This window comes from Lottia gigantea, assembly GCF_000327385.1.
Source record: "Lottia gigantea unplaced genomic scaffold LOTGIsca_129, whole genome shotgun sequence".
Taxonomy (NCBI): Eukaryota; Metazoa; Mollusca; class Gastropoda; family Lottiidae; genus Lottia; species Lottia gigantea.
This window is the reverse complement of record NW_008707410.1, coordinates 33,797-105,885: the sequence shown is the minus strand read 5'-3', so window position 1 is coordinate 105,885 and position 72,089 is coordinate 33,797. Positions and strand designations below refer to the sequence as shown.

At 31.4% G+C, this 72,089-nt stretch overlaps 5 protein-coding genes across 5 annotated transcripts in view; all 5 read left to right on the top strand.

Moving 5' to 3' along the window:
• The window catches only part of LOTGIDRAFT_199879 (hypothetical protein), a 16,811-nt gene extending 10,939 nt beyond the window's left edge, over positions 1–5,872 (top strand). The window contains exons 22-33 of the mRNA XM_009048808.1: positions 1–1,836; positions 2,065–2,163; positions 2,290–2,345; positions 2,697–2,766; positions 3,131–3,257; positions 3,505–3,605; positions 3,768–3,880; positions 4,044–4,102; positions 4,272–4,482; positions 4,740–4,846; positions 5,076–5,233; positions 5,704–5,872. The exon at positions 1–1,836 is cut by the window's left edge and continues 212 nt beyond it. The gene's annotated coding sequence lies outside the window, so the exon portion shown is untranslated. The remainder of the gene's footprint in view (positions 1,837–2,064; positions 2,164–2,289; positions 2,346–2,696; positions 2,767–3,130; positions 3,258–3,504; positions 3,606–3,767; positions 3,881–4,043; positions 4,103–4,271; positions 4,483–4,739; positions 4,847–5,075; positions 5,234–5,703) is intronic.
• A 243-nt stretch (positions 5,873–6,115) lies between these two features.
• LOTGIDRAFT_238055 (hypothetical protein) lies at positions 6,116–12,177 on the top strand. Its single transcript, XM_009048807.1, has 12 exons — positions 6,116–6,278; positions 6,477–6,677; positions 6,982–7,077; positions 7,547–7,650; positions 7,773–7,809; positions 8,112–8,249; positions 8,491–8,661; positions 8,966–9,085; positions 9,386–9,470; positions 9,809–9,988; positions 10,471–10,575; positions 11,176–12,177. Exons 1-12 carry the CDS (start codon positions 6,183–6,185, stop codon positions 11,247–11,249), a joined length of 1,407 nt encoding a protein of 468 aa, XP_009047055.1. The 5' UTR covers positions 6,116–6,182; the 3' UTR covers positions 11,250–12,177.
• A 10,877-nt stretch (positions 12,178–23,054) lies between these two features.
• On the top strand, positions 23,055–24,513 carry LOTGIDRAFT_172221 (hypothetical protein; the record flags this gene model as incomplete). Its single annotated transcript, XM_009048806.1, has 2 exons — positions 23,055–23,454; positions 24,503–24,513. The coding sequence occupies 2 exons, from the start codon at positions 23,055–23,057 to the stop codon at positions 24,511–24,513; spliced, it is 411 nt and encodes a 136-aa protein (XP_009047054.1).
• A 13,807-nt stretch (positions 24,514–38,320) lies between these two features.
• LOTGIDRAFT_56897 (hypothetical protein) lies at positions 38,321–38,812 on the top strand (the record flags this gene model as incomplete). Its single annotated transcript, XM_009048805.1, has 1 exon — positions 38,321–38,812. A coding segment is annotated over one exon (492 nt), but the record flags the coding sequence as incomplete, so codon positions are not given.
• A 26,809-nt stretch (positions 38,813–65,621) lies between these two features.
• Positions 65,622–71,520, top strand: LOTGIDRAFT_172219 (hypothetical protein; the record flags this gene model as incomplete). Its single annotated transcript, XM_009048804.1, has 4 exons — positions 65,622–65,861; positions 67,663–67,689; positions 71,256–71,372; positions 71,479–71,520. The coding sequence occupies 4 exons, from the start codon at positions 65,622–65,624 to the stop codon at positions 71,518–71,520; spliced, it is 426 nt and encodes a 141-aa protein (XP_009047052.1).
• Between the last annotated feature and the right edge of the window lie 569 nt (positions 71,521–72,089).

The window sequence follows — 72,089 nt, the reverse complement described above, 5'->3', positions numbered from 1 at the left end:
CTAATCTCTTCCAGAGAGAGTTCTACTGAATTATCTCTACGAGAATTTAACATGTCCGTCGACGTCAATCGAGTGAGATTACAAATCTTATTGTGATAAAACAAGCTTTCAATAACTATCAGCCAGTCCGTGGTAAGGTGACTAGCCTATCAACAACCATGTGAAACAATCAACTGTTCGGTGTTGATGGTAGACTCTTACTATACCTGTGTTGTTATTCCATTCATCAATATTACCTAGTTTTTAGGCATGCTTAAATTATGCAGAAGTGATTCTTCCTATGCAGGCCATAAAAGGACTTGTTTGGAAAAATCAATACTAAATGGATCTCAAAAAATAGAATATGGAGTTTAAAGAGGAAACTTAATGTGCTAAAACATCCATGTTAAAATACGCCATAACGTCATAAAAAGTGCTAAGTTTTTTCAAAAACAAACAAATCCAAATTAAGTTTTTTGTAAAGTTTTTGTTTTTGTAGAGAAATTTATGATTTTGTTTTTGTTTTGTTACATGTTATTGGAAATATGTAGTAGTGCTCAAATCATCAATTTATTTTAAAAACAAATCCAGATACGATAAATATAGATTTCAAAATTGTTGATTAAATTACACAATTATTAATTGTAAGACAAAGATATTAATGCACATCCAGAGATGAATCAAAACTTGAACTGGAATAGTCCACTTTGTTTGGAGGTCTTTAGAGGTCTGACCTGATAGTTTCTACCTCAAAATATAGTGAACCGTTCAAGTTTATTTTGAATTGTCTCTGATATGTATTAATACCTGTGTCTTGAGTTGTAGGCTTGTTCATTTCTTCTTTTCAAAAAAAGATCAAAGAAAGCTAGCAGCTTGTTTTTAAACAGGTTTGAAGTTTTCTGGTCTCATTTCATGCAAAAAAATCTTGCTATTAATGATTATTGTAAGCCTATTTCTAATTGTGAATTAAGTGATCTTAAATGGCAAGATTTTTCAGAAATGTGACCATGGGTTATGTCTGGACAGATTCCCTTGTTCTATTCTTTTCTATCCTTTCTGTGATATCTTTTGGAGTTGTTCAACATTAAACTTTCTATAAATCATGAATAAAAACTGAATCTAATCAATTTCATTAATCTGAGTGAACAGGGTTCTACTTTCTGGAAAATTTTGTTGATCTGAGCCTTTGTTTTTTATATGGTGGTCCTTGTTCCTGCTTTATTCCAAGTCTAATGTTGATTAATTCTTGTCCATCTTTATTAACTAACCAAATTAAATGATGCGAAATTGATTTGGAAAGCATCTAATTCAGCCAAAAATTTGGACTGGGTTTTATGCCATCCAAAACAATTTCAATTTCGTCATTTTGTTTGTACAAACTGGGAAGTAATTATATTGTAATTGTATGTACAAATTAAAAACCAGATTTCTAAGTTAACTATGTTTTATTTTGTTAAACACAGAATTTTGACTGTAAGCAGATAATTATTAAATACATTTAATTGCTTAATGATTTATTCTGTGATAATTATAGCTTGTAGGTGTTCAAATTTCCACAATCTGTCAGAAATTTACTAATCTACTAGAACCAGTAGCTTTTGAACTGGGGTTAAATGATTATCCTTAATCCTTGCAAAAAATTCTGGCTGAAATCTGTCATGAAATCTCATTTCAGCTTGCTCATAATAGGGTTGTCAACTGTTCTTTAATCTTAATCTGGCAAGACTGAAAATTTTAACCACGATGTGTAAGGAAATATAAAAGAAAACTGGAATCAATATTTTATTCATGAGCTGTTGGCTGTTGTGAATATTGTACTTGAAAGACATTAAAGTTTTCAAAATTCCATCTTCATATCTGAAAAAAGAAAGAACTAGGCTTTTAATTTCGAAGTGAATCGATGTCATTGCTTTTATACCAGTTTGGCTATACTGTTGTCATCAGACCAATGAAGAAAATGTTCAAAGAACACTAAATGCCATAGTCAAAATTTTTAACAATTTTCATGGATTAGCAAAGAATGTAGGAAATAGTTTAAACTTTGTTATTAACATTTTGAAAATGGTAAAGAACAAATATATTTACCACTTTGTTCTATTAATTTTCCCTTCCAGGAATTTTCCAGTGTCTTCACAAATTTCTCCAGAACTTCAATTGGCTCAGCTAGTGATGTCTTCTTGTAGTCTAATAAAAAATAATTAATTTTTTGTATTTGCTAGGCATGTCTAGCTATGAATATATAGACAAAATTGAAAATGTAGGAAAAATTTTGAATCGTGTCAATCTTAATGAAAATCTACTGCTACATACCTTTTATTTTCTTGTCTTCTATATCAGTGGATTGATCTATTTCATCTAGTAACTGACTGAAATATAGTTCACAATCAAATGAAGGTAATTAGTGAGGTAAATTTTGGACAGGACAGCTGCATTTGCTGATTCTCTTTCAAACTGTTGAGAGATCTTTAATGTCGTAGAAGAATGAATACTTGGTATGCAGTGAGAGTGAGGGAAATTTTGGCAGGATAGCAGCATTAGCCTAGTCACTTTTTATTATAACTATCAAGATCATTGAGTGTATTCAGGCTAATGAAGTTTGTAGTGAGTGAGCAGCAATTTCTGCCATGTAAGCAGCTTATTCTTTGTTCAATCCATGTACACAGGATCTTGCTTTGTCTTATCCTAACTACTCTACTATGAAATAAATATTATACTACCTGATAGTGGGAACTTTAAAAGGATTAAACTGATCAACTTTAATAGGGTCAAATGACACACAAACTCTCCCTACAATACAGAATAAATATACTGATAAAACACTAGATCAAGTGCTCATAATGCTTTTGAAAATGACACAATTGGTTGTAAATTGTATATGATTTACCCATACAAGGGATAAATACAAAAGTTGAATAAGGCTTGTAAACTGATGGAAATGTTATAAATAGTTCACCATGTACTGATATTCTTATACTGTAAAACACTGCGAGCGCAAAGCAAAGGTTTTACCAGAACTACAATAGCCAACGTGTGTATTATGGAATGCAGCGATTTTAATGGATTTTAAGCTACAAAATACAAAAACTTTCGTAATACAAGAATGGTGGCTATTGTAGCTTGACATTGTGAAGATTGGGAAGTGGTTACATACCTGTTTTAGGGTGGACACAGAAGGGTGATTTTAATAAATGATTTACCCCCTTACTGACGTTAACATCCAGTCTGGGATAACAAAATTGGACCATGATTTCTTCTAGTGTCATCTTTAATTTCTTATGCTGATGAAACAAAGATTTAAATATTTCACCGGTTTAAACTCTAAATTCGAAATAATACAGGAGGGCTTCCTGCTTATCAAACATTTTGTGATAATATCACAATAGCAAACAGCTTGGCTTTGCTGGTAATTAGCAAACAAGATACACAGGTACTTATCCATTCATGATTTGATTTAAAAACTGCTATTTACCTCTTATTTCATGTTAACTTATTGTTAAAAGAAGAGTCTGAGAGTTTTAAACTTACTGTGTCTTTATACTGGTGAAGTTTTTCCTTTAATATGGTTAATCGTGTTGCTGTGTTGGTACCCAGGCTATCAAATAAATTATTGATCTCCTTTCTTACATGTTATACCTGAATTAAGTCTAATAATATTCAGTGAAAAGTAGTGCGTTTAGAGATTTTAATTTAAATCAATTTAATATTGACAAATTAATGGAATGACAAATACACTAAAAGTATTTTGCTGTTTTGAGAAACTGTAAAAATAAAATTTGACGAAAGGATATCATCAACAGGTATAAGATTTAAAACTTTATCCCATTGTTCTGGGGTATCCAAGAAATCTTGTTTTTTCACTGAATACTTTTCAAAATACTCTTCTATTACATTTACAGCTCGTCTGAAATTAAAGGAGTTCATAATGAAATGAGTGTTTCTACATCTTATGGGGCTAATGAAATGAGAGTTTCTACACCTCACTGGGCCTAATGAAATGAGTTTCAATGCCTTTATGAAAGCATTTTTACTCCCCGTTGGTTATAGAAATCTAAATGTCTCATTACCTGATAGAAGGGTGTAAAGTCTCATCTAAACTAACTTTCTTTACTTGATTTTCACCTCCCTGGAATCATATATATTTAATTTTTATTGTTCTTTAATGTCCAGAACGATAACTATTCCATCTCAGTGTTTCTTACACGAAACATTCATCAGGACAACTGGATTGGAAGAGATAATACATTCTAATATTATGCCTCGATACATATGCAGACAGAATAGGCTATACTCACTCGAACAAGACTGAGATATTCTGCCACAGCGGAACGCCCAGCTTGAGATAATTTCCGAGCTGTTTCATCACATACCCAACAATGGATACCACGTCGTCCAGAATACACCCATAATAAATGTTTAAATCCAAAATCTTCTGTCAGAGCAGCATGGATAATCTTCACTGCCATTTTCATTAATGGCCAACATTTTTCACATATATCTGCTCCACTGAAATTAGAATTCAAATTTCAATATTTAAGTATGGGTGTTTGGAACACCTGATGCCACTCATTTTTAACTTAAAATTGGAATGGAGCAAATGAAATGAGTGTCCCTGATACACATAAAAAGTTTTGAAAAACTCCCTCCTTAAATGTTTTGGGGCAGTCTAGCACAAGATTGCCATACCTGTACTCCAAGTGAATTCTGAAAATTTAATTTAAATAAAATGCATGTGTAAGCTTATGATTGCTAAATATACTTACGTGCAGCAAGCTCTGACATCATCATAATCTGTCATATCAATATCAAAAACCAGCTCCTTCTCCTGTGCTTGAAACGCTGCAGCTTTTACCGTTTTGTGTTCTTTCGGCTGAGAAGAAAATAACAGTTATGAAATTGGTCTAATGAATATAGGCAGTGTGCAATAAAACAGTCAATATAGAGTCACAAGCCTGCTCTTTCTCCAACTGTTGATAGATATTTAAATACGGGGCCTCAGTTTATTGTCCCAAACAAATGGACTAGACTTGACTAGGCCTCTGACATGCATAACTGACAGGGGAAAATATTGATTCTGGGTTCGCACACCCATCCATTACCTTATGAGAGAACACAGCTCCAATATCAATTTTATATGGGCATCTTTTCTGAATCTCTTTTTCCAATTCTGATTGATCAGAAAATGACTGGTAACGAATATAAACATCATCTTTTAAGGTGAAGGAAAACTCCCGATTTTGGAAATAATTTTTTGGAACTGAAATTGAGAAACAATAAAGTAAGTCATCAAACCAGCAATTAAATTGTTACCACATGCCAGGTTCTACTAGTTCAATAATAATGTCAACATACCAGTTGATTTACCTGAAGAATGATTATGACAGAATGAAAAGCTTTAAATCAAATAAATGATTTATAATAATCTCCTGCCTCTGCTAATGTCATTCATGGGAATCAATCAGATCAAGTAGGCCTAACTGTTTGAGTTTTATATGTGAATCTTGTAAATATTTACACCAAGCTTGTTTATCATGTAAATCTCTCCAGAAGTAGGCAATTTCCTGTCAAATTGATGTATTCCAAGATTCCCTCCTTGTGTCCTAAGCCAGTGCTTCTATAAGAGAGTATCTCTTATAAAACGTTATACCAAGCTACTGTTCCATAAATAAAATGGGCGTGGTAGATCTTATAATTATAATGTAAACGATAGTAATCTAAAGTCCCCACCTCCACCGTAGTTGAGCCATCTGTAGTAAGGACCATAAGGAAATAATCGTTTATAATACATCGGTAGCAAGTCAGGGAGAGACGCCGGGTCATATTTCTCCTTTTCTGTCATTTCGATTGAATTCTACTATTTCCCGGAATTTTCTCTCTTGTTTACTATTTGATTTCCCGCCATTTACGACATTCGTCTTTTTCAAGGTTTCTCATTTTATATTGATTGTTTTAATTTCGTGAATTATTTCCCAACTTTTGCCAAAAAAAATGATTTCAAAGTCGACAGCTTATCAAAAATTGTCGTAGTTATGTTAAACAAATCATTAAGAATGTCGTAAATTTCTAATAAGAGTCTTTTTAATCGAAACATAAATATCGATTCAGTCTTGATGACCAAAGCTTGTTTACTTCCGGTTATGGCGACTGCAACGTGAAGACTTAAGAAAATTATTCATTTCACAGATTGTCAGGAGTTTTAGAGTGAAATGGGAAGATCAATTCATGCAGACGAAGCCATTCAAAACTATATTGAAGAATTAATCAAATCTGGACAGTGGAATGTTGGCCTTATCCTTGGACAGGTGGATATAAATTTTTAATTGGTCCAAAATTTTTCCGTTTACTTTAGTTGTTCACTCTTGTAAAATTTTATTCGCAAGTTTCCTTTTAATGGAAATAGGCCTACAAATGATTTTTACATGAAAATAATAAGATCCTTTTGAAATAGGCTTTTGACAATTGTGTTTTATTTCTTAATTGGCAATTTTAAATTTGTCCAGGTAACGAAACAGAGAGATTATGTACTGCGGTTGTCAAGGACACCAGACCCAGTAGAAGATGAAGTGAGTGAGGAAGAAGAACTACCTGCAGAACTTCTCGAAGAATTGGTTCATAAGAAAAAAGTGAAAAAGAAAGGACCAAAGAAACCCAAATCATTAGATGATGTCAATGAAGGATGGGTTGCTACACATGCTAAACAGGTATAGTTTGATTGGTAGAAGACTACAAGATAGACATTGACATAGACATGTCATTTTCAAGGACTCCAATAAACTTGTTGAAGTGACTGTTAATGTTAAAAGTAGCCAAATGCTCATGCAAAACTTTACCTCTTTGCACACTGCTTGGCTTTAAGATGTAAAACTCCATTTCACAAAGTGAAAATTCATTTTATTTATTCCTTCAGGAGGAATAGAAGGGAATAGAACTGCATTATATTTTATGAAGGCAATAAGATAGAGAAAAGTATGGTGTAAAACTCTATTATTCTGTATATATTTGTAGGTATTGCGGATGTTACCAGGAGGTTTAGATGTTATTGGTGTTTTTATATTATCTCCACCTAATATATCTCAGAATGTTGCTACCAAACTTAGACAGGTATGTTTTATTATCTGGTCTCCAATAGTCATAATTTCTTGTTACTGAATGAGCTAATGACTCAGTATGGTCAATCTAATTAAAATAAGGTACAATTTCCTATCTTTGTGTTTTCTAGAAATATGAGAAAATAAAAATGATATGAAATTGTAATATGAATTTTAATTAGATTGTAGTGAAGTAAATGCTTGATTGCTTAACTAGAGCCCAGGATTTCAAGCAGTACACAGGATAAAATAATAGCTTCAGATATTTAGGCACAGTTTCTCCCTGTAAATTATGTATTGAAAAACCTCTACTTTAGATAGTGAATTGGGAAAATCTAAAAGAATTTTTTTAGTTTGAAATTGCTTTTACAAGAGCCAACAAGAGCTCTCCTCTATTTGGACAAATTTTTAGGCCTGTTTTGATACAGAAAAGTAAAATGTAAAACTCAATTTCACTTCATAGTAAGATTATATAATTGTAGATATTATATCAAGTACATAGCAGTTTGAACCAGTACCAGATATTAAATAGAGATAATGACATCACAGATAGAATCACTATCCATATTGACTCACTCACTAGAAAGTATCCTTTAGTCAGAAAATATAATTTTAATTTAGCTCCACTGTGATAGGTGTAGCAAAAAAATACCTTGTTTGTCACACATTGTTATTTGATATATTTAAATTTTCTTTACCCAATACTAGAATAACATGTAGAACATATGATGTACAAGACAATAGGGTGAGTATATTGACTATAGCTCATCTCAGTCTTCTGAAACGTTGGTCACGTTTTGGATATTCAATCCTCATCAGGTCATCTAGTTTGAATATGTGCTTGGATATCTATTAGTCGTAAGCTAATTTGTTTCTTGACTGGAGCTTCTCTCAGTTTGCAGACACATATTTTGGATATTCAATCCAGGACAGTTAGTTTGTTTATTTACTATAGCTGATCCAACTGCTACTGTAATGTCAATATAGCTAGTAATACTGTTTATTTTGGTATATCGTTTGATGAGAAATGTGAATTTTGTGTTCTAGAGTACTGGTCACCCAGCAGAATGGAAATATCAAGCTATCAATGATAAATGGATTCAACTCAACACTTCAGCATTTCTGGATATGAAAATTGCTGTACCTTCCAATAAAAAATCTTCCCCTTTAATCAAACAGATACAGGTACATTCGTTCATTCATCTGGAGTACAATCTTTATCAAAAAGATATTTGTTCCTCATATAGGGCATTAAATTGTGTGATAGACAGGCTGTGTTCTTCAAAGATATCAAGACAATCAGAAAAAAAAGTAAGCTCATACTGCTGTCCTGAAAAAATTACCCTTATTGCACACTGTCTATCCTCGTCATCAAACTGTGTATATGTAAATATGTAAAAGTTCGTTCTTTCTTTTATGTTTTCAGATAGGATTAAATCCGTTCTTCAAGTCTCTAACAAGTAGTATAGGTATAATCAATGGGGCAATACGCGAGGCGAGTGAACCACTAGATACTTCCAGTGGTAAGAAGTCACGTGGTAGAGATAAAGGACTTGTTGTACCACAGTCATATAATATAGAAATACTCACCAAACAGGTAAGAAAGCTTTATATCATTTCATTCATTCAATACAAACTAACACATCAAAAGACAGTCCACAAAAGTAGTCAACACAAAATATTAGAAAAGTTCCACATATTTCTACTATATACTGCTTGTGTCCATACTGAAATTCTAAGATGTGTTCCAGGTCAGGAATTTAGTACCCTGAGATATCTCATCTGAATTATTGTGACAATGTTTTCAAAGGTTGTTTTGTGCTTCAGTGGAAGTCAAAACATAAACCCAGACAGTCATCCTAGAGGATGTGAAGGCTGATAATGAATGTTACATATTACAGGCAGATAATAAAGTTTCAGCTCCTATATTATCAAAAGTTAGTTCATTAATGGTATTAAGAGGTCAGATAGTTAGTCGAGCGTTTATCCAAGGAAAACCTACTGTTGGTGATGCCATTCATGTAAGTAACCTGCAATACTAAAAACCAATTAAAGAATTTCTATATCAGAGGACAAACTATGGGCTTTTAGATTTTTAAACTGGATACGAAAATATGATCAATTCATTTAAGAAAACGTTGATATGATGAGAGAGAGGTATTTAGACCTTGGCCATTTGTGGCTAGATTTCTCTTGCTAGACACTGCACAGGATTGCAGATCCTCATTAATTCATGAGAAGAATAGTAAGAAACAAAACTCAAATAGGGATGCTGTTCTTTTTAAAGATTATTTATGTATGTCAGTGTTGTGTATTTATAGGCAGTAAAAGTTGATCTAGCTAGAAGTTTATTATCAAGATGTGAATTGTTATGTGAAGATTTGGCTATCACAGAACAGGATAAAGGTAAGAGTTATGGTTCCTGTCACTTCTGAAAATCTTTGGTATACCACAAAGTCAAGCAAGACTTTATATCAAGCATGCACTTGTGATTTTGCCTCATATATTAAGCGTTTACCTATTTCTAAATATTTTTTACCAACAGTTTATCTATTTTAGCTATAATACTTTTCATGATAAAAAATCAGACAAATGGTTCGGCTACAAGTTAATTAACTAAAATGTATCAATATTAGATTCTCCAAATATGAAATGCTTACGTTTATGTTTTGAGTATGCCTGAAACTGGATCTTCACAACTTCAATACTATCTGAGTAGAATTATTTGTGTGTTCTATTTTAAGCTGTAGAGTTATATAATACACCAGTAAGAGTGTTTGTTATTGTTCCTGATTCCTCGGTTGAGATATGTGATTATATCTTCCAAGATGAACGGACTGATGAAGTTATAGACAGAATTAAAGAATTATTAGACGTTAATTTAACAGAAGAAAATTTAGAATTAGATCTTGAAAGACCAGCAGGTGATTTTTTGGGATTCTTTAATGATTGTGTCAATTTTGGTTATTTTCTGATGCATTTTTAGGAAGATCTTGTTACAGGCAGAATCTAAGAATAACTTTATTTTTTAATAACTGGCATAACATGGGTTTATTTAAGTCCACCACTGAACTATTACAGAACTTATGGGTAGTGGACATCTACAGTTTATTTAGTTTTATTTCAATTCCATATATCTCATTTTGCTTAACATTAATGCAAGCTGATTTGAGAAAAGCATTAGTAGTTTACGTGAGACAATTAACCAAGGCCCTGTGTGCTTTAGGCTGTACAAGTTAAAAATCCCCTGACATTTCAAATTAAAAAAGACGGGTTACTAGATTGTGTAGTGTATTCTTAGTATTAGCCAAATCAAGAGCAAAACATAGCTTAAAACTTCATTATATTGATCCCAAAAATATATGCCAATCTGTTAATATGTTTTGATTATTATTTTGTATTATAGCTGAAGTAGACTGGATATCCACAGCTTCAGAACATGAGATTCCCACTGATATGGAGGTTGACACAGAAACAACAAATAGTAATTCTAATTTTGTTACATATATTGGTATGTTATTTTCCTTATATTTTCCTCTTGAAATGAATATTGTGCAGCCTAATTGGAATAAGACCAAACTTTCATTTCGTTTTTGTCAGCTTTTATTGTTAATAAAACCACTTCAGTTATGGTCTAAAGACAGTCCTATTGAACGTTTGTCAAATTAACCTTTTGACCCAACTAGATGACATCTGCTTTAACCAATCAAATTTTTTACTCTCTCTCCAGTGCTGGTATTTTGTGATGTGATTGTATTAAAAATAAAAGCTAATAAAAACAACAGAACGAAAGTTTGGTCTAATTTTTATAAGACTGGAATATGTGGAATAGTTTCTGAAATTGATTTTTAGAATCTTTCTTCTTAAGAATATTCTCTTTGTTGAGGACAGATTCCTGTTAAGTGAATCTATATATTTATTCTCACATGCCTTCCTAACAAAACAGATACAATATAAGATTAGCTTTAGACAATTGTTGATTATTATAATAGAATTATTTGATATTTCTTTCACCCCATTTCTACATTTCCTGTTGAGGATTTTATATCCATCACACAGGTCTGTAACAAGAGTTGAGCTCCTATCAATTATATTTTATGTTTGATTCCAGGTTTAGCAGCAAGTGGTATAGTGGCAGGCTTAGCTATGGTCTACAACTTTTATATAGCTGGTGGTGACAGTTAAACTAAAAATTAACATTTTAATTCAATTAGCCAATCCAATTGGAAGAATAGTCAGCACATTTCTATTAAAAAGTTTTCATAAAAACAAAATTATGTCTAAATCCTTTCAAGTTTTCAAAAATAAATGGTTTTTTTTCATATTGCAATGTCAATGTTAAATATTTTCAAAATTGTCAGAAGTGAGAGTAATACATGTTTTTCTGAAGTTCATCTGCTGTTAACTTTTCCAAAACAGTTTTTCAATATATTTCACCTTAAGCTTACTTTTCTTTATGATGACGTTTATATAAAAATATCAAAATATATCTTGTTAATTGGTGCACATAACCTCTTTCAACATTTTAATGGTTTGCAGTTGGTCTAGCGAAGATGACTTTTAAACGAACTTGGCACTGTTTATTGTAATTGTAAATAAGAAAGTCAAATGGGAATGTATTTATAATTGTGTAAACGTGCAATGTGATTGCTTTAAGGAAATAGATAATTTACGCTCAATTTACCTCAGACTTTTTATGCTGTATGCTGATAGGTGTTGAAGGCAACACTAGACTAGCTTTAAGGAACACTGACCGAACACTTACCTTGAGGATCATTTAAATCTATGGCACATTATTGCTCTGTAGACAGTATTCCAACTGGCAATTGACTGATCTAATAATCACTGGTGTGAGACTTCTATGAATAATTATAGTTGAAGACAAGTTGAACAAGGGAGACGAGTGGTTATTAATTTTTGAAAATGATTCATCTCAAATTCGTTGTTGCCTCCCTTTAAATGTTTAATAATTTTGAGATGTCCAATATTAATTGCATTTTGTGTTTTGGATTTGGTTATTTTGATTGGATATTCCTTAACAAGCATTATTTTGTGTTGTCTAGCTACTTTTTTGTTATTGGTTAACATTAATTAATAAAAAACTCATCAGATCACCCTTGGCACATTGGGCTGATAGTAGCTTAAAAAATAATAAAATACATAACATGTAGATATGATTTTTAAGAGAGTGATCAAATGTTTCTGCAGATTGATTCAAATTAATCATGTCTTTAATAGTGTTGGCACATAAAATTACAGATGCCCTAAGATAATAGCGGCAAAGTGAGGGGGGAGGGGGGTGTAGCGTTGAGATTGCGGTAAGTAGGGACCACAGAATTGTCATGAGGGATTAAAGGCAATTCTTTCCCCTTCCTATGTTAAGAGAAAATAAATTTGAAATAGGGAGGATGCTTAAATTGATCAATTTTTCACCAGAAACCGATCAAAATGAAAATAGACTTCCGCTGAGAATTTCAGCATCTATAAGAATGTAACGGGTATCGATTTTTTATTTAAAATACGGGGAAAATTGATGTTAAATTATTCAATTCAAGGGAAGTAACTCGATAGAAACTGAAGCAGAAACAGGTTATCATCATGTGACTTTATTATCAAAATTATTCAAGACGGTGGAGGTTAAAGTTACGTTTATCTATCCTTGAATATTTCATACACCGTCTTGAATATCTCATCTCGTGCATGTAAAGCCGTGTCAAAATGCATAATTAGTGATTGCACGAAAAAAGCGAAAGTACAGGAATTATATAGCAGAAAGACCTTTTATTAGGTAAATTTATTTTTTCTCTTATTCTATGGCATTCATTTGCAGGGTTGAAGTCACTGTCATTGGAATCGATGGCAAAGTGACCGCGAAAAAGGACAATTGGTTTTCTTGTTCTGTCCATCTATATTATTATAGTAGCCTATTCGACCACATTTCCTTGATAAGCTTTGAATTTTTGAATATTTGTAAAAATTTTAAATGAATATTTTTTAAATGAAAGACAATAGACAAAGGAATAAATTCGAGTGCGTTATTTTAGTACAGTTTGTATTGTTTTATGAATACACTGACTTTAGTTTATAAGTGCAACAATGTATTCCAATATATCACAGTTGGTTTGTACTGAGGTATATTAACTAGCATAGTGGTTATGATGTATTTTACACTTGCAAAAACGTGCAGATGTATTTTTAATTAAAGATAAGGGTCCATATTATCTAGGTAGTCTAATGGTTACTTAGATTAGAGGCTGTAATAGTTTTACTTGTGGTACTTAAGATTTTAATGAAAACAAATTACAACTCTTTATATGATGATACCCTGCTGTGTAAGAGAAAATCAATTAATTATGCTAAGAAATCTTTATAATTATGCTAAATTGTAGGACTCTTTTAATATTCTGGGTTTTTAATTGAGGCTTAAATCTGGGCAATAATATGGAACTAGTTTTTTTATGCTCATTTTTAATCCCTGGCACCCCTCCCATCAGTTCTTGTAAATACATTATCTCAATGACATCTATCCAGAGTCTATCCTGCCTGAATCTGGCAATATCCAGATATCCATTGTAATGAGTCCACTTGTTATTCAAATAACTTTCCTTAAACCTTATCCACCTTCCCCTATGCTATAGTTCCCCTTATCATCACTCTTTGCCCTCCCGTCCATATTGCCAATTGTCTAACCATAGTCTCCGTAATACAATGAAAGTTCCATCAATGGAAATGGATGATTTTTATTTATGATCCCAAGGAATTTGTTATTCTTTGTCCCCTAATTAGTGATCCCCCCTCTCCTCTACTCTTAAACTTCTAGCCTGAGTCTCAGATTTCAGGTGAGAATTCTATCAATGTAGATTGAAGATAGATTGTAATGTGGAACCTATTACCACCTGTTTCAGATTTCACGGTAACTATTCTGACTTTCATCCTTGATTAACATTAGCATAAATTTCCAGCATCAGACATCAAAACATTGAACACTACATGCACTATTGCTACCTCTAGTCTACTACAGGGTGTATTTTGAAATATAATTGTAATAAAGTGTTGGAATTTTTTTATTTGAATTTAGAATTTAATTAACTTAATAAAACTTGTTTTACTATTTCTACCGACATGAATAGAAAAGCAAAATTCACTTCGCAATATTTAAAAAAATCCAATTATAAAGCAATGGGATAAAAGATTTAGTCACAATTCTTGTTTGTATGAAGCTGGCACACATTCCAAGTCAGAATTTCAGATTTCAAATGAATGAGGTCACTGTGGTTACCTTAAACACCCTTTCTCCCTGAAAAAAGAGCCTTCAACTAGAAAAATTATATAACATTCAATTTGACCATATTTCATTTTACCTGTCATGAAGATTTTAATTTATCATTAATATATTAAAATTGTATAAAAAAAAAAAATTTGAGACCATGTCTACTATCCAATAGGATTTATTCGTACAGGGTCTCTATGTGTCTCAGAACAGTTGGACTATTGTATTTCTGAAATATACTATTTGGTTTTGAAAGACACAGAATTCCTTTAATATAATCATCAATTGTTAGACACCTTGCACTTTATTTGTAGAATTCTTTTTGGTTGACAGGTATAAAACAAGACATTCATATGTAGTTTTTCTTTCTCTCATTTGCTTGGTCATTAATTCACTTTTTCATTCATCCATTAAACCATCAATTTGAAATACAATTATATTGTCATAACATAACAGATAGTAGAGTTTTATTGTATTTCAAGGGAATTTTCCAGATAACATAGGTATTGTTTCATTCATTTAATCATTCATTCATTCATGCATTCTTTTTTTCACTCATTCAATTTCAAAAGATACAAGTTTATCATTGTATTTCAATGGAATTAATAGAGATAATACAGCCGTTGTTTAGAATGTAAATAACATATTTTATATCTTGCATACAGACTAGAATAATTCTGTTCATTCATTCTAAATTTCAGTCTAAATCAGTTATTGATTGTATTTTGTTGGTATACCTTCAATAGAAATAGAAATTTTTTAATACATTTCAATGGAATTTAGAGATAATACCGGCAATTTTTATCAAGGGTTATAAACAGGTATCATATCTTACAGACTGGAATAATTCCTGCTAGTCTGTTGATCTTTTTACATTCTTTGCAACAATGATTCATTCTTTTGAACTATTTAAAACTTGAGACTATAGACTTGTAGGAGACAAGGTTGTTGAAATTTGAAATCTAGACTATGTGGAATTTTCATCTGAATTCTGGCTTAATATTAGGTTAAGACCATTGAGAGCATTTGGGCCCTTATCAGGCAACTTAATACCAACAAGCAAGACTGACTTTTCACTATAAATAACTTGAAATTCCATTCTTTGTTGCAGTAAATAGTACAAGTTTTCTTTCCTGTATTTACAAAATATGCCTGGTTATAATTTTAAGCTACTGTTTTGTATGATTTTACAAGCTATGTCCGATTGGAGAATAAAAGTGGCTAACTGAATTTGATCTTTAAGACCTTGACTGAAACCTCCTAGTTTTATAGACTCATGCAGTAAATGAATAACAAATTGTTATTTAGATATAATAATTCATCTATTCCCATCTTAGAATAAGGGAAGTTTGTTAGTTATTGGAGTAAAGATGTAAATAGTACACCATATTTGATTCCCATGTTAATTTCATTCAAAGAAAACTTTGTATCTATCTTTTTCAAGTTTGTTTAAGTATTGTACACAGTACATCACCTGGGTTTTCAATAAAACAAAATTAGTTTACTTAGTCTCAAATAGTTAGTAAATACACACAAAGGTAGAAGTAATTACTTTAACTTTTGGATTTTCTAACTAAAAACAACATGATTAATGTAAAATTACCAGACTCTTAATTTGACTGATTTCTGTCTTTAACCTTCCTAATAGTTTCCACCCCAAAACAAGTGGGTTTTCAAAATGACAGTAAAGTTTGATTTTGATGTAAGCTTTTTAAACATTGTACTTGTTGTGCTAATTGGAACAAGTAAGATTATTCTTTTTGGCTGATGAAGAATAAGAGTTATGTAAGAACAGGTTGTTCTTCAAGGTGGCAAAAATATAGGCTGAAATTAAAAGTATTCTTGAAATGAGATAGAGATTTATGTTCTACTTTTTCTGCCATTGAAGGGGATAATGATGCAAAATGCAATAAGGAGAAGGACATATAGGCTTTACCACTGTTTTCCAACTTTAGAGGGATCAAGACTTATCTGAGTCTGTAGCACAGGGGCATCACCACAATCAACCCTGTCAGTGAAAAATTTTCCTTACATTTTCATTACATATGTAGACTTCATATATCTTGAGCAGAAAAGAAAATGTAAAACTAAACTAAAGTAAAATAAAAAATTTCATTCTTGCAAATATTAATAGGACTATACTTGTTTTAAAAAAAATCTCAGAGAAGCCCCTGAAGATAAAGATAATGTGTCAATTTGGTGTCATTTCCCATGAATTAGAGTATAGGTGACATTGAGTTTATAATACATGATGGAAAACAATTTGAGGGTTATCAGTCAAGCATGAGAGAGGTATAACTTACCTGTTGACTTAAGTTATTCACTGTTTTGGGGTTAATCTATCAGTTTTTAACATTTTTACTGATCACAATGTTGTTACATTTTTTTTTTAATATGAATAACAAGCATTGTCATTTGTTATTTAAAGATTTGATAACATGAAGAGTTTATAATATTATTCATATAAGGTAAGGTAGAGAAATTTTGATTCCAGGCGAGTGCTTTCGAGAGTCTGTTGCGTGTCAGATTTTATTATTTTCACTCACATGGAAATTGAGTTCTTCATTTGGCTAAACAAATATTTAGATGACTATATCCCTTTAAATGATGTTATGAATTGTTTTCTTACATGCTCTACGTTGTATCATAAATCTAAGTGAAATAGTTTTTAAAATGTCTTAATTTCTGTTTGATTGTTGGCAATTTGTTTATTTCCTATCTCTATCTATGTTTATTTTACTTGCCAGTAATTTTACAAAAATAACTTAGTTCACTTTCAGTTTTAGATTAAATTGTAGGCTGATGTTGTGTACATTACTTCCTACATATTGTTAAGGTGCAAAAATAGTCTATAAGGTTCGTTGCTTGTTGCAGATAAAAAAAATACAGCAGAAAATGTAAGCTAACAAATGAGGTATGGGTTTGGACACAATGTTGGCTCACTGCTCCTTTTTTTTTACTGTATTGATTATCTTACATTGTACCTTGCGCTGAACACCGTATCTCATCTCTTCGCACCCATAATACTTCAATCTGTCATATAAAAACCCTTTAAGTTATCATAGCTATCATATTTCCTATCTTTAATAATTCATTACTCAGTAACTTAATCTTATTGTATAAATTACATCACTAGCTTCATGGAGTGTATTAAAACTCCATTTAATTATTTTATTCATATTAAATGCCGTTAGTGTCAGACGGAAGGTCAAGGTCACAATGATCTTGATTATTGATTCAAGGTCGTTAATGTATTGTGCATTGCTGCACTCTATCTAAATCAGATTATAGTCTCAAAGGTTGATATTAAAGCTGCATCTGGTTATTGATAGGTCATACTGTTCTCATGAATAGAAATTATCATGGCTAACTCTCCTGAATCTGCATTTAACAATGCACACATGTTACTTTAATTTTAAGCCAAGTGCAATTGATGAAAATGGTTTAATTTAAAGGGATACAAGCCCATTTTGGGAGTTCATTTGGGTTTTGAATAAATAGTTTTCAGAAGTAATAGATAAGTATGAAAATCGCTTAATTCCTTCAAAAATACCAAGGAATTTTCACTTTCTATTTCCATATAATCCTTTGTCTTTTCAATACTTTCTATACTTTTTAACTTTCAAAAGCAGATAATTCTGGACATACATGGATTTAAAAGCCAAAATTTGCGATGTTGAGCTGCAAACACTATTACTGATTAGCTTAGCGAGACAATTCTTGTTTCTGAAACTAAGGTATGATTAATCAAACGGGTGACGAATCTGTTCTTTTAATAAATTGATTGTTTGTTTTAAAATCAAGCATTACAATGTTGGTGCTGAAATGCACCTGAAACTTATTGATAAAAGTGACTAACTAACAAAAGTCATTTGACACAGTGTGAGACTGTGAGGCTATATTATGATATAAGATATTGATGATAACTATTTTGATGATAACTATTTTGCTGGCAGGATTCTGAATCTGTTTGAGATATAAACAATATAACTTGATAAACTCTTGATGACCACCCAGATTCATAAATATTATTAAAATAAAATAAGATTTGATCTGTTTAGAATACAAAATTTTTTCTGGAGATTTTGGTTCATAGCTGTAGGAAATATTTTCTACTTTTATTGTATCCATTTTTCCCATTGCTCACTACATTGCATGACCACTTGTCATTGATGCAGATCAGAGGGGTTGAATAGAAAAAGTGTGAAATCATAGTTTGTAATAATAAACAAAGGCCCTGTGTTCTATAGACCTGTCAGCTGATGTTGGAGGCGAAGTCTTCACACATTCTACATCATTGCACACTGCATGGTATTACAAGTGAACTATGGTTGGAAAGAATCAATCAAATACTTTATATCCTGCATATTGAATGAGAAAAATTTAGATGATGGTCCCTGTGGTGTTGGTTCCATGATGTTATAAGTGATGGCTAATTTTATAACTTGCACCCTGTGTAGCTAGACTGTTAAAGTTAATATTTATATCTCTGAAAACACAGCTTGACTAATTTGTCCAATACATTCAGATTTATGTCTTTAATCTCAATATTTTCTAAATATAACTATTTTTGAGAAATCTTTCAGTATTCTAATACATTGATTTAAATTGATTTATTCAGACAACCTCCATTTGTTCATGTATATGCCCAGTAACAAATATTAGCTATGTGTACTTGGAAAGGGATGCTGAGTTGATAACCTTTATACCAAAAAGAAATTATTATCTATGTGTACTCTATGAAAACCATGCCAAGAAGACGAGCCCAGTTGCTGAATGACATCAAGTAGTTTGGAAGAGTATTTATCTATTTCATAGATTAGAGCAAGTTTCATATGAGAGGAAAATTGGTCTTGTTTATCAAAGGCTTTGTTTGGAAACTGGCTTATAAATAAATCAAGCTATGAAAAGATGAAATATATAAATATATTTTTTATGAAATGTGTTAACAGTTTAAAACATGATGCTACAGGAAATATATAACATATTTTATTAATATTCTTAACTACATGCAGTTTTCTCTTAGCTCACATAGTGCAGAAAAGTAGGACGTTCGTTCGTTCATTTAATTTTCTCTTGTTATTTCTTAATATTTTTAATTCATTTATGAGTCAGTTGATTTCAGCCTTCGATATTGCAGATCTATTTCTGATCACCAATTTTGATTTCTTTAGTTTTTGATAAATTTGAAGAATTGTGTTAAAGCGATTGTAAAGAGAATTTCTAAACTTTTTATGTTTTATCAGGGACACTAATAGCATTAAGTTGCACCATTCCAATTTTGATTCACACGTCTGTTCTTGAAATTCCACTAAAAGTAACATGACACTAGACTGGAGCTACCAGCAGCTACCATTAATATATATGCAGTTAGCAGTGACGTCATAAAACGTGTTAGAGTGGAATTGCAAGAACCACAGACATCGGAAAGAAAATTTGAATGGTGCAACTTGATGCATTCCCATAAACATAAAAAGTTTAGAGAACCTCTTTACAATCCCTTTAAGAGATCATTTCATAGAGGTTGCTAATTTTATATGATAGGTGCTTTGAATTTTTCACAATGCTGTAATCTTGTGTTAATCACATAGAGTTCCATGTAATATTTTTAACTTGTGGATGGAGCTCCCTGTCTGTTTTTAGTTATTGAGGATCACCAAAATCCCTTAGCTACATGACCTATTTCTTTGAATTTAATATGCATTATTCTGTATATACATTTTTTTTTACTTAATCATGACCAAATGTATAAATTGGTGGCATTTGTAACATGTTTTTGTCCTGTTGTATTATTTTAAATGTAACCTATGATTCACACGTGGTGACTGAGTGTTTACACTCAGTATTTAACACTAATACCATAATATTTTTAATATTGTGGTATGAAAAGTTAAAATAACATTTAAATATTATCAAATTAAATAAAAAATACCACATGTAGAAAAGAAAAGGATATATTATTAGTCAGGCAATGTTGATAGTGATTTTTTTTTATCGGGAATTTTAACAAAGCATTTTACTTTTGATATTTTAACAAAATTAACATTTAGAGGGGATATGTGAACAGAGTCCCAATAACATCTTCTTGACTAAAGATTATCCAGAAGTGTCTTTGTTTTTATTTGAAAGTAGTATTACTTAGTATATTTTGGATGCAAATTAATAATTACAGATATCATAATTCGTTTGAGGTTTAACGGCATGGAGGAACACTAATAATGTATTTGTTTAATTATTGAAGAGCTAGACTTAAGATTTCAATTTTTAAAAGTAATATAGATTCTTTGAGAGCTCCATTAGCAACCATATCCCTTTAATAGATAAAACACAGCATGTGTCTAAAAGGCAATGACAAAACATGTCAAGTGAATTGTCAAATGTATTTATGACTCTGTGTGAAGTTATGAGATGATGTTTTTTTGATTGTGACAAGTTAGAGATGTGACAAATTGAATCAAGATTTGTAAAGACACTCTGACCTTACTACTTTTTAACAATGATGAAGCTGTTTAACACATATTCTTTCACTTTCTTTTTTTTTTTAAATCCTGGAAAAACTTAAAGTGGCAGTGCGTTTTGACTTGCAAACTACAAACTTAGTTTGGAAAACCAAAATGTTTTTCCAAAGTAACCAATAATTAATGAATTCTATGTATTGTTCATCAATTTAGGATTAATTAGTCTCATTATTGACTTATCATTTATGTCAAGAATTAACAAAATCCAAAAGATTCTGATCAATGGGAGAAAGGAGAAATGATAATTTTAGTACTTCGTTTATTTATTTGCAGCTCTTGTTATTTTGAAGCTGACCTGCACAAAACACAGCCACTTTAATCATTGATGAACAATAATTTATATAAATGTTCGACAGTTTTCACAAAATAAAATCGTGATATTCAATTTTACTGATTTATTACACATGGAAATTTTCATCTTGCATCGTATAAATTGTATTTTTTATTGTTAAAATTGATAATTTACACTTGAAATCAATTTTACAAGATATATTGCTTGATACTTTTCCTAGTTGAGCCAGTTACTGTGTTTGTTAATCAAGAAGTTTACACAGGGTATAGGTATCAAAAAAAAAAGGACCAAATAGATGAGGTCAAGACATGATAGGATCACAATTTCCTTGCATTTATATTTAATTGTATATGTACAAGAAACCCAATTGTAATTCTGAAAGTAATATGGTATTAAAGCAAATATTTAGACAACTATGAAATTGTTTAAATTAGATTTTATATTTCAACCTGTAATAGTTGGTTGTTTTACCTTTCTAATTCAGATTGGACTGATGAAGATAGGCACCACCATGCATTGTGCCATGGAGTAATTTTTGACAACGGCATTGCTATAATTATGCTATTATTAAATGATATTTCCTTTCTGTATCTTTTCAGGTCTTAAGATGAATTTTCTAAGATGACACCAGTATGTCTTCGCATTGAATGGAATGAAAAGTCTTGTTTATAGCAAATTATCAGGAAATCAAAACAAGAGGTTGTGACTTTAAAGAAATCATCCAGATTACAGTGCCAAGTCTTTGTGTAATGAGTGTACTAAAGTAAAAAGCCAATGCTGTTATAGGAACTGTATTTTAAAAGGCTTGTGATACTGTGCAAATATGATGTAATATTTTTTCAGTGCAATATCAACAAATTGTGTTGTGAAACAGAAATTGTATTGTGCATGTTGTGATCTAGAAACAAGGTATGAAATTGGAATAGTAAAAATAGAATATATATTGAATAAAGAATGTTGTGGTTGTGATGATTAATAATTGTGATGACTTACGGTTGTGTTTTTAACAAAATTGAATTTGTTTTTTCAAGTGAACTTTACATATCAATTGTTGTGTTTTGAACAAAAGTGTTATTGCGGCTAGCTTGTTCATGGTTCTATATTCTTTGAGAATGGTTGTGTTTTGAACAAGATCTTTAAGCTGTGTTCACCGATAAGAGATGGTTATGTTTTGAACAATATATTTTTTTCATGTTAGAGGAGAGTTTAGATTTGATGGTTGTGTTTTGAACAATTATTGTAACATTTTAACAATATTTGGTTGTTTATGTAAACAGCAACACATTTATCTTTCTATCACTGTGTCTTTGTTTTTATGAAATTTATGGTTGTGCTTTACACCTTTGTTAATAGTTCTTGACTTCAGGGCATGGGTTGAATTTTATATTTTAATCTTTAAGTTTTAAAACCAAAAGTGATATTATTTAGCCGTTTTTAAGGTGAATTATTTTGGATTCTTGTGAACTGAGCGCGATAGAAAGTATATATATTACATTAACATTTTAACTTTGTGAACTCTCTGAAAGTTCTGTCAAGTTGATAAACCTAATCAAATTAACATATGGTGTTGAGATGCCCATTCACAGCGTAGCATCAAGTTTTAACGAAATTAAATTATTTAATAATGCAATAATTTAAGACAAATTTATGGATTTTAATTTCAAATTGAAATTTTATTGTTCTGAATTTGTGGTTGTGGTTATTTTGGGATATTATTTTAACAAAATAATCAAATTTTATAGACCTTTTTTGGTGCCTAAAAATTTCATAGATTTCTGTAATTTGTGTAACTGCTATGGAACTGAATTTCTGAAAATGGCTTAAAGCTATAGAAATTTTGAAACAAATTACTAAAAGGTATGACTTGAATTTGTTGTTCAGAATTGGGAGTGTGGTGAAAAAGTTTCAAAATGATTAAGTCACAAAGCAAGGGTAGGATTCCAGTTTTGAAAAATGGAGCTGAGGGAGAAAAGCCAAAATCTGAAGCCTCCACAAGCAAATCTCCATCTGTTCGGCCTAAATTATTCGGTGGTAAAAAGACAGACAAATCAAAGGATGTGGAGAAAGCAAAATCAAAAAGCGAAAAATCAAAAGTGAAAGATGAAAAAACAAAGGATAGAGAAAAAATGGAAGAGATCAGACGTCAAAAAGTTGAAGAAGCAAAAGAAAAAGAACGCCAGAAGAAATTGAAAAAGGAAAAAGAGAAAGTGAAGGAAAAATCGGAAAAAGAAAAAAAGAAGTTTTTTAAACCTAGTGAGAGAACTCAGTCAAAACTTGGATCCAAATCCAAATCCAAGATATCTCAACCAGGTAAGCCTTTATCATTTTTTAAAAAATGGACATTTTGTCATAATTACCGATATGGTATTTCTGAATGTAAAATTCTACACTTACTTATGACAAATTCTTACCATAGGATTTTTATCATTCTATGAAGGGACATATTTTATAAAACACCTAAACATCCCAAATGTTATAGAATATAGTCATCACATAACTTAGATATAGTATGAAACATTAAGTTGTTATATGACAAACCAACTGGAACCCTGTGTGTTCCAGGCTGTGTATATAAGATTCCCTTGACAGATTTAAATTGAAGTGGGTTTTTTTTTCCTCATTGCACACTGCAAGATGTTGCCTATCTTTATTCTCTCAGGGCAGTATGTAAAATTCAATTTTATTTTGATGATGGAAATAAAAGCATTAAATGGTGTTGGTTGACAATCAGTTCAACAATTTAGAATTTGATTTCACGGTAGTCAGAATTTAACGGAGAATGATAATTTATGAGTTTTAATATTATAGTTTTAAAACAACAGAATGACCTTAATTCTAATGTTTTCTCGTAATTTAACGATTTTCTTCATTTTTCCATTCATCTACCAGTCAGTATTGTGTAAATTATTAATGCGTTGCCTTGTCTCGGTTGAGTATAAGCTGATATTTCAATTTGTAAATTTAGATGGTTTGTAGTTTATCTAGATCTAGTTCAGAATATTGTATATTAAAGCGATTATAAAGAGGTTTTCTAAATTTTGTATGTGATAGCAACAATTTGCACCATCAAAATTTTCAATAAGACATCTGCGGTGCCTGCCATTCCACTAAAACTTAGTGTGACTTCATTAATCCTAAAGGGCCTTATTGAAGCATATTTTGCAATTAGTGACGTCATCAAACACTTCTTTTTTTCATGGAATTGCAGGAAACACAGACACCTGACTGAAAATTTGAATTGTGCAAATTCATGCTATCAATGTCCCTGATATACATGAAAAATTTAGAAAACCTTTAAAAATCTTTTTCATATCTATTATAGTCATAAAATACTAGCATTTTGCTTGTTATCTTGTAGGTTACTACTAAGTAGGCCTACTTTGACCGTAGAATAGCTACGGTTTTCAGTCATTAGTCTTATACCTATGCCCATTCATAAAATCAGTCATCAAAATGGACAAGACCCTGATAATCATCAATGATATCCCTGAGATATTGTTACCTTTACCCCTGAGGACAAAATCTTTATCAGCCATGTATGATAAATAATATACAATAAAATAGATTTTATCTCAATTTTATAAGATTTTAATGGATGTTCATGATCATAATATAACAAACTTCTATAAACTTACTTTATTTGATCATAGAACTAATTTTATGTTCACAAACCTGGGGCTGCATTCATGAAAAACCTAGCCAAGGTAGACTTTCCCTTCCTCTCTACTGTATATCTAGAATATCGGGTCATGTCTTGATGGACTCCATTATGGTTCAGCTTTGATTTAAAGATGCCAACAGCTAGACAAAATTTTCAAAAACTAGGGATACCGGTACAAAAATGGATCAGAGCAACTTCCATAAGAGGTGACATTTTTATGTGTAATATTATTGAGTGTTTGTTCAATCATATGAAGATAATGCTAAAGTGATTTTATGTGAAGTTCTCATAAAGGCCCTTCATCACATGATGAATTTACATGTATGGCTGAATACTTATCAAACACCTATTAATTTTTTAAACTGATCAAAAGACCCAAAAAAGCGTACCAAGTAGTTAATGGTCTGATTCTCTCCTTTGAGTATTTTAAAGGGGATTTTTTTCAGATTTTATGATTTTTATGATACTTTTTATCGCAGAGTACAAACCAAGATCAAAGATATGGATGTCAAGTCTTGTCAATGTTAAGGATAAAAGATAGATGAAGGCTCGTCAAATTTGAGGGGACAGTGATGTGATAGAAAACACTGTATTCAGTACAAAAGTCTGTCCTAATTGTACTCATGAGGCAATGGGTGCCATTTTATGAGGGAGCTGATCCTTTCTATTGAAATTGTTCTACAGCCTATAAAGGTAACAGTACAAGAATTTCAGTGTTGGAACATTCCAGACACATCTGTCTAAACAAATATGGTAGGCTCTATTTGATGCCAGATTTTTTAAAGAGAAACAAAAAATAGTTAAAATGGCCATGTGTATGGCACTTTATGTTAAAAACTAGACGTTGTCAAGCAGACGGAATTGTTTACAGGTGGTGCTAGCAACCATCTTGAATTTTCTCTGGGCTACAAATAATAGGAACTAGTGAGATGCGCTGTTAACAAATAGCAGAGATGGTCAATGAAGTTAGTATCATGTGATGTGCAAACTCTTAACTTTTGTAAGAGCCTTTTGTCACACCATTTGACTTAAATCAATCCATTTGTGCACTCTATTTAGAGCATATTATTGTTTCTTTGTCAATTCTGCCTCTTAGTTTGATAGAAAGAATTTGAAGAGAACAGTGTTTCATCAATATAAGGTGTAGGCAAAATTGATGTAATACTCCTTTTTTCTCCCTTCTCTCATGTACTAGGATATGAAAAATTGATATGAAAAATCATTTAGTAGCCAAATAAGGAACAAAGTAGCAGGAAACCCCATTTCATTTCATCAATCCAATAACATACCAATGACATAGCTTCTTGCCAAGTCCAATACTGAAAGATACATTTCCATTTTTAACTGGCTTAAAATTTTAAAAAGCTGAATTGGCGTTATATTATTCAGATTTTCTCACTTGTTATTGAAGAACTAGCTTTCCTTTGGGATTTAATGCTTGAAATTTGTCAGAAATTCATAATGTATAAGGCTTGAAAAATCCCAGTACAACAAAATCAGAGTCGCTGATAAACAATAATACTGCAGACTTGGTGTTAAAATATTCTAATTTTATTAAAATTACCCCCCTTGAGATATTAGATTATTAGCAATAATTCCAGAACTTCTCCAATGACATCAGACTGTTGTTAAACGTCAGTCTACCCTCAAAATGTCATCCATCATATCTGAATGATGTAGACAGTAGCCTTTCTCCAGTTAATTTTATATTTAAACTCATATAATTTATCAGAGAGTTTAGAATTTGCAATTGACAGTGTGTGAAAGTCTGGTAACGTTGAATAGATCATTTTTTTTTTATTATTCCAGTCTATTTTATGTGATTGGGTACTGGAAAAGTCATCTTCTCTCATTATTCCAGTTGGCACAGATGAATTTTTCTGAATAAGTCATCTTTCTTTGTTATTCCAGTCAACCCAACTTCAAATGTGTACTGAAAAAGTTGTCTTTCCTCATTATTTCAGTCGACCCAGCTGTAAAGTGGGTACTGGATAAGTCATCATTCCTCATTATTCCAGTCAACCCAACTCCAAATGTGTACTGAAGAAGTCATATTTCTTCATTATTCCTCATTATTGTAGTAGACGCAGCTATAAACGGTACTGGATAAGTCCTCTTTTCTCATTATTCCAGTTGACCTAGAGGTAGACGGTACTAAATATATGGTCTTTCCTCATTATTCCACTTGAACCATCTTTAAGTGGGTACAGATAATCCTTGAAAGATCTATGCCAAGACAATTAACAAGACAAAGGACTGGATTAGACATAGTGAAATCTTTGTATCTTGGAGCAGTCTGGACTTGTTATTGTTAACTGTTATAGGTCAGTTTAATTCTGTCTTGAAGGGCAAAGAGCTTCAAGTTGTTTTTCTGGAATCTCAGAAATTGTTCTCTCTTAGAAACTCATACAATTCTGATTCTTTCTCGGCATCCATTTGCCATCATTCACCTCCCTCTAACATTGTGTATCTGTCATCTTGCTATCTGCCAGAGAAGTAGGGTTTAGGACTCTCATTTCATTTCTTTTGCAATAAGGTACAGAAAAGTAGGATGGAAAGCTCTATTTCATTTGTTAATTAAATTGCAAAAGATACAGAAAAGTAGAATAGAAAGCTCTATTTCATGTCAATGGTACTATAATGTATAGAAAGCAAGACATGTAACTCAATTTCATTTCATTCGCCCAATGGGACTGTACAAAATTGAGGGTGTAAAACTCCATTCACTCCATCCTGTTCACTTCAAGAAGCAACAAACAAGTTGTTGAGTTGTCATTATTTCCCTTCCTCCTACACTTCTGTCGTGTCATCTTGTCATCCGCCAGATTGTATTTGTGCTCTCTGTCAGTCTATAAAAATCAATAATGAAGATGAGTAGATGATAGTAGGTCAAATAGTATTGGTATTTTTCCTACTCGACTATAAACTACTAACGATGTTTTCTGACACAATTTCAGTCTATTACTATCTGACTTTTGTCCGTTAATCAAATTTTGATATTGGAATCAGAATATCAGTTCAAAATAGTAATGATAGTCAAAAACAGTATATTTTTGTAAAAAATAGGTTATGTTTCTTTAGTATATATATATTAACATGATTTTAGTCTAATTATGTCCTTATGTCTTTCTTTCTTGTATATTATAATCAAAATATCAGCTTCAAAATGATAGTCGTAGTCTTGCACTAATAAAATTTGAAGTTTTGTAAGTTGCATTGCATTGAAATCCTAAATATTTTCATGAAAAAGGTACAAAATTTGACCCGAAATCACTATCTGTAAAAGAAAATTTCAAAATGATAATATGTGCATGTGTAATATAACCAATAAGGTATGATATGATCTTATTCAAAAAATGGTTCAAATTGACCTTTTTTCACATTTGGACAAAATATTCCCTTATGGATAATAAGATTTTTATGAAGAAAATCATGAAATTTGAAAACAAAAGATGAAATATATCTGATTTATTCTCCTTCGTGAAATCCAATTTTCTGAGACGATAAAGACGGGTAAATTGTCTGATGTAAGAAATAAAGTGAAATGGAATAGTTCTGTTATAAACCTCTTTATGGTTAGAATTTCCACCTCACTGACGACTGTTCTTGTCTTCTGAAAGAAATTATCTGGAAATCACATTGAAATCAATATTACTATTCAAGTTTTATGAGGTCTTTCAGCTAAGATTATACAGTTATTGTAAATATGAAGTTCTGACTGTTCAGGTAGGCACCTGATGGCATCGGTGATTGGTAAAATATCAGATTATATTAGAAAATTTTGAACTTTAATGCCATTAATTTGAATATTGCTAACATCATTTGAGGCTTGGCTACTTTAAAATTAATTTGACATTTGTCGTATCGCTCTAGGCTCAGAATTGGTACAGATCATAAGACAACTTCATTAGAAAATGATTCAGAACTATGGAGGTTTTGGATTGAAATTTTAATTTGTCATTATGCCCTAAGCTGATGAAAGATATGGAACACCAAAGAGAGAATGAGAGAGACTAGTATTTCAGTTGATATTGATTTTATTTGGTATTCACTATTATTACTTAATAGATTTCACTATAGATTACGGTATTATTATACATATGACACAATGTTTATTGTATTTCAGTACAGAAATGCTACTAGACTTTCATAGCTTTAAAATCTAGTAGCAAATCTATCACAAACTTGTAAAATATAGTAAAAAAAAGTGGTAAAAGACCAATGTTGCATTGAGCTTCTCTAATGCTGCTTATAGAGGTTTTGGATATAATTTTTATCAGGACAGCTTGTTTGTGAAGTGGAAGGTAACTTTCCAATTGCATAGAATTGAACTCATTAATAACTGACCCAAGCTCATTTAATACTGGAGACAAGTGTTAGGAGCGAATGTGATAACTGATGTCCAGTTGCTAAATTTTGTTCAATTGTGATCAGAGCAAATATTGCAGGATATGATTCCCTTAAAAAAGATTCTGAATATGATGGCTACATTCATCAACATATTATAAAAATATTTGTCCATGTGGTCAAAATGGCCGGCAGACATCCTCCAAAATCCTATCATGATTTATCTCTTTTGATTTCAACCAATGGAATCTTAATGAAATATTATACTGCGAACAAGCATGTTAACGATTTCCATGATTGTAGTCTTGTTAGAGTTATTGCCCTTAGGTATAATCATTGTAACTGGAGATCATTGATCATGTTTGGTGTCTGCTGGTAATCTGACCAGGTCAAAGTTCATCTTGAGCTGTTGATCAGTATAATGAGACTATAATCCAATAAGTGATATGAGGATAGGATACTGTTAGCTTTAGAATCATGTTACACTTTTATTAGATTAGCTGTTTGGCTAGAAGTAAATGTATATTAAATTTGATGTGATAGCAGCTCCATCGTTAGGGTGGGGCCCACGGAGGCTGATAAGTAATAATGAAGCCCCACAATTGACCTCCCTCAAACCTTTGAATAACACCAAAAATATGAAAATTTTGATGAGGATATCTCCTGGCTTCCAGACCCATCCGTTTATGGCTTCATGGACACAAAAACCGAATCCAGCATGATGGGACTGCGCGATGGTTTGACTTTGGGGGGTATTGATGATTTATTTTGGTTGTAAATTTACCATAATTTCAAAAATAAAACAAAATGGACATTCTGGATGGTGCATAAAATGGTGCAATGTTTACTTCATAATGTTGAAGGGGGAAGGGGTAGTAGAAGTTCCTAAAAGGGATTAATAAGAGCATGATTGCATGAAAAAGGCAAATAACATACAATTAGAGATTACTTAAATTTCTTTTATTGGTTTGTTTGTTTTTGAATTAAAAAATTTTGATGTTTAATATTGTAGTTATCTCCCATTTTATAGTTCCATTCATTAGAAATATAATCCAAATCATTTGCCATTTATTGGACTGCAATTGATGAGGAAATTTAAGGAGTGGAAATCTTTGATGCTCAAAAAAAATGTTGACAAGCTAGTTTTATACATACAGTCAGCACATTATTCTAGCCTTATAAGTTTATGTTATTAATGTCAGAATTCTCTCTCCTGTTCAGTAAACTCTATTGCACTACTAGTATGACCTGCAGGACACTTGACCACCAGCTGTTGTCAGTAAACACAGTTGGAGTATTGTCTTAGCCTGGAGATTGGTGGATTAAACATGATGGGTTTCAACACTGTTTGTTTACTTTTTCTAATCTGATGTACAACATGATGGTCACTGGTCAATACACAGGGTTTAAAGAGACGCTCTTATTATTAATTTTGTGACAGTTTGTACAGGGAAAGTTTTAAGAGTGTGAAGGGTGAGTCTGTGGAAGGGTGGAGGGATGTTAGTTTGATGTACAACATGATGGTCACTGGTCAACACACCCAGTTTAAAGAGATGCTTGTGATTTATCTTGTGATAATTATGTACAGGGAAAGTTTCTTTAATCCCATATTGATCCCAGCATGTGACCTATGACCTGTAAGGAACATGGTTGGGAATGAATCTAACAACAACATTCTATACATTGTAACATCTTGGTTGTTCTTTAATAATTTACTTTGTCTTACCCCAATTTAGAACATCAACTGAGTATCTTTGGAACAACATACAAAACTCATATATACCTCAGTGACTGAGTGACTTGCTAGCCTGTAGATCTTGGGTGTAAATAGATTCTTTGCATTTTCATCTTAATTACCATCTGTCAGTGATGCAGGTGATGCTTACACAAGAGACTTTGTAGTACCAGGACAAGAAAAAGAGACCTAAAAGATCCATTGAAAATTTAAAAAGATGATGTCCATTTATATTTGATAAAACAGTGCAGAATTTCTCAAATTTTTCATACTACATGGAATTGTTGTCTTCATCTACCCAACTGTCAGAGAAAACCTTTCAATTATGTTATCCATTAGTCCAATCAGGATCAGAAAAGTGAGATATTGTAACAAAGCACTTGTGATTCATTTCAATCTTTAATAGAATTCGTTGATAAAAAAGTCACCCTAAAATGAATTATCATCATCATCCAACTGTGATGTCTGTCTAGTGTCTGCACACTTAATCTCATAGGTATGAAGAAATGATTGGTAATCTGAATCCCAAAATATCAAAAATAATAAAAGCAGACATTGGATTTTTTGTGGTCTTACAATATAAGAAAAAAAACTGTGTCATCCTCGTGTTGCCGTAGTCTGATAATTATGAATAACCAAGTACCAGACTATTGACTGAATAAATGATCTTTTGTTACAAACGGTTGCTATGGAATATCTGTATAATTTGAATTATTCATTCCTGACTAGGACTTAATGTCTTTCCACTTAATTTCTGCCATAAAGTCAACATTTTATGTTTTACTGGGTTTAAATGGAATACTAATTTGTGTGAATGCCATCAATGTATTTTCATCCCTTTGTATTAAAATTCTACATGCAGAACGTGCCATCTTTTAGCACGTATGTTTTTTATATGGAATTTAAGCTGGGATTATGAAATAGGAGATTAACATTCTGATTTTCAATGTTTATTGGAAATGGCCTTCTTCATTCTTAGCGCTATGTCTTGATTTTTGTGTAATATAAGAGATAGCTAAGATTCTGCGAATGAAAGGTTACTTTTATGGAATTACGGAAATCTATGCAAAGATTATTTGAAATTAGATTGTGAGCAAGAATGTTTAGGTTTTCGACCTTGCAAGCACTGGCTTTGGAATCAGATTTTTTCTTGTAGGGTTATTCAAACTCATAGCACTTAATTTCCTAGCAGACGACAATCCAACTCCATCACCTGAGCTATGACTGTATAATTTTAGCGTGACATTTGAAAATAGATGACAAGATTGCTGTGTGGCATTGTTGAGGATTTGTTCTAGATATTATTGGAATTCAAAATGTCGTGGAATATATGTCTGTGACTAAAATAGATTGAGTTACAGGAATTTAAAATGTTATGGAATGTATGATTGGATCCTGCAATTAATAGCACAATTTACAGTTACATGGTGATCATTGTGAAGAATGTTAAATTTAAATTTAAATGACAGTGGACCATAAAGAATTTTTGATCCTACATTTTCACGATTAATAGACAATGGATAAGACAAGGTGGAAAATTTAAAAGTCTCTTATGACAGAGCAACAGACCTTGACTTTAAATGTTTTGGCAATTTAGTATATTCTGGTAGTATATGGAATTATTGATCAAATTAACTAAAGGATAAGTAATTGTAAAGATAAATTAAACAGACAACAGACACTTTTGATGTAGACTTAAATTTCACATATAAAAAGAAGCTTAAATAGTATTACATAAGCTTATTATATTCTAAAAACTATGTAGACTTATATGAATTTTTGCAGCAAGTGGTTTGGAAATGATATTCAAATATTGGATAACTAAAGTAAATCTGGTGAAAATCAAACATTTCAAGTAAATATTGCCTTATTATATATGCATTGATTTTTTTTATATGTGAAATATGAATGATATTGAACAAGAATTTTAAAAATAAAGGACAGACTGATGAAGTTTGAAGGACAAAAAGTCAAGCTTAAAGTTGATATACAGCAAACATTTTGAATTTCAATAATGTGTTGATAACTAAATAATCTAAACTATTAAAACATGACAAAACAAACATTATTGATTCCATAACGAAGACATTTGGAACTCTTCAGTATAGTAAGCCTGGAGGAGAAAAAGTTGAATCATTTCCAGACGTACAAAATATTGAAATAATATTGCTCTGTCTCCAGTGCGTCCCGCAAGAAAATTAAACACCATTTAACAGGAGTAACATCTGACCCTGATATGTTATTTTGAACCCTCAGTCTTTGACCGTTTGCCTGAACTTTTATCGAGAAGTCAAGTACAAGGATTTGGCTTGAGGATACGTTGAGAGTATTAATACAATATTAGACCTCATCACTTCCAGAAGTTATATTGGTGATTGGATATTATTTGTAAACGCTATCGTCAATAGTAACACAACAATCATGGTGTTCTCATTATTTAGGAATCGCCGTAAACAGCGCAAACTAAAAGGTTAGAAAACTATTTGATTTTCACATTTCACGTTTCTATCTGATTTTTACTGTTTAAATTTACTATAGATCATCTGATTCCATGAATATCATCATTAGAACAGATTCAAATTTTGAAATGACAAACCCAGTTGGTTTGACTAAAAGCATACCTCTTTCTGCAGAATATACAATAAAATCTATGTCTATGTTCTACTATTCTGCACTTGAATTGGCAATGCTATGTGATTAAGTATAAGGGAAATTTTGCCATCTAAACTAAAATCTTTCTCTATCTCAGCCCTTTAAACCTGCATATGACAGTGGCATTAGCCTACTCCTTTTCGATTTCCAATTGTCCCATTCCAATAAGGGAATATCCAGGTTCACTTATTATGTAAAGGATTGTGGAATAAGACTTTGAAGACTTATGGCGTATGCAGCGCTCTTACCTTGACTAAAGTTGAACTTTGGCTAACACTTTACAAAGTAAGGATTAAGGCTTTCATTTTCTACATTTGATAGTCAAATTTAAGCTTGACTTTCGTAAGGATCGACCGGTGGATACCTAAAGTTCGACTTAAGTCTTAATTTTAGTCAAAGTTTAGATAAAGTACAAGCCCTAAGTCCAAGAGATACTGAAAATAGCAGATAGACATTTGCTCTATGTAACATAATAGGGAGGATTTCTAACTGGTGCACTAAGAAACACAGAGTAATTATGTAAAGGATTGTTGTAGTATTGATTCCAAACCTCTGTTTTCATTTTATTCCTGATATTTCCCAAAGGTCTGTCTAAAAATAAACTCGGCTTTGCTTCAATAAATAAATCATATTAGCTATGTTAAAGTGACAGATTCACTATTTTTCTTTGGGGGGGGGATTTGGGTTTTGTATATAGTACTAAATATGTATTTAAATCACATAATTTCTTCAAAAATGCATCAAACAAATTTTCTTTTTATCACCATAGATGTCTTTTCTATAAGCTTACATGACATAGTATCAAGAAAAGAAGAGTCGTCTAAATGGATTTGAAGGTTCAAATTTGACAGCGAACAGGGAACACTATTACTGATTGGTTTTAGCTAAAAAAAAATCCAGTTTTTGAGATTAAGGTAGGATTTGTAAAAAAGATGGCGAATCTGTCCCTTTTAGAGTTTGAAAGGATGTTATGGTTTGATATATTCAGAGTAATATTGACTGTAAGATTTAATTTTCAAAGGCCATTTTGACAATTACATAACTTTATATAAATTAATGAAAAGAACTAGCTTTATTCTTTTTTGATAGGTTTAATTTTAGCTTGGCTTTGGTAAATTAACAGAAATAGATATGTCGACTCTCTGAAAGAGATACTGGGTTCATAAACCTAAGCACCAAAATAACCATGTGTAAAATCCGAAATCATCTTACCAAATGCTAATATCAAAAAAACCTCATATTGTGTGTGGACACTCTAAAATAGGAATTTTGGAAGCATTATGTTTATGTCCTTTTAAAAAAAAAAAGAGTTTGATTTTCACCTTCAAGGAGTAAAACATATTTTGAGCCATTTAATCCTTGAAATTTCTATGAGGCTTAATAAATTACTCACTAACCATTAAAATAATGTTTAAAGCTGTTTTCTTGATAACATTTCCTTAATGCACACTGCATAGCATTGTCTTCATTAGTCTCACTCTGGAACAGAAAACTAGAACTAAAACTTTCATATGATTAGCTCAGTTAAGTACTGAAGAGTATTTTTGTGAACTGAAATCATAACATGTTGTTATCTAATACACTTCATATTTGGTATTTTCCTTAAGTAAAATTAAATTTAAAACCAGTCTGCTGAACAGAAATCTTAGAGACTTAGAACTCAGACAAAGGAGAAGTCCAAACAATAATAATTCAAAAACAGTTATTAAATGTTGTAATCTAATCTATCTGGCATTTCTCCTTTAATAGAGAGTGTGAGAACATTTAAATTTAAAACTGTTTGGTGAACAATAATCTTAAAGAGTTAAAATATCAGTGTGAACACTTTTCAAATTGAAGTTTGTCACTTTGTGGTGATATTTTTGTTTGAGCTATATTTACCTTTAACACTGTAAGAAACAACAGGACTGTTAGGATGTATGAGATGGACACCATTTTGAAAATCATTTTTTAATTTTGGATAGTTTTGAAAGGTAAATGTTATGATAAATTTAGTTGTTCACATGTGATAATGACATTGACAGTGTAGGTGGTTGAATACAAGTAATGCAATGCCAATCAGTGGGCAATGATTGAAATCTTGCTATGCCAGCATAAACTTAGTCTTTTTTTATTTCAATCTTTTTGTGGATCTTTAAAGTGATACTAAGTCTGAGAATGAACATAAAATTTCTCGAAATGGTAAATATGAGTATATATTCTTCAGTTAGCTTACCTGGTGTCATAAAGTTACAAAAGAATCCCTGTAAAATCTGAAAATTGGAAAATTCATAAAACTAAGTAATTATTGAATAATGCTTTATGTTGATATTAAGCGTTTTTCAATAGTTAATTGCATATTTATGGATAATTACTAAGTTTTTTGGATTTATCGGATTATATGTTATTTATGACACCAGGTATATCGACTGGCTCTTATTGGCCAAGTTTAAAATTATTAAATTTTATGTTAATTCTAAGATGTAGTATCGCTTTAATTTGCACAGTTTAAAAGATGATAACTGACATAGGAAACAGAGTGGAAAATTATGAAGGTACTATCTTAGCCTAGCTATGCCTGTATCAAAATCAGATAAATGAATTAATAGATAGATATAAGTTTATAATATATAAGAGCTATTGTTATTTATGGTAGATAAGGTTAGAATATAAACATTATAAATATTCAATTGACCTACTCAATGATTGAATATATAACTTGTGACATTGCCAGGTGCTTAAATTCTGTTTATATTGTTATGTTTCTTGGTACTGAATAGGAAGAACAGGTTTGAGATAGTCAATTGTGCTTAGGGAATCCTGTAAGTGAATTGTTCCAAGGTTGTATTAAAAGCTGAAATTTGGTAACTTGTGTTATGGATGAAAAATGTTCTAAAGCTATTTGAAAATTTTTCCGTGGCTAGAATGGAATTGTTCTGTGGCTATTTAGGAAGTTTCTGTGACTTGATGAAAATAAGGAAATTGTTTCTGAAAATTTTTCCTGTGAATAGAAAGAAATTGCTCTGTAATGTGTTGTCTTAAGACTGTTTCCAAATATCTAAGGATATCTAAATTAATAGTCTCAAACTTGATCAGTGTATATATTCATCAGTTGGACTAACCTAGTGCTATGAATAAAGAATAGAATCTCCATATAAGATGATAGATCAATTGAACTAAATAATTGATGAAACAGGCTTCTAAGCATGTTTTAAAATTACTTATTGTCTGAGCAAAGTAAAAAGTTTTTTGAATTTTTTCCATTTTTTTTATGAGAATTTATGAGAATACCAACCTCAAAATAGTACTGTTAGCCTTAGAATGTGTTTGCGTTGATTATAATTTTTTGTAAGTTTATATTGAAAAGAAACGCATTTTCCTAGAAATTTCAAACCAAAAGAGTCACAAATTTTGGCTGAAAATAGGCCTCTATAAAAACAAATTTTGATGATAGGTGTACTCATGCTTAAGACGTTCTAAGAAGAGGCTGCTATTCCAAACATCATAAAATAATGGACAAAATTAAAAAAAAACTTTTACTAGCTCAGACAATAATGAATTATTACTTGGTTTTATGGATTTATTAGATTATAGAGGGATTCTGTTTATGACATCAGGAAAGTCCACTGTTGAATAAAGGCTCATTTTAACCAAGTGTAAAAATTTCAATTGTTTGGTCATCCTAAAAGGTAGTATGCCTTTTAGAGAGTTAGTTTGCTGAATGGAGTGAATGGATGCATGCACTCAGTTACTCTGATCAACTAATTGTTGATATCTATTTGTTTAGGATATAGAATATCCCAATTAATTTTGTACAGGTGGGCCTATATTTTTAACACCTTGAAGAATCAGACTAAAATTATTCAATTTATTTCTGGAATTTGTTGCCTAGTAACATATTAATCAGATTTTTTGATACAGTTATTTCATTGGTTCCAGTCTTGAATTTCTTTGTAAAAATCTGATATTAATCAATTTTCAAATATATTTTAATGGAGTTCCTCGTAAAAAGTTTTTGAAATTTAGGTATTGCAAATAGATTACTTTCAAAGAAATCTGAATTGATTGTAGAAATTCAAAGTATTTTTTTGATTTATTTTTGTATTTGAAAGTATTTTATTTCACTTTGATCTAGTTGTGAAGAAGGTTTGAATATGTTTTTAGAGACTTTTTTGTGTGTTTTTTATGATGTAATTGACTGGAGGTCTTTTCATGCTACAGACTCAGTCTTCATCGGGACAACAAGTTTTGGATAAAGGGTTCACTTATTATTATTACCCTATGGCATTTGAGCAAAGTAAAGCAACTAATTGGGCAAGAGTGAAAATTCTACAACAAGAATATTTTATAGAACAAAGACTTTTGACTTTCATCTGATTGACTAGAACTCATCTAAATGTGATTTCGAATATCATTATATTATATTTGCCAGTCATGTCTGTTTGGAATGTGAAACTGACTGACTGAGACTGACTGTGATCAACACTTTAGCTATGATAAACATGACGCTTATTATGTGCTCCTTTATCATTTCAGTGTCGCCTCCTCCACAGCCAGCAAGAAGTGGTATCCCACGATCCCCTGAAGCAACAGTCAAACTACATTACGTCCCTGAAGAAGATTCAAGACTGAAGGAAGATGTTGCGATAGGTGGCGTTTACTACCCAGATTCACCTCAATCCCCATCAGAGCCTCAATATGATATTGTGGGATCTCCGATACGCAAGGGAGATAACTTTCTTCTGAAATATCAGATAAAGGGAGATTATTTAGAAAGGCAGGAAGCAAACCAAGGTAGTTCCAGTTCCAGTGAAACTCAGCCTACCCCAGATTCGGTGCAATCCTTCAATGAGTTAAGACTTGAGAAATCAGAGACTTCTGATACTTCAGAATCAAAGGGGGACTACTCTTCTCAGGATAAATCTAAGAGTGATAACTCTGTGCCTACTAGCCCTGAAATATATAGTGATAGCAGTTGTACATCTCCAAAAAAGGAGATCACTATATCAGAGAATGCTGTTTCTAGCGTAAATTCATCACCAAAAAAGGAAACTGCCAGTGAGGTGGGCTCACCAAAAAGGGCCACAGGCGAGGTAAAAAGTGACTATAGTGACGTGATAGGATCACCTAAAAAAGAGATTTCATACTCTCCAAAGCATAGTGACCACAGTGCTGATTATTCAGAAAGCACTGACAAAGGAAGTGGTGGATATCCTTCTCCAAAACGCAGACCGGAAAAAGGTGATTATTATTCAGATAATTCAAGCAGAAGTAGCAGCAGTGGGAACCCTTCTCCAAAACGTGTAGTTCGTTACCGTGGTTACCAGGGAGAGAACTCTAGTGGTGAAAGTCAAGTTTATGAGGTGGTGCAACACATTCCTACATATCAGCCAGTGGAAGTCATGAGTGACGATCCTGAACAGAAATATGATGTCCGATATGGAGAATGTCCTCGATCTCCGTCTGCAAGATCTGATCCTGGGGTATTGGAAGACACACCTGCTAAACCTCACAGAATTCGTTATGGACCTGGTAGACGCCAAGTTCCACGTAGACACACTCTTGGTGCTGATTTGATGACTGGTTCTGATTATGAAGTAAGATTTTCTATTTTTAAATATTTAATTCCATTCAACATACAAATTTGATCAATTGATCAATTTTTTACCCATAAATTTAATTCTATTGAAACATTCTTCTGTTTACACATGACATAAACTATCATACATACAACTTTTTATATTTCATCTAATTCCATCATTCATCTACATACTTATAATTACAATATCACATACAGAATTTCTATTCATTTTATCCAAATCAGTGTGAGAGAAAATAACTTTAACCATACCCCATTAATCTCAGAAGTAGCATACATTATAAGCTCAATGATTAAAGGGAAACAACTGCTATAGTCAACTTTCAGACAACAAATACATCTTTGTAACAAAAAAAAGAAAAAAAAAAAGTTAATAAACTTATAAAGAATTCATGAGAATTTCTTCTTAAAAAGTATCTTAATTGTAAGTATTCTTCTGGTCATATTTCTGATCAGAAAAGTGGGAAAAAGAAGCCAAACTACTATAAAATTCATAATAATGATGGAAAATTATTGTCAATCTTCTGAAGATGACAGTATTCTGAAATGACTGGTTAATGAGGTATAACCTACTTATTCTAGCCAATATCCGCCCTGTGGTCATTTCAGGTCATTTTGTGACAGATTAATCAAAATTCTTAATAGATGTTGTTTTATGTATTCCTCTATGATTTTATTTTGCTGTGAGACAAATAGAAATGGAATGAAGCTTTATGTTCTACTTCTCTGCTTCTATATTCTTTTCAAAATGAGGGAAATTTTCACAAGAACATCTGCACTTTTTATACGCCCACATCTCTCTATATGGACGTATATTATCGGCACGCCTGTCCGTCCGACAGTCCGTCGTCCGTCAACATTTGCTTGTAAACGCTCTAAAAACTAGAGTTTTTGATGGAATCAAATGAAATTCGGTATGTGTATACATATTCATAAAATGAAGATCACGAATTTGAGCTATTTTCGACCTTTAGAAGCAGTGTTATTGCCCTTGCCCCAAAATTTTGAATATGCTATTGCTCTCTTAGTTTTCAACCGATTTTGATGAAACTTAAAATGGCTGTGGTCCAATATCTTTATATTTCTAATATCCTGCTTCTCTTGTATTGTTAGGACTAGCAGAAAGCTGTTGTGCAATGAGGTAAAATTTAGCAGGGTAGTCACGCCAACCTACTTCTTTCCTCATCTTTAACATATAGCCTGCAATAGCAGTATCTATTAATATTTGCTGGTTTTGATATTGCCTGTATTCAATAAGATGAACTATCAGTATTTTGAATTGAAATTACATTTTATTGATGATAATTTCAAAATGAGAATATCTGCAGAACATCAAATCTATTACATAAAAATTGTGGTCAAGAAAATATAAATTGTGATTCCGCTTGATACATTGAACAGGATGCTAAGATAAACAGAAAATCACCAGTTGGATTTCAGCCTAAAGTTCATTCCAAGTCATTAATCGTGTTCTATCATGTGAAGATGGCAGTTCCATTCTCGAAGACCACTGTATCTTGTCTTCAGGCTACAGTGGCGTTATTTGTAAAGCCAAATCTATCGAGTTATTGATTTTACACAAACGGCCATTTGAAAGTGACCAGTTATAATGGAGAGAGGTGGAACTAGGTCAAGCAAATTTACTGAGATTCTTCTCATATAATGGATTCCTATTCTGACCAAATTAAGATTTGACTTTTTTGTCTTAAAACTCTGGTTTTGAAGGTTGTTACTGACATAAACAATATTTACAACATTCTTGTATTTGATCAATCCGTGTGGTCAGTGAGAGATCACAGACCTGTCCACTTGAATCTCTGATTAACTTATCATAGAGGGAGCCACTTGACTTTGATGGAGTGGACAGTCCACAGTCGATAATAGCCAGTTCCATTTTCGACAGTTGATGGATGATGTCCGCCATTTTATCTCTCAATTTGATGGAATATTTTATCTGCAATTATTTTGAATCAGAAATGGAATCATTAATTAACCTTTGACCTTTGTGCCAAAATGACCTCAAGTTCCGACCCTGAGAAAATTTAGTGCTTTGACTAAAGGAATATGTAGTGTCTTCATGTTTAAAAACAATACAAAATTTGCTTTACTTCCTTCTAGAAAAATACTAAGCCAAGCACTTTTTTGAATTAAAATAGGCAGATATGACTGGCATATACAACCCTCATCAACAATCCTGATATTTCAACATCACAAAAAGTGATCATATTATAATTTCCGCTTTTCACATTACTACAATTTCTTGTTCCTATCTGCTGTTTCCTTTCATTGACTAGAGCTTTAATTCCAAACATCATTGTAAAGTCTTTGTTGGAATTTCTCTGAATCTGAAAATTGCTTGAGGCGTCTTGTGTCATAATGTCTTGTACCATAACAATTATCATCCTTCTTAGAATCATTAGTTTTAAATATTCATATTTATTAACACCAGAAATGTTAATTGAAAACTTAGAAAGTGACATGTCAGTACAATAATTAAAATTTTATGCTAATTACTTTCATACCAGTTTTGAAATTTGAACCATTCACAAAAGAAAAATGGTTTTTTTGAGACCTAAAAGGCAGTGAAATATTTTACCAGATAACAAGCACCAATCAAACATCACTGGCAAATACAACCAAAAAATATATTGGAAGTTTAGTAAAGATTTTCAAAAACTCTCAGACATTTCTGATGCTCAATTGGTAAATACAGCCAAATCAACAGCCCTGATTATTAATGAGATAGAATTAGGGAGAAAAAGTAACGATCTGTAAGCAATTAACATTAATTAGTAAACATTGTATTAAGTTGTTGATTATTCTGGGTGGGCTGAGAGATTTAATTGTGCTGAACAAATGATAACTGCTCAAGGTGCCATCAGTATTAATATTTAATGAGCCATTAGTTTTCTCTGGGATGGTTGTAACTTTCTCTCTCAGTCTTGTAGTAGACAAGAAAGAAAGATTAAGGCATTGACTTACAAAAGAATAACAACTTAAAATCTTGTGGATCCTGTCTACCAGCTGGTTTATAGTCAAACGTCTTGGTATTGATCCATGCAACAATATACATTCAGATTTACAGCTTGGTAGACTGGAATAAATTAACAATAATTAACCTGGATAACAACTTAGGTTCTTGTGGATCCTGTCTATCAGCTAGCTGGTCCCCAAACCTCTTGACATAGATTATATGTACCCATTTCAAGCTTTCTCATATGACTTGCTTAAATTTGACTTGATTATGGTTGCTTGTACAGTTAAATATGGAAATCACAGACTGATGCTTATTGTCATTGTAATATTTCCATCATTGCAGACTGCAGAGTTTTACCTGTCTTCATTTTTTCAATCAGAATCAGAAAGTAACTAACCATTATGAAAAGGGAGAAAGGTTTAATGCAATTTTATTTCACTTTTTATTTGGTTTGGTTTAACAGTGTATGACAGAAGACCCTCCTTCTTGCTTTAATGTGAGAAATTTGATTCCTAGTCTTTTGTTCTATTTAATTCCACTCGTATTGATTGCAACACGTCAGAAAAAATCCTCTTTAATGCCACTTGTTCTTGGATAAAAGGAATGAATCATGGAGGACTGGAACAATATTGGAATTTCTATGACTTTTTGACCTTGACCTCTGTTTTGCTGTCTCTAGGGCCACATTTTCATTTATTTTTTCTGCTATTGATGGATGAGTGTTTGAATATGTTAAAATCTAATGGTTTTCTTGACTTTCATTAAGACAAAGTGTGAATTTTGTTTTAAAGCCAATAAAAGTACCTCTGTGAAGTGTTAATTTGATTTGATTGAAAAAAGATAATGAAATGAATATTTTTCTGTAAAATTATGCTCATTTTACATAATTTTTGCTCTCAAAACAATGTTAAAAGGCTATAGTTATCTAATTATTTGTTTTACCAGCTGATACAGGTCAATTACAGCTATCTGTTAGTAATGAAAATATTAACTTTACCAGCTGATACAGCTCAATTACAGCTTTCTGTATATGTTTACTTTGCAAGAGCTCAATTTCAGGTATATGTATAGTTTTAAAAATATTGACTGTACCATCTGATACAGCTCAATTACAGCTATCTGTTAAGTCATGAAAATATTTACTTTACCAGCTAAGAGAGCTCAATTTCAGGTTTCTGTTAAGTCAAGAAAATATTTACTTTACCGGCAAGGGTCAAGTTCAGCTATCTGTATATTTGTCAAATTATTGACAAATTACAGCTTTCTGTTAAGTCATGAACATGTTTACTTTACCAGCTAAGAGAGCTCAATTTCAGCTTTCTGTTAATTCACTTGGCTTACAAAGACTAAGAGAGGAATGCTTTTTTGTGCAAGTTGACAATAGATATTTCATGCTTTGTAAGAAACTTTAGTTTAACTACAGTTTAATGCAAAATAGTTAACTGCAAATGAAACTCTTTTTTGCTAATTTCAGCTCTTGGCTCTGGAAAAACTGATTTTTCAGCTTTGAACTTTTAATACAGCTTTTTGCTGCAAACTCTTATTGTTATCAAAAAGACAGATCTTGCCAACAGATTTCCAGACTTAAAGCACAAGTATATTTCTTTAAATGTAAGGTGGAAAGACAATGATAGTAATTTCAGACTGATGTGGAAAATTAAATCATTGCAGTTCAATAGTTTTACAATCTCATGTACTCTATTTTACAGACTGGGCTATATATAGTTTAGTTAATCTGACATGACTTTTCCAGGTCATTTTACACCAAGACTTATCTGTATTAAAATCAGCATCGCTGATTTGGCTGCATTTGCCAGTCACATCTTTCATTCTTTAGACATGACAGTTTAGTTTGACTTTTGTGTACTATGATCAGGATTATTGGTTTTGGGCAGTATGGACAAGTCTTGTCTGATTGGAGATCCAAATGTTAAACTTACTGTTCATAATTGATTAGAGAAGGTTAGGTCTGGTTCGTTTACAATTAGATATTAGTATATAAACAGAAGTGACAGAACAGAACTGCATATTATGATGCTTTTATGTCCACTTTTAATGTTGTACAAAACTATGGTGTCCTTGAATCTGCTGGTAGATGGTTTCTGCAGCAATAAAATTATCCAATAAGATCAATCATGCCTTATCTAGAAATTTGGTCTTAAAATCTATTTTAGACATTACTAGAAAGAAAGCCTTTACCAAGAATGAAGCCTTTCATCTACAAGTAGTATTTATATAGATGTATATATTACATATGTTCTACATATAAAACTACAATCCCACTTGTTATTTCTCCAGTGGAACCACTCTAGATATTCCCCTTGATCTGGTGCCAATATTTTATAGTGAGAGCTTCGCCACCAAGATTGTTGATCATATTGTTTGTGCCAGTCGTCCATTGATTTGGCTATACTATTTATGTCAGATTAGAGGTTGTTGTTGATGATTTTGTTATATGTATCAGTCATGTCTAACTAGATCTCTAGATTTATATTTAACAATTACATATAACTCGGTCTCTAGACTGTTGAGTTGGTTGTATTACCAGTCATGTCTGAATAGACCTCCAGACTGTTGATATAAGAAATTTGACTGTATTTACCTGTACCAGTTATGCTCATTTAAAAACAGGGTTTTGATTTAGAAACAAATTATCCCCATATATAGACACAGCTTTATGGAACATCAATCACTGATTAAAGTTTTATGCAATGTTTCGACGTGTTCCCCCCCCCCATTATTAAGCATTAATGTATATATAGTTTACCCATCACTTCTTATCATTATATGCCAGAGGACATTGATTGAGTGATTGATGTTCCATAAAGCTGTGTCTATATATCATACTCACAATTGCTAAATGCCATTCAAAGAAATTATCCCCTGTCCTAATAATTCTTTCTGACTGTTCCCCTTTAAGCTCCTGATATTTATTATGAATGTATAAGAATGTTAAAATGATATTTGATGTCTGTATTAGACTACATTAACTTATCATCATGTTTCATATCATTTTATCTCAGTAAAATGTGGACAGGATTTGGCAGTTTTAGGAATTGTTTGGAACCAATGTGTTTAACAAAGTGATTTGAAATTACTCTCTTACCAGATTTATTATGAAGTGGACTTAAAATTTACACATTATAAAAGATTCTTTTGCAAAAATACTGTAAAGTTTGTAGAGTTGTTACTTGTTTTAAACAGGGTTAGTTTGTGCATGATGTTGATACTATTTTTATGATTAATATATACTATCTCATGTGAAATTTCATAAGCTGCTACCAATGTTTTGCCAAAATGCTGTTTGTATTTTTGGTTTTGTTTCTGATCGTTAGTTTATTTATTCAAATCAGCTATATATTGAACTTTGCTTTAAATGACAGATGCGCCATTTTTGGGGGTTGATTTGAATCTTGAATATATGTCAATAGTCTCCAGAAGTTCTAGAAATATCTGAAAATAGCATAATTCCTTCAAAATCACTCAAAATTTGTTTTCCTATTTCTATAGATATCTTGTCTATATATGATAGTGTCTCATAAAAAGCCAACTCTTCTTTTTAACTTTCAAATGCCGATAATTCTGGACATACATGGATTTGAAGGCTCAAATTTTGACGGTAAGCTGTGAACTCTATTGAAGATTGGCTTAGCTACAAAATTCCTGTTTCTGAGACTAATATATGATTGGTCAAACAAATGGTATAACTTTCTCATTAAGATACCATCAAGAAAATAAGGAGTGTTCTTCATCTGACAGAGTAAAATTTCAATCTGTTTAAGACTAAATTGTTTAAACAATAGACAGAACAATAACTTTATTGTTTTCTTATCCACAAAACCTCCAAGATAAAACCTCCAAGATAAAATGTGGGTTACTTTCTGTAATTTAGTACCAATATTCTTATCTCTTTTTAAAGTGCCTGAAAGTCTAAAAGTTGTCTTGTTCAGTTGTAGTCTTGTATTTGTAGTGACTGTTTGCTAGATTAATTCTGACTTCTGTCATTTGTTTCCAACTTAAATGATCCAGGAATTGCTGTAAAATTAGCTTCATGTATACCTCATTAAGTGAGTCATCTTAAATTATCTATGATTGCTAGTGGACTCATTTCGTTGGTTTTGTCATCTTGGATGATCCAGGATAGGTATTGGACACATGTGTACAACCACATTTAATTGTTAGATTGTGGACTAGATATTGATAGGCAATATGTCAGAAGGATAGTCAGCTAACATATGTGTGTGTATTTTCTTTTTATTAGTTATGTTTTGTAAACATTTTTCTTCCACAAAAATGGGATAGATCAGAAAATGACTCAGGTAGTATATTTTTTGTCATCATTCTAGAAAATTCACTCAGCTAGTATTTACTGATTTTTGTAAGAAGAGTGAATTTCAAATAAACTGTTCTTTCTTTGCAGAAATGTTTGTAGGGCGTTATTGAGCATTTTTAAAAAAAAGTCAAGGGAATAAAAGTTACAAAAAAAATATCTGCCAGGAAAAAGATGGAAGATGCATGTTAAAAGGCTATTCCATTTTTTCTTGCCTATAAAGTTTCTATTTAAAATGTTACAAAAAGAAAGCTAGAAGTAAATTACATTTAAACACTGAATGATCTGAGTTTTCATTGAATTAATCAGTCAATTGAGAATCTTTCACAGAAAATCCAATAAATGTTTTCTCGTTGCTTTAAAGCTTAAAGTACCAGTACATATTTCTTCATCTCTCCCACCATTCTTGAAATGCAACCTGTTTCTGAAAAGGAATAAAAAATGTTGATGTCTTTAGTTAGTCCTATTGTATATCAGAGAGACCTTGCTTGTTCCATCAAATCCAATTCATTAACTCATTTAAGAGCAGAAAAATTTTATGTAAAACTTCATTTCATTAGCTTAATTAAGAGCAGAAAAATTATATGTAAAACTTCATTTCATTAGCTTAATTAAGAGCAGAAAAATTATATGTAAAACTTCATTTCACTAACTCAATTAAGAGTAGAAAAATTATATGTAAAACTTCATTTCACTAGCTCAATTAAGAGTAGAAAAATTATATGTAAAACTTCATTTCACTAGCTCAATTAAGAGCAGAAAAATTATATGTAAAACTTCAATTCATTAGCTTAATTAAGAGCAGAAAAATTATATGTAAAACTTCATTTCATTAGCTTAATTAAGAGTAGAAAAATTATATGTAACACTTCATTTCACTAGCTCAATTAAGAGTAGAAAAATTATATGTAAAACTTCATTTCATTAGCTTAATTAAGAGCAGAAGAATTATATGTAAAACTTCATTTCACTAGCTCAATTAAGAGCAGAAAAATTATATGTAAAACTTCAATTCATTAGCTTAATTAAGAGCAGAAAAATTATATGTAAAACTTCATTTCATTAGCTTAATTAAGAGTAGAAAAATTATATGTAAAACTTCATTTCACTAGCTCAATTAAGAGTAGAAAAATTATATGTAAAACTTCATTTCACTAGCTCAATTAAGAGCAGAAAAATTATATGTAAAACTTCATTTCACTAGCTCAATTAAGAGTAGAAAAATTATATGTAAAACTTCATTTCACTAGCTCAATTAGGAGTAGAAAAATTATATGTAAAACTTCATTTCATTAGCTTAATTAAGAGTAGAAAAATTATATGTAAAACTTCATTTCACTAGCTCAATTAAGAGCAGAAAAATTATATGTAAAACTTCATTTCACTAGCTCAATTAAGAGCAGAAAAATTATATGTAAAACTTCATTTCACTAGCTCAATTAGGAGTAGAAAAATTATATGTAAAACTTCATTTCACTAGCTTAATTAAGAGCAGAAAAATTATATGTAAAACTTCATTTCATTAGCTTAATTAAGGGCAGAAAAATTATATGTAAAACTTTATTTCATTAGCTTAATTAAGAGCAGAAAAATTATATGTAAAACTTCATTTCATTAGCTTAATTAAGAGCAGAAAAAACTTCATTTGATTAGTCCGAAAATATTTCAATTCATTTTCAGCCTTTTCTTTACAACCTGATAAACCTTGGTTAGGACATTTTCCAATAACAATCAAAGTATAAGCGCTGTATGAATCATATTGGTCAAACAGAACTGGGACCTCACTGCAATTAATAGTTCCAGTGGATGATTACCAAGACAAATTACCGTAAATTATGGCGGCCATCATTACAAACATCCATTTAGTTATTGTTTGATGATTGTTCATGAAGCATATAATTTAGTATTGATTTATGATGATGATTGTTAATGTTCTTTAGGTTTTATTGACAAACATCACATGGAGCCCTTTTTACTAAACATCAAAGATGCCCAGAGTCAGCTCTAAACATTTGGCTACTACATGTATTCAATATGTTTGTGAAATGTCTTAAAAAATGTTCAAGATATCTCTCAAGATTGCAAGTAAAGTTTTTTTTAAATTAGATCCCCTTAAAGAATGGTACAGGCAGATGGAAGCCACAGAAAATAATAGATACCCACTAGAAACTAGAAAATAAATACCTGTTCAGAATCACTTTTGTCTATATCTATTTTAGTTAAGGCTGTGGGGGAGGGGGCTCTAATTTAGAACCACCCAGTATACTTAATGTTTTTATGATATTTATTTTTTATGTGATCTTTTGATTAGGGTTTGTAAGTGAAAATTGTTTTGGGATTCCAGTTGTACAGGTCCAGTTGGTAAGGTCTGTAGCTCGCAGAACCTTGGTTTATTGTCCGTTCAAACTATTTGGTCTTGCAAGATTTATGACAAATTTAGGGTTTTTTTTTTAAATAAAGGTGTTCTTTGATTAATGTTTGTGATTCATATTCATAATGAAACTTCATTATTTGTGGCCATTTGGTTTCTTTTTTTATAATTTTCTCTAAATGAAATTTATGGTTTGCATATGAAGATATTCCTAATGTTAGTAATTAATATATTTGATTTATTTGCATCCAATTTGATCTTTTGACATTGATTATCTTTAACTTAAATGAACCGTTACAAGATTAAAGGAATTAGATATCATTTGTGGTGATTATAATTTCTTCCCTTAATTTGTCTTTTCTTTAATCAAGTTACGATACATTACTCTTTTTATATCCATCGGAATTTTTTTTTTTGTCTTAGATTAGTCATCAGTTAGTCATGGAATTTTCATGACCCCTTTTCAGTGACCCTTATTTTCGTTGACCCCATTCCTGATTCTGACCCAGTTCTCCTTGTTATTTACACACGTGTGTTTGACATGTCTTGACAAGTGGTGTTAATATTACTGGAAAATTTTCACAGAAAAGAAGAAAAAGTCCTTAAGATCTTCTAAAGGGAATTTTTTTTTCAATTCTGCAACCTTTTTTGTCATTGAATATTAATAAAGTTATTTTTCTATTTTTTTTCTTTGAATTTTAAGGAAGGGTTTCCTTAGTTTTATGCTTCATATTAAGCAAACTATTTGATTAATTGGTTTTACTAATGATTTATCATGTATTCTTAATCATATTATTATGTTATTATTGCATATAATTAAGAGTTTTAACCAATCATAAATGTCCATGTATGTACAGTCTGGATAAACAAAAAAAAACTTTTTGACCTTTCTTGATCTGTCTCTTTGCTGGTAATTCTCTTCTAATTTAGCTAATTATGAATTAATTACAGACATGTCAGACAAACTGGTATATAAGTAATTAGAACACCTCTACTTTCTATTTATATAAGTATTAGCATTTTCATTTTCATAAATGAATATTATAAGGGAACCCATCTTTAAGAAATGCCAACAAATATTGAAAAAAAAGTCATTACGATGCTAATATTGGTAGAGTTAATGGCTCTTTACAGGAAAATGTTTTTGATTTTTCAACATTTTTCGTCGTCAAATATTCATTTATTTTGACAAAAATTTTGTACAAAATATTTATTTGGCCAGAAGACCTCTAGATGCTAATATTGTTGGAGTTTAGCTCTTCTGTATGAAAATTTTGTTTGAAAGTGAATTTGTATTTGTTCAACCCAAATCATTAAAAAATCATAAGATTATCATATGGTAATATTTGACTTCATGTTTACCATTACCTATCATCATTAGCCCAGAAGCTGAAGAAACTCATTTAAAACTCATTTCATTATATATATTCCTGTGATACCTGATCAAATTAAGTCTAGGTAAACAAGTCTACTAGTCAAATCCAGACATGATTTATATAGTCAAGGGGAATATTATGAAACCTTGTTGAGTTCGCTTTGAAAAAAAGATGTAATGTCATGATGCCCTACACCAAATATAGATCTTAGCAGACAAATTTTTTGAAAAAAAGTGAATTTATTTTGGTCGAAGTTTCTGTATCATGTTTGTTTACTGAAGTTAAACGTCTTGAGGATTTTCTGATCTGCCACATTGTCCTCTTTACTATTTGCAGGATTATCAGTGTTTTTGAAGGTTTTTTTTAATGGACTGGTTGTATCTGGTTCTAAGTTTAGAAACCAAAGATCATAATTAAGATACAACCATCTAAAAAAATCAAGATTTATTATCTGGTTTCTAAGCTGGATTGACAAGTGTTAGATCATGTTTGAGAGGTTTTGTTGATACACAAAATATTAATGTGACAATCCCACAAAAAATGAATCATAAATGTTGCATTTGGCGATCCAAAATTCCACAAGATCTTAACCTTAGCAAACAGATAGGTTAATTTAAAAAACTTCATTTCCTCTTAACTTTTAAACAAAAGTGTGACTTTTATCATTTCCACCTTAACAATAACTTCTTATCACAGTTTCAGCATGCACCAAGTAATTCAGCACATTCTCCCATTTGCCATTTGTATTCATAATATAATAGATATTGTGGAGTAAATTTGTGATCTTTGTGAAACTTGGTTCTTCCTTTAAAAGGGCACTTCAAGCTAATTCAACAGGTCTAATGGGGCAAATTTGACCAGCTCCATTTTAAGGACAGTTAGGTTGCAGGTTAAACTAATATTGAGTCTTTAAATATGGACGCTAGCAATTGACATGGCATGTCGCTATCTTTCCTTGGAGTAGATATATCCTTGATTTTTGCTAAAATTTGGCCGTACTAAGTCAAAAGATGACATTTCAGGATTAATTAAAATTTTTATGTGCATTATGAGTTTTTGAATGAATGATTGAATCTCAAGAAGAATGAAACAAATTAAATTGAAATTGGATGACTTGATTTCCTTACTCACGGTAAGATGGATAACTTTGATTTGTTTCTTTTTTGAAGACAAAGCTGGCTCTCTATCCTGGAGGTCTGGGGTTTAATGTTGCATTGATTAAGTTGGTATTTTCATCTCCAGGGTTAAGCAAGTTCAGAGCTTGCTCTCTAATTCTTGAGATCCAGTATTTGATCCTCCATTGGTCTTCATGAAACCTTCAGATTTTCACCTGGTTACCTTTTGTCAGTGCTGGAGGTTTTGGATGAGGCTCATGAGTTGATAGTGAAGAGTTTGCTAATTTCCTAGCAATCTGGAGTTTGATCCAGCATTGTTCATGATAATTTCTTGGGATCTTTCAACTGATTGATTCTTCAGTAACAAATTAACTTGATAGTACTTAAGAATTTCAACCTGGTTTCCTCTTTCAGAGCATAGTGCTCATTGGTGTCAGGGGCCTGCTTACAAACCTACTTAGTAACCCAGAGATAAAACATTTTCAAATTAAAGCATTCTGGAAGAGATATCATATTGAATTGTGCATATTCTAATGAGATGTGAAACTTAAGGTGTTTTAGATTGAAGAGTTAGATGAATTGAACTGCTGAAATGCATGACCAGTTGAGCCAAATGGTCAGGATTTGCTTTACCTGTCATCTTTTCTGACCCTCGTTACAGTAATTATCTATTTACATAGGGTTCAAGGGCTACATTTTTAACATTTCTTGGCAAACCAAAATATTGACATTAGATAAAATAGAACTGACCAAAAACAGTGGTCAAGTACAACACCTTGAGCCTTGCAGCTTAAACTTTCAACTTAGGATATCAGTTCATGCAGAACTCATTTGTACATCCAAGGTGATTCTTTATAAGATTTTTTTTTCACAATCTGAAAAATAATATCAGCTTATGGACAAACAAACGATAGTAAAAATATTAAAATTTATGACATAATGTTAAAAAAAAAATTACTACATTTGATTTTTGGTGTCTTAAAACCTGATGGGTAATTATTTATCTCTGCCATTAAACCAAACAATCCGTGTACTGTAGTTCACAATTTTCTTAATCTTAAGATGCTTCTGAAGAGAGGCATAAGAATAAAAAATTTATTAATCAAAATGATGACCTTTAACCTTAAATTGATGACCTTTAACCTTAAATTGATGACCTTGAAATTACACTGATGACCTTTGGGATAACATTTCTGACTTCCAATGCATTTAACTGAAATAATTCTGACCTTCCCTATAGTTTAATTGACCTTCAGAGAATTTTAAGTTCTGTTTAGGGAATTGAGGGTCTGAATTAGGGTAATAAGAACCATTGTCGAGGGAAATACATTAATATTGTATTAAATAATCTCCCGGTGAGCTTCCATCTAACATCTGGTGTTCAGAGGACAATGTGCTATTTATTTGTTGCTTGGTGGTCATGTAACATATCAACAAACTGCTGCTTTCGAAAATGTCGCATATTACCCACTGCATTACAATACCCTAACCCCAAAAAGTTAAAACAGTTTATCTCATTGCCACTGAAAGGTGTAAAAATAATACGACCCATAGCTTTCATTTGCCCAACAGATACAGAACAGTAGAATATGAAACCCCTATTTAATTTTCTCTTAAACTTTTTTTCTATTCATTTGTTTCCTCTGACCAAGAATACTTCTAATTTCTCATCCGATCTTTAAATCCTTGAGTCAACAAAGGTGAAGGTCAAACTGGGACGACTCCATGATTTATTAAAATGTTGGTTGACAATAAAATGTTGACCTGTGAAAATGTAATCCTCTTTAAGTCCTATTCAAATAATTTCCGTTGCTATCAAATTTTAACAGTTGGTTAACAAAAGTCATCAGTCAAATACAAATTTTGAGAGTCGCAAATAAAATGTAAATTGTCAATATTCAAAATGAATTCTGAGATTCCCCATCTTGTAGATATCCTCCATCTGTAATATCCCTGGAATTTTGGAATACCAATGGTATGAATTAAGATTTGTTTATAATCAAAGGTCTTATTCACAAAATCTCAACTTAAAATGCTAATTTGCTTTCAAATTACAGTATTTTCCTAAATTCTGTTTTTTGTTTTTGTTAATATTTGGCGAATAAGGCTGTAGAGTTCTATGTCTAATAATCAAATTGTCTAATTATTAGATTTGCATGACTAATAGAATTAAACGAACGAACAAAAATTTCTCCAATAATCATTGATTGTCCAAACATTTTGTTTGATTAAGACATTATCGTCCAGTACTGTTATTGTTGACATTGTCAGGAACCGTTATGTACTTTACCAATAAGCTATTGAAAAGAATCTGAGTTTTGTGAAGGCTTAAATGCCAAGTTGTCAAGTCATCTTTTTTTATTGTCACAGAAAAGTTTCTGAGATTGACTAACCTTTAATTGTCCAGTCTCTTCAACAATAAGCATGATTCTTCTACCTTATGGTAATCCAGGTATTAAGGCTTATAATAATTGAAAAGAATCTATTCAAGATTATCTAAGGCTCAATCATCTAGTCTCTTCTGAAAGTGAATTCTCTTTTAAATAGAAATTCGATGACAGATTTGATTGTGATTTTAGTTGCTATCGGTTATCCAGTCCTTCCATAGTCTAGTAGTTTTTGAAAGTCCAGTACTATAAATGATCAATAATTGGTATAAAGACTCGGTTGTCCAGTAGTTTTGAATGTCCAGTCGTATAAAGAATCAGTAATGGTTAAACAGGGGGAGTAGAATTTAATTAGTTGACCAATAGACTGGACACTCAACCAACATTGTTCTACATTGTAACCCTTCATAGTCTTGATTGATTTCCATTTCATTGACAATGACCAACTTTCTTAAAGTAAATCTATTTTGTATGATTTAGTTTTTAATGGCATTTCTTGATTGATTCTTTCTTCATTCACAATGAAAGATATTTATTTGCGTCCCCCTCCAACTCCCTTAACACAATGAGAAGAAATGGTTGGTGTGAAGATCTTTTATTAAAGATTAAAAGTATTGAAATATGAGTCTACATATATCTAAATAATAACACTAGCCCTTAACTCATATTCTAGTTGGGCTTAACAAATACTAAATTATGCCAAACACTCTGATTATGTATGATTTTGTCTTGTATAGTATTTTTGAAACTTGCTCACTCTTTGATAGATGTTTAAATGGTTGTAGGTAATTTCTAGGATCAGAATTAAATGCAGTTTTATGTCCTGCACATAAGTGGCTAATAGAAGATCTGTGAGACAATGCAGTATGCAATGAGTGAAATTTGGCAAGACAGAGGTATACCTATTTTCATTAGGCTTTCAACAGTGAAGGTTTCTTAATGTGCACAGCTTGTTGCACACAGGCTACAGTTTATTGTTCCATCCGAACAACATAACCCTACGATCTGCATCACTGACAGAGGTGAAACTGGTTGGAAAATCTGAAGGCATCATCTTGACCTGCTATCATAAAGCTTCGGGCTCTTAAGTTAACAGGAAATCATACATGAATTAATTTACTTTGTATGATTTTTAATAATTGGGAGGGAAGATATGTGCTGAAAGTCAGAATTTTATTAATATCTAAGTAAACTTTGAACCTTTCAATGGATTTGGAATAAGTCACGTCTGTGATACTCAATTCCTGTTTCTTTGAAACGATTTTTCAATGTTTCCATCTGGGATTGGATGAACAATGTATTCTGAATATTAAACAAATTGTTGGAAATGAACGATAGTTTCTGTAAACTTTACCTGTGGGAATATCAAAACACAGATTATGATAATGAAAAATCTACCAGAAAATGATGAATTTTCATTCAGAATGTTTTTTGAGTTTTCTTTTTTTCTGTTTTAGGTTGTGTAAAATTTTCAGCAAATTTCATGTGTAGTGCCCTGAAAGTCAAGGAAATTTCCTTAATTTTTGCACTTTAAATGTTTCATTAAATTATTTTTCAAAATTTGATCATTGTGGTATTTTATGTCATAAATTATATGTACATCAGAGTTTGTAAAAAAAAACATTGAAATTTTTGATATACTACTACAATTTACATGAAACCATACAAGTGGGAATTAACTACTATAAGGCTCCATTTCTAGGGAATAGTCTTTGACTCCCTGGAAGTAGTACCATGACAACAAGACATTAGTATGACTAATATTAATTAAGTAATGGTACCAATGGCATGATGATTCCTGATAGTTTAGACTTCCTGCTTTGTTCCTGCGAGGGGTATTAGGTTTTTTCCAATGAGATTTACTTCTATTGAAGCAATAATGGTCTTTCTTTATTACAATTTGACGTTACAATAACAAGATATTTTCACTCTTACAATAGTGTTCAATATGTGAATTATATAACTGAAGATCTGAAGATCACACAAAGTGAAAGTCCGAGTAACAACATATTTCAAGTTCTGTTATAATATTTCAATTTGACAATATAAAAAAGCACTATTTGTAAAAACATCATAAACCTTCAACAAGAGTAGTTGCTCTTCTGGCCACATAATTATTACATAAATATAAACCAGTGAGTTATTGTCATGAAATTTATATTATTCACGCATACAGTGTTCAAAGGGTCATGTTTTTTTTAATGAATTCAAAGAATTTGATATATAGATTGTAAGATTAGAATTAGAGGAATTGTTGATGATTGGAAAAGGATGATCTAATCTGGCATCTCTGTAGAATTGAGAGGCTTGTTCAAACACTCTAGAGAACTTATTGCAGTAAAACTTAAATTAAAGTCATTGGGCTTTTCTGGTTAAAGGTACTTAAGCTAGAAGTATACAGGATGATATCTTTTCTAAAAGTCGTGTTAGATATGACTAGCAAATGTGACTGAGTTCCAAGGAAATATGACCTAGAATCGGTGCATTATGTCTGTTGGTCATTATCAGAACAATAATTAATGCTGGTTATTTTCTGATTAATATAACAATGCCATATTGTACTTTATACTGGCATGGTGATTAGCTGGTTGTCGTGATAATTAGAGGTTCATTATCAGCTAATAGATATACGTCAACCTGCTCTTAAAATATAATCCCAATTAACATCTTATATAGGAATTTCCTTGGATCATGGATGACGAGTGGAACTACCCCAACAATAACACAAAACAAACAAGATCTGACACCTGTTTCTAAACAATTCTTTAAATATAGAATAAAGCAAATTTTTTTTTGAAAGAATCAAACTTGTTACAAAATTTGATTGTAAGCATTTTTTGGAGAAATTAGCATTCAGATTGGATAAGGATTTTTGATTTGATTGCTTTTCGAACTACAAACGGCCAATTCGGTTGATCCAAAACATTTTTACATTTTAGCATTAAGACTGCTGGGTAAACAAAAATAATTGAGTATTTTCTAAGTCGCAGAAAAGATAAATTATTCTCGATTGATTTTCTGTTTGGGCCCAAAATTTTCATATTCATCCTAGAAAAGTATGTGAAGGGTTCTTGGTGATGGTTGTTTTCTCATGATTCAATATCTCTGAACATTGTCTTGGCAATTTTTACCTCACTGTACACTGTATGTCATTGCCCTTCTTCATAATCGAAAGCTAAAAAAGAGCTGGATCAAAAAGTAGGTGGTAAACCTACATTTAGAACCTACCAATCATTTGAGTAAGTTTGGGTGTAGGTATCATTTTTTATTGGCTTTATTTACGATGAACGTGACTTACTGTCCTATCATTTTCCAATAGTGTAGGATAATACCTAGCACTGATAATATAATTAGGATTTATTGTCTTTATTATTCAGACTCTAATTACAGTCTGTTTACGTTGCTTTAGAGCTTCAAGGTTAAATACATTAAACATCTAAATATGGACTTGATTATGTATCTGATTTTGATAAGGACTTGATAATAAACAAGAGAAAATATATTTCTGCAAATCCAGATGCAGTTCAAAACATATTCATATGAGCAGTCACTATATTATTTTGGTATGTTAGGTATTAATAAACACTAATTGCGAATGGCCGTATGTGGTAAAGCATATTTTGTGATAAGTCACATCAACAAACACATAGTCATAATAAAATTGCAGGAACCGCAGATGTCTGATTGAAAATTGGAATGGTGTATGATGTGATCAGTGTTCCCAATACACATAAAAAAATCAGATATGGTGGGAATTGTATCCTAATATGCACAAATATTTTATGCTCATCTATACAATCAACACATTTCTCATTTATCAAAAGAGAAAAAAAAATACAAAGCTTTAGAGTTGAAAACTGAAAAAAGATGATAAATTGTCACCAAGGTATTTGATAACAAATTGATAGCAAAATGTCATATGTGTTATATAAAAACTATTATTTGTAGTATATAAGCAGCTTTGTTTTAATAATGCCAATAAATATTTCTAAAATCTCCAAAAAAAAGGAAGAAAATTCAACCTCTGTGCCATTTTACTTGCAGTGTCCTTTTGTTTAATGACACCATGTGTTATTCTCGCAGAGTCTAAAAATCTGTCAACTAGAGATGTCCACTTTGCAATATAATTTTTATGATCCTTCAATGTCTTGGAGAAAATGACAAAATTCATGGTTGATTTCTAAAAGCAGTGTCCATTTAATATTTAATGTCTCTACAATATCTAATGGATGGGTTACTTCTATTTACTAAGATAGCTACATTTTTTTTAGGATGACAACTAGCAATGTCCACTTTAAAATGTCATTTTCATGATCCTTCAATGCCTTAGAGAAAAAGACCAAATTCTAGGTCGATTTCTAAAAGCAGCAAGCATTGTCCACAATTTCATTTTACGTTTCTGCAATGTCTAATAGATGGCTTGCCATTAAGATGTCAACTAGCAGTGTCCAGCTAACGAGGCCATTTTAATGCAGCCAGCTAGTAATGTCCATTCCCCATAAAGAACTCAACGATCAAGTCTTGTAGTCTGGCATTGATCTGTTAATAGTCTCGCGACGAGGCCGGGTTCTGAATACATTGACACAGACCATGATGACACGATAGTGGAATTTAAAAACTCGTTCCGTTATTTGATGGCCAGATGTGCTGATTCCAACCTATTTCAAGATCTTTAATTGATTTTTTTTGTCGTCTGCTGCAACCATTGTGATAGAGTGTAGGAGAATTTCTCTTTTGTTATTTCACCACCAGATGTCACTGTGCAAATTATCCTTTTAATTTGTGTTCATGTTTTCGCGTCTGCTACAGTTTCATGTGGAAATATGTTCCGTATTTCTGGACTGATTTTTCAAAGGTGACAATGACAGTGGGAATTGTGAAAAAGGTTTGACATTTCAGGGATCTCGCCATTAATTCATTGTCACATTTTGTGTCTGCTACAGTTAATTGTGGTTGAAATTTTAGGAAAATAATTTTGTGGTTCAAATTTCTGACAGTGAAAGTCAGCAAGGTTTGACACCTCAACTTGATTTAAAAGAGGTTTGATATTTGCTACCAATTTGTGTTCGTGTTTTGCATGGAGTTATTTTCCGTAATTTAGGAAATTTGGTATAAATTGTAAATGTATAATTTGTGTCAGTGAATAATCAACAAGGTTCGACATCTTTTGATTTTTTTTATTTGAAGTTACAAAGATGTCAGTGGAAATTTGAATCTTGGAAATCCATAGTTTAACTCAGCTTGACATTCCCTGGAATTTTGGTAAAGTTTTTGTTCACATTTTGGTTTCTGCTGTCGATTTGCTTTAAGTATTTTGTGAATGATTTTTTCAAGGTAAAGTGTAAAGTGACAGCATGGAAATTAGTGGTAAAACATGTAAAAAGGGTTTGACATTTCATGATATTTCATGGAATTAAAAGCATATATCATATACTATATAGAATTACAATCAATATATCATATAAAAAATATCTTCTTCAACTGGGTTTGCTTGTGACAATAATAATGGCTTGACAGTTGGAAATCAAAAAAGAAAATAGGATCCATTTAAAAGTATAGAGGAAATCATAAATACCAAATGAAAGCATCAGTAGCCTGCTGATTGAAATGTGAATACAGTATAGACTACTGTGTTTTTAGAGAGAATAATTTGAGGAATTTATAAATACTGCCAAATGTTGAATTGTATGTCTAAGTTTTGATATATCTCCTATCTTAATTCAATGTAATTTTTCTTGAGTTTGACTAATTGTGTTATATTCTGATGAAATAAGGTTTTGTTAGTGAAGTTAGATTGTGATATTAGAAAAGTATTTTGGATAGATTAAGCCAGGATGTTCTGAATATGTCAAGTTTGTCTAAACTTTATATTTTTCTAAGTCAATCAGTTTGTTCTAATTTGGTGTGATGTTTTTTGTCAGTGTGATTGGATTGTGAATTTAGAATAGTGACAAAGACGTGACAATGCTCTTTAAATTGAAGCCAAAATGTATGGTGCATCTTACAAGTGAAGCTATTGTGTATAATCTAACAGAAGAGTTATATTATAGTGCCTTCAGGTTATATTAGGTGATAATTTGCTTCTAAATACAGAAGCTAGTTCAATAACTTAGTTATAAAGTCAATATCACATTATTTTTTAAATAAAGATCTGATCATCTTATAGACCAGATTCAAATTACATTGTGTATTGGGTAATACAGCAGTGGTACCACATAATACATTATTGTCAATTTAAGATGATTAACTATACTGATTTTTGTACAAAAGAGATCATCAGTAATTGTCCAGATGCTTAAACAAAACCAACTCATGTAATCTTGACTGGCACACATAGCTACAAACGGGTGCAGATAACCTGCGAAAGGACCATCGTGTAGACAGGATGTTATCCTTATTATAAATTTTTTTAATCTTTATATTTTATATCTTGATTCAGAATTATAAATCAAGTTTTCCAGATTACCGGCATTAATGATGGCCTAATTATATAGATAATATATTGATTTCTGATAAGGGGATGGAGAAATATTGAGAGATTATTGGTGACTAGATTTGGTGAAATATTGACAGTGGTCAGCTTTACTCTGTATCAATATTTGTGGTATATGATGATATGATTTCATAGTATGCTCTGATTTCAATTTAGTTGCAGTAAAGCTCCAATGGCCAGTTTGAGATCTTGATGATAAACTTCTTGTTGTTTTTGTGGAGAGAGTAACATTGACAGCCCCGTGGTGTCATGATGGTTTTTATTATCATTGAGTGAAGTGTGCACTTGAAAAGAGCATAAATTCCCTTATTGTACTATAGCATTTTTATATGCCCACATGAACTTGACTTAGCAAAAACGCGTCAAATTTGTCTTGTAGAGACTACAATCTTTATCAGATCTTGATGAAATTTGGTATGCATCTATATATTGATGAGATCTCGGTCAAGATCGAAATTGGTAATAATTGGATGAACGGTTTCAGAGTTATTTCCCTTGACTTAGTAAAAACGCATCAAATTTGGCTCGCAGGCACGATAGAGACTACAGGTTTTATCCAATCTTGATGAAACTAGTTAGTAATAATCAGATGAACAGTTTCAGAGTTATTGCAATTGTGTGTACAGCAATGAGACATTATTCATGTTTGAATTTAATGTTAATTTGCTGAACTGTTTCAGGTTTTTGCCTTGACTTATAGATGATTTTAAGATTTTTTGAAAATTATTATTAAGCCTCTAAAGATTTTGTTATCATTCTGACAACTGGTAGTGGGTATAGGTAACCTTGCCTGGCAAGCTACTTATCTGTTTAATATCACTTAAAAATTTGCACCTTAAATTGATTTAAAAAATGTCCTTAATATAAACAATTTTCTTATCAAGGTGAAAGCGAAATTTCATATGTGTCTCCACATATATATTTATTGTATGCAAGTTATAACCAGTTATATTTGTCATCTTGTGAAATTTTGCACGATTGATTTGTCATATAGAAGATTGTCTCCATTTTAAGTTTCTTGTGATGTTAATTGACCTTCTCATCAATCAATGGTTATTACAATATTCAGATCAAAATATGATTTATTATACAATAGTAGGTTATGTCTTCAAATTAACGAAAGTTTATGTTTGTTGTTGTGAATTGCTATCTTTATTATGTTGGTAATAGTAGAAGTTTTATGTTATTGGATTATGTTTGGAATAGTAAGGGTCTTATGTTATTGGATGCTTGGATTATGTTGGACATTGTAGAGAGTTGATGTTATAGTGAGTTACTATTTTAATGCTTTAATTATGTTGGACATAATTGAGTGTTGAGTATTTTTATTATTTGGTGCTTGGATAATGTTGGAAATAGTAGAGTGTTAATATTATTTGGTGCTTGGATTATGTTGGAAATAGTAGAGTATTTATATTATTTGGTGCTTGAATTATGTTGGAAATAGTAGAGGGTTTATATTATTTGGTGCTTGGATTATGTTGGAAATAGTAGATGGTTTACATTATTTTGTGTTTGGATTCTGTTGGAAATAGTAGAGGGTTTATGTTATTTGGTGCTTGGATTATGTTGGAAATAGTAGAGGGTTTATGTTATTTGGTGCTTGGATTATGTTGGAAATAGTAGACGGTTTACATTATTTGGTGTTTGGATTATGTTGGAAATAGTAGAGGGTTTATGTTATTTGGTGTTTGGATTATGTTGGATATAGTAGAGGGTTTATATTATCAGATTAAAATTGTCAGTGTTTTTTCTAAAATTTTACTAATATCAGCATGTTTTATTGTGTCTGAAAGTTTGCCAATACTCCTGCAGCAGAAACTATAAACAATGGATTGTCTGTAGATTTTATAAATAAACCAGACTATGGGAAGACATTGAATAATAATACTATAAAGTAGAGAACGAATGGTTTCTCAGATTTTATTTGATACAAATTATAAACAGACATTGCAATTTTGCAGTTTTATAATTAGAGCTATCTAATATTTCCAGGTTTATATAGTTTACAGTTAGAAACTTGGAGTATTTTTTGAAGTCTTATTTTTTGTCTCTGATTGAACGTTAAAAATGTGATGATTTTATTTATAGAAAAATTGTCTCAGTTTAGTTTCACAAATAGGGGCATCTTCACAAGGTCAATGTATTACGTCTTTATCTTATACCTTGACTGCAATAGACCACTTTCTTGTTTCATGGAATTTGATTATATTTTTGCTAGCAAATTCAGCCAATCTGAGTCACTGACTGAAAGATTATTTGAAATGGTTATACATGTATTTGCTGGCATACAAGCCAATCAAACTGTTGACTGTGAAACAAAGTAGGCCATTGCTGTCAAGGTATAAGATGAAGATATAACACCTTGACCATTGTGATGAGGCTCCGATTTACGTTACGATTGGCAGATCTGTAAGGAAAGGGAGAATCATAAAATACAGGAGGTTGTGAATCATGAAATACAGGAGGCTGGAAATTCCATTCCATTAGCTCAATGATGAGCAATAAAGTAGGAGGTGGAACTTTCAATGCAATTTACATATTATCTTGATAATTATGACAGAAAGATGTGATATTCACCTTAAAATGTGTAACAAAGTGTTTGTAGGTAGAGACAGGAAGTGACATGGTTAATCCTCTTGATAAAAACATGTAATCTTTGTTTAAAACAGTGGTTTACAGTGTGATTAGTTTATATTTTGTGAAGTTAGTGGTTAGGTTAGTTTGACATTGATATTTCTTTATTTTTGTTACTTAACCATTTGAATTATTTACTAATTTCTTTAATTTTGTTCTTTAGAATTGGTAGAGAACAAGTTTAATAATTTAGAATTCTGTTCTGGCAACATCAATCAATAACTAACAGTACCTCCTGATTGACATCAGCTGGACTGGTTCTTTTCAGTCCTAGAAAGTCATGTTGAAACCCTATAATCAGTGCAATATGGGGCCAAGATAATAAGGACTGTTATAATGCCTTCAGGCAGAACTGATATTGAACGTTTAGCATCACTTAGGGATTATTATAAAGATTTATTTCTGTATTTTGTTGGTATTCAACATTGTGAGATGGTAGCAGAAGTTGGATCTTTTCAATTTATATTAAATCCATCTCTTGAGTCAGCTGATATCTTTGGATATGTTGAGATGGAGTTATCTATTGTGTGTTCAGACAATGCAGATGTTATGACAATAGGATGACAGAAAATGAAATGACCATCCTTGTTGTCCAATTTGGTATTGATCTCAGAATTCAGGTCACTTTCTGTATTAATATGTCAGTGTTAATTATTGACCGGGCATTATAAGTCTGATATTGCCCTGCTGGGATAATTTATCTCTAGTTATTGTAGTTGTATAATCCCTGGATTAGTTCTCAATACTCATGCTGAATAGTAACCATTTGTACACAGCAGATTTTCACTGATAGGTTGCTTGGTCAATGACAGTTTGTTGTGTGAAATTTTGGACTTGAAAATTGATTTATATATTTTCATACAGGAATATATTGAATCCAGTGCCAGTCCATTATAGGGTCAGCTGGTCAAAATGCCAGCTAATACTTATATTTTATTGATTGATCCAAAATTGTCATTAACCATATTTTTTCTGATTGTGTTAGGATTTTGAATCCAGGGTCAGTGTATTTGTGCCTCATTGACTGTTGTCAATTACTGATATGTTTGTTGATTGAGTTATAATGTTCTAGTTGAGTTTGTAGTTGATATTTGATGTGTCTGTTGTATACTGAAGGATTTAAGTGTTTTAGATAGAATGTGTGTTGTACAGAGTGGTTCACATATTTCATTTTTTCCTACCTTCAAGTAGAAAAATAGTGTGTCATTTGGAAAGGAAACTGGATAGCAATTGTTTTGTTTTTGAACTTTTTTTTATAAATAAAGTTTGTGTTATTGCTTTATGAAATGTATTGAGTTTTGAGGACTTTGCATTGCTAGGACATTTTATTCTATCAAAGTTGAAACTTTTGTGAAACAAGGAGGGTCATTCGTGCTTTATGCCTTAAAGTTATATAGTCATTTAGCTGATGATACATCTCAATTCAAGCTGTTAATATCATACTTCAGAATTTATAGTCTATGTCTTGATCAATTGAAGAAAAACCAGAACTCTTTAAGAAGATAAGGCAAATATTTGGAAGATTATATCCCTTTTTGGTTCCTGTGCCTTTATTATTTATTACACTATTGAATCAATTGAAATATTTGCAGATTTAGAAAGAGATATTAAATGGAAATCTAAGTAGTTCGTAACAGACTGCAACTGACTTTAATTATTCGAAAAATATGACACTGACACATTGAAATGATTAAAATGCATTGAAGTCATTAATATTGTATATTCTAGTATTGAGTAATCTAGTAGAAAGAATTTTTAAAACTAATAACAACATACTGGACTGTAATAAAGCTGGATATTAAAGTGATATAGTAATATTAATTTAGGAGGTGACTGTGCTGACTCTTCAGATGTGGAATTAAAGTGTAAAATGGATCTAAGAATGATAAACTGAATATCAGAACAAGTTGAAACCTGTTTAAGATGTTATAAAAGTAAAGAATGATAGTACAGAATATTGTTAAAAGATGGATTATGTGGCTGATGATGGAATATTGTATAGAAATAAATAATTTTGAATATTCAAGGATTGTTTGTAAATTCCAGAATAGTATATAAAATAAAAACTGCAGTGGAGTAAAAACTATATTCTTTGATTTATCAATGTACCAGTTGAACTATTTTTTGTTTTATAGAAATAGCTTGTGAAGGACAATTTATTTACCATATTCTGACACTTGACTTCCGTATCACTTCATTGGATGTGTTGTTTCATTACCAAGTGTGATGTGACAAGGACAAAAATAAACCGAATACTTTTTAAATATTGAGATTTATAGATAGATTTCATTAATATTTGTTGAATTGTGACATTACGCGGTAAAATTTGTTTACAGCATTAAATAGAAAACAATAGACCAAACTATAAATTGAGATTTTTTAAAGATTTTTTTCTTAACTTCGTCATATGACTCCTTGTCATCGTAAACTATTTTCGTTGAATTTTTTTCAAAGTTAATTCTGTTATGATTGGATGAAACTTTGATAATTGTTAACAACGATTAAGTGATTGAAATTTTTTGCATTTATCAAGTCTGTTCTGATTGGATAAGAATGACTCGTGACGTAACATCCTGTCAAAATAAACATTGACCATGGGATAGAAAATTAATTTTTTTGCTGGAGTGTTAATGATTGGATAAAAAGTAGTCATGTGACTTAAATTTACTGTAATCAGGATGATCATGTGACATAACATTATCTTTTTGGTCCAATTTCATCAAGTCTGTTCTGATTGGATAAAAATTAGTCATGTGATTAAAGGGTGGAAGTTTGTCAAGGGGGATAATCAATGTCGATCTGGGACCAGCTGATGAAAATGACTGATCGGTGTTTTTGGTGTTTTGGAATGCCGGCACCAGTTGAACGAACCAGCAGAACGACACAAACGATTCAAGCGCCTCGTCCCCGACGGCAACAGACACGACCTCATTTTCAAAGTGTAAGAATACAAGCAGCGCCACCTACTGAAACTACGCCATTAAAAGGAATACTTAAAAAACCCAATTCCCATGTCAGGTCACGACGACCTCATGGATATCAACTTCTTCTGCACCAGGTAATGAATCTCCTTATTTGGTGTTTTTTTGTATCTGATGCATGCCATTAACAACCTTTTCATCAATCTTCAAAATATAATAATGAAGCTCATCAGTTTTCACTATACTCTAGTTTTTTGCTGTCGTTTCCTGAATGCTGAGAGAATTAGAACTGTCACTAGTTTCTTGCTTGTTAGTTCTTATTTTATACTGTATAGAAAACATTGAGGTAATTGCTATGTACAGGAATTATAGTGGCTCACCTTTCTCCAACACTTACAGCTTAAAAGCACCAAGCTGTGGCCCATTAGACAATTAGAAATATTGAAGGAGTAAGTTAATCCTAGTGTATTGGGAAAAAATTAAACTTTGGAAGTGTGTTTTATTTCCTGTCGGTTTTTATCAAATTGCCCTTAGTGCACATTGTATGGACAGTGCCTGAAGTAAGAAGAGAGATAGGAAAGATAGGATGAAAAAACTCCATTTAATTTGAGAACCATTAATACAGCTTTTGAGAACCATTAATACGGCTATCTGGGCCCGGTTCCTCAAAAAATCTCCCTGGTAGATTCTGTCCTTTGTATTTCTCAAATACCACTATCTAGAAAAATTCTTAATGATTTATGAGGAACGTGGCCTGGCAGAGCGCACTCTTAACAAGAAGATACGTCAAAAGAAAATCATAACAAAAATCAGCAACGATGTTGTGTTAATGAAGATGACTAATTAAAAGATCACTAAGATGCTAATTAGTCTCATGATATACAACATAGTAAATATTTACTCTATTACAACAACACAATTATCATCCACCCTTGCTACTAATCTCTACCTTATGTATCCCTTGTATCTTTATTTAGTGATGTATTCTGACTGGTGTATCTTTATATAGTGATGTATTCTGACTGATGTATCTTTATTTAGTGATGTATTCTGACAGGTGTTTCTTTATTTTGATGTATTCTGACTTTTGTATCTTTATTTAGTGATGTATTCTGAGTGGTGTTTAACCTAGGATCGGCTGGTAGACAGGATCATCTTAACTTGTAATTCTTGTATAATAATAGATATTTCTTTCTGTCGTCTCATTTCAACCCAAAAAAGAAACAGAAAAGTAAGATGTAAAACATAAAACTTACTACTTACAGATTTAATTATGTTAATAATTTAATTACAGAGTTCTGTCCCTTACTATATCAAAAGTTATTTGAACACTAATTTAAAGATGGGTTCCCTTATTTTCATTAATGAAAATGCTAATACTTATATGAATAGAAGTAGAGTTTTCTAGTGACTTGGAAAAATACCAGTTTGTATCACATGTACATAATTAATTCATAATTAGCTAAATTAGAAGAAAATTACCAGCAGAATTCCAATGTGTGGCCAATCAAGAAAGATCAGAATGTGCATACATGGACATTAATTTATGATTGGTTGAAAATTTTAATTATATGCAATAAGAACAAAATGATATGATTAAGAATACATGATAATTCATCAGAAACACCGAATAAATCAAATAGTTTGCTCGATTTGACACTTAAAAAATAAGGAAAACCATCTTTAAATAAAAACCGACTGGTTTTACAATGTGGTATGGTGGATTAGGGAATCTTTCAGTTACATTTCACTCTTTCTTTTCTTTCACTCCCATAAGAAAGTATATATGAGGGTTATGTGCAGTTACATGTTCTAGTGTATATTCTTTCATATATTCATATTCAATCATTATATATTATTTCACTATTGTATATTGCAATAGTAAAAAATGGGTTCAATTTCATACTATAATAAAGTAACATTCATTCATTCATTCAGGTGTGCAACTGTATAATATTACAACAGGTAAACCTGTGTTAGATTTCAAACCAGAGTAAAAACATATATTCAAGGTCTGAAAACAATAATTATATAATAAAGGTGTGCAACTCTTTTCTAACGTCTCTTGTGTTGTAGGCTATATATATTTGAATTTTGTTGATTGTCTTGTAGCTTCAGCTCTTAGACGTATTATATAAAGTCTGACATTGTATAGCACAAGACTTGACTAGTAAATACAGATAATTTACAGAATTGACTGATTTGATTTACCAAAATTGAATGCCGTTATCAAGTTCATAAGAAGCATCCTTGGAGCCAATACAATACCTCAGTTGGTGCCTTGTGAATTATCAGCTTTCTACCCTTTCCCACGATTAATATATGGACACAAAATTTGCCACTATGTCGAATAATGCAAATGCATAAAAATGTGCACATCTCTACCTGATATTTCTCAGCTAAAAATAGATTAGTTAAGGAAGCTAAAGGTATATTGAAGAATCTGTTTACTATGACATAACAGAAGGATAAACAAACAAACATAGTTCTCATCTCAGACAGGGGTTCTGCAAATCTTGCCAAATTTCTCTGAGTGCTAGACTATCAGGCTAGAATAATGTCTAGTTTACATTGTCTATATGATAGGAACTATTACAGACATTATGTGAGTACAGATTTCTCCTATTGTAACTTTAATCTTGGAGCTTTTGGTAGTGTGCTTATTTATGTTTCTTATTCAGTTGGAAAAAAAATAATAGAGTCATCTTAATGCCAAAGAAAAAATAAAAGGTTTTTTTGCCAGCATAGTCTTTGAGGAATTTGTTCACAACCTCTGATATGCATGAAAAAAAATCATGACAGCTAGTGTTGAAATAAGGGTTTACTTCTCAAAACTAGGACTCAAACTCTTTGAACAGGAGCTAGCAGTCATCAAGAATATTCTTCATTTTAAAGATTCTTTACTAAAACCTAAAATCTGTTTTGACTAAATAGTTCATTTCATGCTGCAGACATGTGTTCCTGATACAACATCTTTATAGCTGCTTTAATTTCATGGGCAAAGTGAACTCACTGAATAGGAGCAAGAATTAAACAACAATGAAATTATCTTCTTGTGTTGCTACCATGTATTAATGAAATGAAAGTACAAACATATAAAAGATTAACATGTTATTAAAGTTAATAAAAATACAATAACCTATCAATTGACCATGAATAAAATCATATCATGAATCAGCCTACAGTGACAACAGCTTGAACCAGCATTATTGCCCTTGTTAGTCTTTCTGGAATGTCATTGATTTTTTATTGTTTACATGTATATATATATGTTGTTTTATAATGTTATAATGTAAAGGCTAAATTTTGTTGTGCAATGTTATTGTACAGTCGACCAAAGATATTTGTGCAGATTCAAAACTTTTTTTTAAGGTAGTTTTAAGTAATGATGAAATATTTTTTCTGCCCTAAAGTGGACTATTTGTGTTTATGTTTTGAGAGGCAGGGCATATTTGCTCTTATCGGATCACTTGTTTTACTGGAATTTTGTGTGACACTCTTTTGTATAGTTTCAAAGATTTTCGACAGCTTTTGTAGATGTGCAAAGTTTTTCGTAATAGAGTTAAAAGCTCATATCTTTTTACCTCAGACATGCGACGCTCAAAATATTATTGTGTAGGTATTTGAAACTTTCTAGTACTTATTTTTACACTAAATATTATCCAGACGCATATTACAATCAGATTGTAACCAGACCCATTTCATCATTTTCCATTCAGTTTAATTAGAAACCTTCTACTAGTAGCTAGACTCAAATATCAATTTTCGATTTTCCGTGCCGTTTTAAGTATCCGATCTGACAGAAACCATTACATGTGATAAAGATAAATCAAGCATGAGGGGTTGAGTAATATTATGGGATAGATTGATATGCCAAACTTGCTGTTTTATGTTGTATGCATCAAGCTAAAGAATTTGAATCATTTAGTGAAAATCCACAATGACTCTAAATGACTCGGATGCCTATTTGTTAACCTGAGGGTCTAGAGTTTGATCCGGGCACAGGTGATACTTTCTGATTTTTCCACTCCAACAGTGATCTTTGTAGTAGAGGATGACATGGAAATGTGTTCAGTTATTTGGATGATACAATAAACTGAGGACCTCTGCACGTTTAAGATCCATTGACAGTTGGAAATCAAATAGAGTAAATTAATACCACTGTCTGCGCATAATTTCCCTCAGTGGAAATATTGTTGTCTGTCTTCATTAGCCCAGTTAGGAGTAGAATGGTCTGTTTCTTTTTTTTTCTGGATAACTTTGTCATGGCAGATTAAATTAAGTATTAGAGAATTAAAGGTATGCACAAACTATATTTTGTAATATCTGTTTGCCCTGCTGTATATATATATAGCATCTTTGTTATATTCTGGAGGACTGTTATCTTGGCAGATTGAATTAACCGTAGAATATGAAAGATTAGTGTATTGTTTCTGGTTATAGAAAAATCTTTAATTAAACATAACCAAACATACTTCACTGTTAACTGATGGTTTATATATAGATATTTCTGTTAGTCATTGGTTTTCAAAAATAAATATATTGTGTTCAAATTGGAATAACAAATTGTGCAATTGCAGTGGAAAAAACATCTTGAATTGGAAATATTTTATGTGAAAGATATTCAAATAATTTCTGACACTCATTTGTTTTCCAGGAATTGATATTATCTAATACAGAAGGAAAAATATAAAATTTTGTAATTTCTCCAGAATATATTGTGTATCAGAATTGAGGAGAAACATTTTTCTAAGGGAATGTTGAAAAACTATCAAACATTAGAATCTACATGCTACATTTTTTAAATTTCTTCAACAGCACTCCAATTTTGTGTAATAGAATAGGAAATATTCTGTTAAAATGACATTTTTAAACATTCTGGAACACTTTGTTGATATTTATGAACATTTTGTTGATTTCATGAATGTTGGTATTATGAACACTATGTTGACATTATAAACTCTTTGTTGATATCATGAACTCTTTGTTGATAATATGAACACTTTGTTGACAATAAGAACTAAGAACACTTTGTTGATATTATGAACACTTTGTTGATATTATGAACACTTTGTTGATAATATGAACACTTTGTTAGTATTTTGTAATAGTAATTTTGTGGAATAATGGAAATAGAAAGAAAATATTCCCTGTAAATTTATGAAATCTGAAGAGTTAAGATGAGGATTAAGAATACAAACATAAAGGTGCCTCTGTTATAAATAGATTAGTTCCTGTGAAACGACTGCTGACTTCAAATGCAAATGTCTGCTTTTATCAAACAATTTAAAAGATTTTTTTTATCTGCAGCAATCTATAGATATGACATGACTCTTTCAATTGAAACAACGTTATGATTTACTCAATTTGTTAATACAAAATACAACTGACTTTCTATATGTCACAAATCTGTCAGAAGAAAACAATTTCTGTCATCACTGGCCCAATCAGTTGCATGAAAATAGGATATAAAACTCCATACATTTTCACCTCTTGGATTTTGATTAATTTATTTCTTTGTCTTATTATAGGACCCGGAAGATAAGCGTGCAGCATTTATGGATTTATTGGCCAATCGCTATCCAGCGTACGCTGATAAAATCTACAGTGGTACAGGAACACAGAGCGAGATAGCATATCCTTTAAAGGTAAGACAAGCAATATTTTTTTACCAACATTTGTCTTATTTTGTACTGAAGAACCAAAAATAAGGGATTGCATACAAAATCAATTCAAATATAAAATAATTTTCAGTTATTGATTCTTAACATCTCATATTTTTTATCCCATTGTTAGAATACTTCCATATATATTGGTGATGAAAAATTCTCATTCATTCGCTCTATATATTAATTCATCTATAGCATCCTATACCCTTCCTCTGTAATATATTCAACTTGTGTATCATAGAAATAAAAAAACTCAATCATTCATAGAATCCTGAACATTTGTGTACACATAGACAATAAACCTCATTCATATATTAATCCATCATACTAAACCCCATTCATTCATTCATTCATTCATTCACATGATCAACCTATACCCCTATTGTGCTGAGTACTGTCCCTATTGTTATAATAATAATAGTTTTACACCTTTATTTCCTTGTGGACTCTATTAATTTCTACTTAACACATGTCTCTCTTTCATATTTTAAACGCTACTTGAGATCTTAAGGGACATTCAATACGGTTGTGGTGGTTGCTTTTACCTTTTTTTACTATAGTATAGCAAGGATAAAACTACAATCCCAATCAGTCAGTCCAAAAGTGATCCTTTATCATTCAAGATAAATATCATACTGGTAGCTACCTTGAATCAATTTAGATAGAAATAAATGACAAAGCAATCCTCTATCATTC

What these genes read in the sequence shown, in the direction of transcription:
- LOTGIDRAFT_238055 (XM_009048807.1), top strand. Translation starts at nt 6,183, where the DNA reads ATGGGAAGATCAATTCATGCAGACGAAGCCATTCAAAACTATATTGAA. An exon ending in TTGCTACCAAACTTAGACAG is followed by an intron (nt 7,078 to 7,546) that starts GTATGTTTTATT and finishes ATATAATTGTAG; the next exon opens with ATATTATATCAAGTACATAG. An exon ending in ATGATGTACAAGACAATAGG is followed by an intron (nt 7,810 to 8,111) that starts GTGAGTATATTG and finishes TTTGTGTTCTAG; the next exon opens with AGTACTGGTCACCCAGCAGA.